The sequence below is a fragment of the Cryptomeria japonica genome, chromosome 2, assembly GCF_030272615.1.
Source record: "Cryptomeria japonica chromosome 2, Sugi_1.0, whole genome shotgun sequence".
NCBI classification, from domain to species: Eukaryota; Viridiplantae; Streptophyta; class Pinopsida; order Cupressales; family Cupressaceae; genus Cryptomeria; species Cryptomeria japonica.
The window spans coordinates 50,852,240-50,924,328 of NC_081406.1; the positions used below are offsets into that span (position 1 = coordinate 50,852,240).

At 36.2% G+C, this 72,089-nt stretch overlaps 1 protein-coding gene and 1 long non-coding RNA gene across 2 annotated transcripts; both read left to right on the top strand.

Moving 5' to 3' along the window:
- Positions 1–18,455: 18,455 nt before the first annotated feature.
- Positions 18,456–48,857, top strand: LOC131046196 (uncharacterized protein At4g14342). Its single transcript, XM_057979872.1, has 4 exons — positions 18,456–18,613; positions 18,696–18,781; positions 19,101–19,224; positions 48,537–48,857. The coding sequence occupies exons 1-4, from the start codon at positions 18,608–18,610 to the stop codon at positions 48,582–48,584; spliced, it is 264 nt and encodes an 87-aa protein (XP_057835855.1). The 5' UTR covers positions 18,456–18,607; the 3' UTR covers positions 48,585–48,857.
- On the top strand, positions 44,398–46,061 carry LOC131046197 (uncharacterized). Its single transcript, XR_009105945.1, has 2 exons — positions 44,398–45,454; positions 45,602–46,061. It is a non-coding gene; the product is annotated as an uncharacterized LOC131046197 (long non-coding RNA).
- Positions 48,858–72,089: the final 23,232 nt, after the last annotated feature.

Here is a 72,089-nt window from a genome sequence, read left to right on the forward strand (position 1 = left end):
CATATTATCCTGTCTTTCCCAGAATGTAATGAAAATTGCCTATGCCTCAAATTATTCCAGAGGATCTCCTTATCAGAATTTGACAAATTCATCTCATCAAGGGGTTTCCACTCCCAACCCAAGGCGGGATCATTGGAAATAAGCTTGATATAATCCTTAACAAACCTACCCCTGATAGCTTTGCAATGTTCAATACCTTCTAGGCTAATACCAGTTTTGTCTAAAGCTGGATAGCCCCCCCAAGAGTCTTCCCAGAACAGAGCCTCAGATCCATCCGCGATATCCCAAGAAAGATAATCCCTGATCACCTTTCTACATTCCATCATAAAATTCCAAACTTTGGATCCTTTGGGTACTATTTCCGTCCTCAAAATGCTATCAGGGTTGGAATTAGTAAGATATTTAGCTTTGAGGATCCTTACCCATTTAAGATTTGGATCCGAGTACATTTTCCAGACTAATTTCGCCCCCAGAGCCAAGTTTTGTGCCCCCAAATCTTTGATGCCAACTCCCCCTAAACTGATAGGTTGGCTAATTTTGTCCCAAGAAATTAATGCGAATTTCTTTTTGTCTGAATCCATATTCCAAAAGAACTTCCTCATCTTTTTTATCATATCGAGCCGAGCTCCTTTAGGTAGTTGCTGGCAGGACATTTGATATATCGGAATAGCCGCCAAAACAGCTTTAAGTAAAGTAATCCTCCCAGCCGAAGAGAGACATTTATTCTTCCAAGAATTCAACCTGAGATCCATCTTGTCAAGGATACCTTTCCATAATGAAATTAAATTGTTTCCCTTATCCAACGGTATCCCTAAATATTTACAGGGCAGTTTCCCTCGATCAAACCCAAAAATATTACATATATCTGTTTCTAAGTTCTGCGAAGTATGGAAGAAAAAGATTTCCGATTTATTCTTGTTTACTTCCTGACCCGAGGCTAAAGCATAAATGTCAAGAATCCTTTTGAAAGCCATGGCTTCCGACCTATTCGCACATCCCATCAGCATTGTGTCATCCGCAAACTGCTGGTGAGTAATAGCCTCCAATCCATTAGTGATTTTAATGCCTTTAATAATCTGGTTCATGCGAGCACATGAAATGATTCTCCCAAGGCCCTCTGCCATAATGATGAATAAGAAAGGGGATAAAGGATCCCCTTGTCTAATCCCTCTAGATATCTGGAAGAAGCCTGCAGGAGAACCATTAATGAGTAATGATATCCTGGGAGATGAGATGCATTCGAATATTAAATTGATCCATTGTTTAGAAAACCCAAAGGATTCTAAACATTTACACAAAAATCTCCAGTCGACTTTGTCATATGCCTTTTTGATGTCTAATTTGATCATCATAGCCACTGAATGATTTAGATGTAATGAGTGCATGACTTCTTACGCCACAATAATACCATCAAATATGGATCTGCCTGGAACAAATCCTGTCTGTTCCTCTGAAATTATGCAAGGGAGAATGCCCTTCAATCTATTCGCTAAATTTTTTGTAAAAAGCTTGTAGATTGTGTTGCATAAGGAAATAGGTCGGAATTCATCAAAGTTTCTTGATTCCTCTTTCTTAGGAATCAAAGTTATGAAAGTATTGTTGATCTCCCTTAAAATACTTCCAGAATTTCTTACGGCTTCCAAAGCATCCACCACCTCCTTACCAATAATGTGCCAGCATTTTTGGAAAAAGCAAGCTGGAAAACCATCGGGACCGGGAGCTTTATCCGGGTTAAGTTGCCCCAATGCTAATTTTACTTCAGATTCTGAAAGTTTGTTGCAAAGTGCTTTGTTTTGATTTTCAGTTACGATCTTAGGAATATTCCTAAGCAAAGCTAAATTGGCGTCTTTAGGAGAAGATTCCGAACTGAATAAAGTTTTGAAATGGTTCACCGCTTCTGTAGCAATGTCCTTTTGATCTTCTAGAAGGATGCCATTATTACTCATGATCTTGTGAATACTATTGGTGATCCTCCTGTTTTTTGTACTGTTGTGGAAGAACTTAGTATTCCTATCCCCATTTTGAAGCCAATTCTCTCTAGATTTCTGTTTCCAAAAAATTTCTTCTTTTGTTAGCGTATCCTCATATTTCCCGAGAAGCTCCTTTTCCTTGAGGAAGCTCTCCTGATCCATTCCAAGTCTAAACACCTTTTCATTAAGGTCTGCAATTTCTTTTTCTAATGAAATTTTGGTTTCAAAAATATTACCGAAGACTTCATTATTCCATTTCAATAACTTGCTTTTAAGATGTTTTAGTTTATTTACAAGGCAAAACATTTTTGAACCCTGAAAATTAACCTCCGACCACCACCTGGCAACGAGATCATAGACACGCTTTTCCTATTTTAGTTTGCATATGACTTATCGAATTAAAAGTTTTCTATAGAGAACATAAACTTTCACCCAGGCAATATAAGGAAATTGAAAAGGTTTCAAGTCAAACGACATATAAACAAATACCATTTCTTTAAAGCAAAACATTTTTTCCCGAACAACCCCTATTCTTATCAATTTCACATTTTAAGCACCAAATTGTACAACGTTATTCATTACCGCCTGGGACACTACGAAAGACAAATTGAAATCATCTTATATAATCTTTCTAACTCTTGTGTTTTTTCTGTATTTTGGTTTTCTTTTTTTCTTTATAACTGTTCTCTTTCTCAGCTCCTTTATCTCCTTAATTTCACACCATGTATTAGTAGTTGTACAACCTGTATCTTATATTGGCTATCCATATTCTATTTGCTGAAATTGGTCACTTTACTAACATCTTGCACCAAATTTGAAGATTTTGGATTTTTTTTAACGAAATACATATGCATATGTGTTTCCTTGTGCATTACAATAGTATGTTATTCGATCTAATCAATTATTCTTTCTAGGAGCTCTTTACACTATAATTTTTTGTTGACTTTTTTGTCTAGCAATAGCTTGTCATATGTTTGCCTAATTTTTAGTTGGAAATATTATTGTGGTGTGCATAATATTTTCCTAGAATTTTTCATTCAGGAATGGCAAATTCTTCCAACCCTGCAAATACTATTGACATATCAAGTAGCAGTAGTGTCCCTAATCTACCAGCTGAGCCGTCTCTATCGATCAACTGGCATGGGTATCCCATGAATAGTGTTCCAGCTTTTACAAGTAATATTTCACTAAGTTGTCTTGACATAATACAACAGGCAAAAACAACTTGTTCAACTATACGTGGTGTGCAAGACCAGGAAGTTTTAATCATGCAAGCAACATTGAGTGAATTTCATGCGACTTGTGAAAAATTGTCTACCTTTTGCACCTTCTTGAGCGCAATGCACACTGATGAATACTACGGTCAAGGCGATGCTCCTAATCTAAAAGTTGAATTCTAGGGCTACTTGAATAATGTGTAATCGAGTTGTTGTAAACCTGTATATATAGTATAGAATACAATAATGATACTATACCAGCCACTAATTATGCATCCTTTTGCACCTTTCTACAACAATTGCACAATGCTCAAAACAAAGTTCAGTTTTTGAAGTGCATCGATAACGTCTAATTTACATATATTTTAAAATTTTGTATTTGATATATACTGCTATGATGGTTTTCTAGCCTTTATGAGCTATGCATACTATAGTTGCAATTTCTAATTTTATATAGATAGAACTATGCAATGGTTTTATGGCCTTTATGTAAAAAAATAAATTACTTTATGGACAAATTCCTCATCTTTTACTTTGGCATTTTTCCTATAATCTATTTCAAAATTCCAATTTGATGGACTATGAGGATGGTAGCAAAACTTGAGGAGTTGTTGCATTTTTTTTCTTCCAAATCTTAGACATTTTGACTAAGACCATTGTTTATGCATATTTTGACATTGGAGATTATCTTCCCCACTGCACAACTATGTGTATTTTTTTTATCTCTTTAATGTCCTGTAAAACAAAACCAGTGAACTTTCTTTATTCCTTCTCCTACCATGTACTTCTTAAGCTACTCACACTCTGTAAAGACTCCTTCTCTCTTTGTATTGTATTACATTAAAACTGAAAACCAACTCTTTGGCTCCCTACGAGACTTTTCCTATTCATATCTCATCTCTTCTTTTCCAATGTTTTCTCCTAAACTTGGGCACCTCTTTTAATCTTCTACCCAACTTCTCATTTTCCTCTATTTACATTGCTATTTTCTCCTTTTTATTCATTGTCTTCAAATGCCCAATTAGAACTATTGTTCTATGAAATGCCCTATCTCTGGCTCATTTCTTCCTTCCCTACCACCGTTGCATTTGTCTTATCTAATCATTTCATGATTTTTTAACAGAAGGTAAATAAAATATTAGTAAATACTAAATAGTATACATATGAAGCTTGTATTGTCAATCTTGCTTTTTGTGGTGTATTTATTTTGTTATATTTCTAAATTTTATGACAATTAGGAAAAGGTTCACTATATATTTTTTATAGTGACTGTATTGCTATTTATTCTTATATATAATGAAATAAAATTAAACACGTTTTCATAAATTAAAATAAATGTTATGTTGAATTTATGGAATCTTATATTTATTTATGCTGAATTTATGGAATCCTATAATTGTTGTATATTTATTTCAAAATAAATTAAGATTAAGATTTACCCTTTTGTATATTTCTTTTTACTTTTTTTTTTAATCGATAATAGTTATATTTTATTAATTAGAACTAAAAGGTACATTTGCATCAAAATTTCCAAAAACAAACCACTTCCCCAAACCACCCACAAAAACCATCCAAACCTCCCATCTAAAACCATAGTTTCCCAAAATAGTCTACCGCTCAAACCCTACCCCACCCCCACATCATCAAGAGCAGAAGTTCAAAATTACATCATGCCAATCAAAAATTTGGCCGAAGTGTTCAAATCGTTTAACAAAAAATAGAAATTTAAGTTTTTCAAATAAAATAATTTCTAAACGAAAAGAGGCACCCAAAAGTACCCTGGTCCAGAGAATTCCTCATCTCTCTTTCTTCACAGTTGCTCCAGCCAAGGCATGTGAATCTTGAGTTGTTCTTTCTGCACCTTCAGCCGCTAGCCCAAGGGAATTTGGTCCTTCTGTCACGTCACCAAACCCACCACCCACACCACCCACTCCACCCTACCTTGCCAATTCCACCAATAGCTTTCTTGTAATTGGCCTCCTGCATCTCATCTCATCCACCATTCTCACCTCCCCACCCTCTTGTCGAATTACATCTTTGATGTCCATTATCTGGACATAGACCATCAACCCTTCCCAACCTTGCCTCACGTCATCCCTAAAATGGACTCGAGCTTCCTCATGGCGGCAAAGGAATTGGATTCGAGAGTGCCTCACTCGCATTTCCTCATTTTCCTCTAGGATGCCCTCAGAGAGATTGAAACCCCAACCCGACACAACCCATTCCAGCAAGGACTCCATATTTAACAGATACTCCTATGGAATGATCTTCTTCAGAACTTTTCTCACATCCGCGCAAGAGTAGCCCAACTCCAGTCCCCAAGCCATGATGAGAGAGTAAATGTTCGCTCTACATCTATATCTGTGGCCAATAACCACCACCTCTTCACCCATGACCAATTGGATTGCGTTAAAAAACAATGGGTCTTTTGCAAGAAACATCTTCTCGAGCTTTTTCAGTGGGACAGGTCCCCGAAAAGCTGGCATTAGCTTGGAGGACTATAGAGTAAAATTTGCTTCCATTCTGGTGCTCGCTGGACAAATTTGGAGAGAAATTCCAATGAAATTTGTCAAACATAGTTACCTTCACCAACTTACATACTATTCTCATTAAATGCGCGAGAATATCAAAATTGGAATTAAAGGTAGCACACTTCACCACCGCCGCCATTGTAGAAAGCATTCCACAATAAATGCGCATTAACACGCGACCTTACTCATATGAAATGTTAGCCTATTGACATGAAATTTGAAACTGCTGGCGTACCAACTTGGCAGGAAACTTTAACTCCATCTCACTATGTCTTCTTTACAATCGCACCACCTCACTTCCCCTAGTGCGAGCTCACACTCTTCATTTAAAAGACCATCAACAATGACATTTCCTCCTCTTTTCACATGAGAGATGCAAAATTTTTGGAAAGATTTAAGCTTTCCACTAATAATGTGTATGTATTTATTGAATTTTCAACACGGTGTATTGCCTTTGATCAAAGCATTGACTACAATTTGGGAGTCACCCTCCAGATGTACCTTCATTACCTTCATATTTACTGCCATATCAGCTGCAAGTAAAGTCGCTCGAGCCTCCGCCTCATTATTGGTTCCATCTTGAATCCTTCTTGCATCTTTAAAGAGGATCTTCCCTTCATCATCACGGGCCACACATCCCGCACTTGAAGTCCCTGGATTACCTTTTGAGGCCCCATCAAAATTTATTTTCACCCACCCCTTCTCTGGTTTTAGCCATTTCACCACCTCCCCATCCAAGGAAGCACACAAAGGATTAACCCTAGGGAACCCATGAACGGGTCTACTTCTTTTTACTTTATTTGTATCTAGGGTTTGGATTTTATTGTTAGATTTTCTTGATCTCTAACTACATTTTTTAATTTTACACTTTATTACCTCTATTTATAATAATAAGTGTGCTTATATTCTCCTCTATATTGTTCTTCTTTCCGGGTTGCTATATGTATTAATGAGGCTTCCATTGATTACATTCAAAATGCGTAGGTTTAACCCTATGTTAGTATGTTTTATATGGTGTATTTATTTTGTTATATTTCTGAATTTTATGACAATTAGGAAAAGGTTCACTATACATTTTTTTATAGTGATTGTATTGCTTTTTATTCTTATATACAATGAAACAAGATTAAACAAATTTTCAAGGGTTGCTATATGTATTAACGAGGCTTCCATTAATTACATTCAAAATGCGTAGGTTTAACCCTATGTTAGTATGCAAGTTATATGGTGTATTTATTTTGTTATATTTCTAAATTTTATGACAATTAGGAAAAGGCTCACTATATATTTTTTTATAGTGATTGTATTGCTTTTTATTCTTATATACAATGAAACAAGTTTAAACAATTTTTCATAAATTAAAATAAATGTTACGTTGAATTTATGGATTGTTGTACGTTCAATTTACTAAGTTTGATTTGGTGACAAATGTATATTACATACAAAATAATTTGCTTTAGTTTCATCTATTCGCCACTATGTTTTCTTCTTGATCTCTACTATCCACATAGTAACTTCTTGATCTGTTTTATTCACATAGTAATTTTTTGCATTTGTCACCAAACCAAACTTAGTAAATTGAACTTACAACAATCCATAAATTCAACATAACATTTATTTTAATTTATGAAAAAAATAATAATCTTGTTTCATTGTATATAAGAATAAAAAGCATATTACATACAAAATAGTTTGCTTTAGTTTCATCTATTCGTCGCTAGTTTTCTTCTTGATCTATACTATCCACATAGTGACTTTTTGATCTGTTTTATTCACATGGTAACTTTTTGATCTGTATTACCCACATAGTAACTTTCATGAGATATATCCTTCTCCAAAAAGGTGCAAAGAAACAAACTACCAGGTATTCTTCATAAACAATTTTTTGTATGCTATCCAAAACTATCAAATTTCCAAAATATATTTCATGGTTACATTTTTTGTCATGCAATTGTATTTCTGCCTTCAATATTTGTTACATATAATGTACATATATATCTATAGTCCTCATAAAATACAATATTATAGCTAACATTTACAACATAATACTTGTGAATGTGATGTATCTTTTATAGGGATGATTAACTCTCAAGTGAAAAAGCATTCTTTGACTGAAAATTCAATAAAATTGATCAATGGTGGGAGCCCAGGATTACAACCACATCTTCAAGTCATCGACATTGTTGAGTTTGGGTATAGCCTCAAATCAACAACTTGATATAAAATGGATCTTTTTGATGGAGTTCATAAACGAAAAGCAAAACTTCCAAACAAATATAATCAATACATAACCTCAAAAGAAGTCATAATGGGATCTATAGTATCGCTCATGGGGTACACTTTCCCTACTATTTGCAACTCAAGGTGATAAAATCTCTTTAGTTAACATATTAGAAAAAAACAAATTGCTTTCCTTCAAAATTTTGCATTCCCAAAACCATCATTTATAATCTATTCCAATTTCTAACACTGTTTCAATATACTTGTATAGGTGGATTGTCATCTCAGAACTGGAAATTACTTGCTTGCAACATGATATTGTTGGTCAACCCACCTATCTTTTCAAAGAAGAAGACCCACAACTACATGCCACAAGCTCAATTACTACATCTCAAGATTTGCTTGAGACATAAAGGGTACCAAAATTACCTCCTCAAAGGGCGTTATTTGGAATATCATCATCCTTACATAAGAAAGACTTGACCTCCACTATTACTCCTATTTGAAGTCTAAATCCATACCAAACAAGGTGGATTATAAAGGGTCGTGTTACAATGAAAAAGACATGCACCAATTCAACACACATAGAAGACAAGGACATGTCTTCTCTTTTGATATTATAGATTGCGAGAATAGTGAGATATGCATCACTTGCTTTGATGAAGTTGCAGATCTTCACTACATGAATATTCAAGTTGGATCTATATATACAATATCGGGTGGGACTATTAAAACAACAAATAGGTTATACAACAAACTTAATAGCCAACTTGAAATTTGTTTACAAAATGATTCAAAGGTTTCTCTCTCAAATGATGACAATATCATTCCAAAACATCAATTCTCTCTCACACCTCTCAGTGAGATTATGCTCATGGCCAATAATTGCCTTGTTGATGTTATAGGAATAGTGATTTGTGTAGGATCCAAGCTCCACAATAAGGAGGAGGGATGGGATGGAAGTTCTTAGGAGAAGCATCAAGATAATGGATATGTCTTCATGTACTATTAATATGACTTTGTGGGGTCCAACCACTCAAAAGGAAGGTACACAACTCCAAGAGATGTACCACATACAACAGGTTGTTGTTCTTGCAATAAAAAATGGGTGCCTCACTGAATATAATAGAAAGGTGATAAGCACTTTGGCTAGTACTCACCTATTTATAGACCCAAACATAGACGAGACCAAGAAATTTAAAACACGGTTTGAACAAAATGGGGATGGTGTTATTTCATCATCTACACAGGTCATAGATATTTCCTTATGAATTACAAGGAAGACAATCATTGAAATTAAAGAAGAAACCATGCATCTGAAACAACCAGTTAAACACACTGTAAAAGCAACGGTGCAATTCATAAAATCAAATTCATTTTGCTATCCATCTTGCCCCCTTGAGTTAGATAGTAAACAATGTAAAAAAAGAGTTGTGCAAAATGACGATGGTACATGGAATTGTTCAAAGTGCAAAGCTACATATGTAAATTGCATTTATAGATACATACTTCAACTACTACTAGCAGATCATAGAGGAGCATTATGGGTTCTTGCTTTTGAAGAACCAACCACACACCTTCTTGGTATTTATGCAAAGGATTTATATATGCTACAGTTCAACCATGAAGCACTCTCATTTGCATATGATTCAAGTGGTGCTGAAGGTCACTTGAAATCAACAATCACCAAAGTTGACCAAATGGATTTTGTCGAGGAAAACACCTCCTTGTTGGACAAAATCAAAGACATGTGCAATAACAATAGTACCTAAATTCAAGTTCATTGCACATGATATGTACAAACATGTTTGAAAGACCTTATATAGTAAATTTTATATTTATGTTTGAATATATGTCCAGTCAAAGTCACATTTCTACATATTGCAAATTAAGTTGCTTTCATCATAATGATGTTTCTACTACCTCTTACGAGGTTATTGCTTTATACTACATGGTGTATATTTATGTTTGAATACATGTCAAGTCAATGTCATATTTCTACATATCACAAATTAAAATACTTTCATCAACATGATGTTTCTACTACCTTTCAACAAGTTATTGCTTTATACTACACGATACATTTACTTAACACTTACTTTACCTAAATTATATTAATCCTTTGCAATTGTTCATGTTGTTTTTTGTCTATGCATTGATAATGAGACTTACTGTTTTCTTTTATAGATGACAAGCTCCACCCCTCAAAATACTCAAACTTGATCCTCATAAATTAAAAATAAAAAATTTCAATCTTGTAAAAGAAGTCAAGACTACTATGCTCGCCATAAAGAAGAAATAAGTATTCGTCATCATATTCAACGCAAAGAAAAAAATACAACCCAAGATGTAATTCTACAAACGAGTGTTAAGACAACAATTATTCATTCAAACCATCCCAAAACACATTCCAATAATGACTTTCTAATAGCTTCAAGAAGATTTCACAATAGAATAGATGCATTGTCAAACTTGAAAAAATGCATAGTATGTAGTGAAAGCTACCCTGGAATACATACCAATTCAACAGACAATGGTCCAATTTGTACTCGATGCTTTTGTGAGAAAGGTAGACATCGATTCTCATCATCTAATAATATGGACCCAGGAGAACAACCAGACGAGTTAAAAAATCTAAGCCAAGTTGAAGAGATGCTCATAGCACGAGTAAATCCAATAGTGCAAGTTACACATGCTCGTGGAGGACAATACAAACATAGTGGACAGACAATTAGCCTCCCACAAGATATCAAAACAATAGCAAAATATCTCCCACATAAAATTACAAACTTGGATGTACTAATAGTTTGAAGATTCCATACAAAAGTAAACCATTATGATTGCTATGTGAGTAGAAGTCGAGTATGGGCTGCATTACAATATAAGATCAAATATGACCCATACTACAAGGATGTTCAAATAGATGCTGACTCTCTAGCATAACTCCCCAAATCAAATATAGACATGTCAATGCTTCATACCATTGATGTTGAACATGAACATATGGTAGCACCAGACATTTAATCCATGACTGTTGAAGACCAACTTGAAAATGAAATAACATACTCATCGTTATTATGGCGAAAGTACCAAACAAACACCATGAACTAGAAATCATCAAAGAAACCTTGCAAATTACAGATGAACATGACACCCTTATTCATTGGCCACAAATTGACTCTTCTCCAATAAATGAATACAATACTGAGGGCCTTCTAGACATGGATTTTCCCACACTCTTCCCAAATGGTATTGTACCGCAATTACAAGCTTGATATAGACAAGTTGAGATGCATGAATATGTGTTGCACTTGACGAGGTTTCATGATAACAGATTTGGAAGGCATCCAAGATTTCAATATTTCACACTAAATCTAACGATGAGACATAGAAGCCAAGGAATTTCCTCTATCTTTGTCAAGAGAAATGCAAAAGATTGCATACCAACCACCATTGATAGTCTTTGCCTCCATATACAACAATTACCCAACACTCAATTGGCCGAAGAATTGATGCATTTTGGATCTTCCTTGAGAGGGACCCGCTCATATTGGAACAAGTGTCGTGGTGAGCTTTCAAATATGATCAACCAAATAGGATCCCCTACTCTCTTCTTTACATTAAGTGTTGCGAATACTAAATGGCCAAATTTCCAACGATTATTTTTGACCGAAATGCCATCCAGACTTCTAACTAACAAAGACCACACAAACAACATTATTTATAATCCACACACCACCTCCCTATATTTGCATCAAAGGTTCACAATCTTTTATGAATAAGTAATATAAAAACGCCTTTGTGCAACAGATTATTGGTATAGATATGAATGGCAACATCGAGGTTCTGCACATGTCCACAGATTCCTTTGGCTCGACAATGCGCTAGACATGGATAAACTTGACTAGAAAAACCATGTTGATGTAGAGAAATAAAAATCATTCTTTGACAAATATGTAAGTGCATGGAATCCTCGTTCTCCAACTATCAGAAACAATGCACAACACCAAACTTTGCAAGAAGATCCTTGCTTGCTAAATACAACTGAGATCTTCTCTAGAAATACACTTGTTGACTATGAAGATTTAATCAATCGTGTCCAAATGCACACACAATATACTAAAGCAACATGCCTATGCAAACAAGGTCAAGTTATAGAGTGTCGCTACAAAGCTCCTTGGACAAAATGTGTTAGCACTTCCTTGTCTTGTGATGAAACTGGAAAGAAAATATATGCCCCTACACGAAATGATGATAGGCTAAATGTACACAGCCCATAAATGATTGCAATATTGAGAGCGAACATGGATTGTCAACCAGCTGTATCAAAAATACTTGTTCTAAAATATATTGCCAAATATGCATCTAAGGCAAAAAAGAAATCAGAGAGTTGTATTGATATGCTAACACAAATATGTAAAAAGCAAGTAGGAGAAGACCAAGCACAAGCAACTTATCACAAATTTATGGTTGAGATCATTGCATATCGTGATATAGGTGTACAAGAGACATGTCATATACTGCAAAAATTACCACTTGTTGTTTGCAATCGTTCATTTATGACATTAAATGTTAGCCAAAAAGTATTCCATCGGATCAAAAGAAAACCATATGAAAAAATATTATAATTGCCCTATCTACATTCCTACATACAATGCCCTATTGAGATGGAAACAATAACATTAATTGAATCCGCTAGGTTATTCTCATTTTCGTCCATTCGCAAAGGGTGCAAGTGGAAAGAAAGGAAACACAAGTCAATTGTCAATGTCTTTCCTCGATTCTATGCTATTTTTTATGAGGATTCTGAATAGTTTGAAACATTTTGTTGGGGTGAGCTACTTCTATACAAACATTTTTCTAACATTTTTATAGATATAGAACTCACCAAACATGAAAATATTGCAAATTGGAAGGAAATGAATATGAATAAATATCATGTATGGCATGTTGATCGCGTAGTTGAATATAGATTTTAACCATGACGACAATGAGGACATTGATAATGATATAAATATAAGAAGTACAATGTAAATGAATGAATGCGAGTTACTATCACAAATGGGGGTTGGTAGTGGTGGAAACATAGATGACCTTGAAATGCTTGGTAGACGTGACTTCGATAATATGAACAAATGGGATGAATGTTCTATACCTCCACATTTACATGACACTGCACAACATTTTATACGCACAAATAAGACCTCCCAACAAGATGGACAATACGTGTTACAATTCAATAATCCACCATATCCACTATCTCCCAAACAAGAACTAGCACTTACAATTATAAGAGAACATTATATAGGAGTTGAGAAAATACAACACCACAGGAGCCTGAAGATCTTCTACAAGCCGAATAACCTGTTACAAGGAGAAGCAATGAAGCAAAATCTGAAGAACATACAAAACATAGAGAATATGCTCAAAAAGAGAGAGCTCAATATTCACAAAAATATGTAATGTGATTCTTACAATGAAAAGAAAGAAATCTACCTTTAATAGGTCAAGAAACCCTAAAAAGGTAAAACCTAGGTTTGCACATAATAATTAATTAAAACAATTAATTATATGCACCTAAAGTTAGCTTAAGTGTAAAAGAGATAAAGGGAACTTAAATAATTAAACAAATAATGTTTAATTAATCAAGTAAATACCCGAATACTCTAACACCCCCCCTTAAGCTAGACTTAGGGAGAAGCTAAAACCTAGAACAACTACTGAAAGCATGAAAGATGGGTCCCGGCAACAAGGCCTGATCAGGTACCCAAATACAATGAAATCTCTATGAACTGGAGAAATAGAGAAAACCACATGGGAACAAAACTCTACTCCAAAAAGAGATGGAAAAGAATATCACTGAAGCATGAAGACCCTACAAACTTTGTCGAAGAATAACTGCTGATCTGAAGAACATCCACTAAACTAGAACATGACCAGGTAGAGAAGACTGTAATCTGCATGAGTGCCCTCAAATGACACTACTCGAATCAGGAGGTAAACAAGGCAAAACAACTGAAATCGAAGATACAGATGGCATGAGAAACCAAAGCCTAAAGAGCTGATCAATCGAACCACGGAAGCATTAGAACCAACAGGATAAACCTCCCCATAATGCGGAAGTGGGAGAGGGACAGGAACACAGAAAAGGACAACCAAAAACAACTGCATGACGAAGAACCAAGAACATCACAGGTGCTGAGACACATTATCATGAGGCGAATGTCATGGAAGGAACACTCACTTGACAAAGGAAGATGGCAAACAAAGGCAAACATCAACCCCCTCATGGCACTTGATCAACAGTGCATGTACAACAAGACACAAGATATGCAAGATTCCAAGTAAACAATGCATGATGGCACTTTATCTCAGTGCGTTTGCATATATACAATGCTACAATGATAAGAATACTGGAAAAATAGAAACGAGAATCAAAACAGAGACACCCTACTCAGAAAAGAGATCCCAGGACCTGAAACAACCACGATATCCACCAGAGTGCTGAAAAGCAAAAAACTGAATAAAATATGCATGGAGTAGAATCTGGAAAAAAAAACCATATTTCTGGAAAGTACACAGAACACGCTTTCCGAAAATATAAAGTTTTCAAAAAATGGAGGTCGGATGCTCATTCTACGTCTCCCGGAGTGCAAAAAAGAGACCTCACTTTGACTATAAAAAAACACAGTCAAACAGAAAAATTGGAATAAATTACCAACACCATGAGGTCGGCCTCGGAACCAGCTTTCCAACGCCTATTCGTTCTCGAAAAAATGACTCCGTTTGCCCATTCTAGGGCCCTGGAAGTGCAAAAAAGAAGTCCGACTTTGACTGGTAAAAAACACAGTCAAACCGCAGATCCAGGAAAAAAATCTACCACCACAATGTCCGGCTCGGAATCACCTTTCCAACGCCTATTCGTTCGCCAAATTCTGACTCCGGATGCACAATCTAGGCCCAAAAAACCAACCCCCTCTCAAAAAGACTAGAGAGGAGGGGTTGGTGGTGCTCCGGACAGAGGTGGGGCTCGGGCTGGGTGGAGGTGGCGCGCGGGCTAGGTGCAGGTGGCACAGAAGCTGAGCAACGCTCGGGCTGGGCGGAGGTGGCGCGGCCCGATGGAAGCGGCGCTGCTCGGGTAGTGGTGGCTTTCTGGTGGGGCGGGAGCGGCGATCGGAGCGCCGGGAGCGGCACCGGAGAGACACGCCGGCGGGAGAGCACGGAGCCGGAGCCGGAGGAAAGTCACCGGAGCCGGAGCCGGGGCAGGGCGGGAGCTGGAGGAAATGCAGCGGCCGGCGGGGATCGGAGACCGGGCCGACGGCGGCCGGAGAAACAGTAGCAGCGGCCAGAGGCCTGAAGCCGGACTGACAGGTCTGACAGGCCTGTCAGTCCGGTACCTTGCGGTACCCCCAAACCCCAAAAAAACTTTCCCAAAATTTTTTTTTTTTCTTAAAAAGAAACAAACTTCCCTTTTTTTTTTTTCACCTTTTTTTTTTGAAAGAATTTTTTTAAAATAAAATTTCGGCCTGCATGCCGTAAAAAGGCAAAAAATAATTTTTTTTTTTTTCAAATGTTTTTCTCGATCTACGTGCCAGGGTCGTACGGCTTGGATCGGAGAAAAAAATAGCTCCCAAAGGCTCAGGAACCAAAACAGGTCAAATTTTATATGACCATAAGGGTTTTCGGGCCTTCTGAGAACGATGGTGAGGTCCGTTTAGGCCCAAAGTGCTCAGAAAAAAAGCTCAAACCCTAGGTACATAAAAAATTCCTGAAACCCCAGATCTGCTTCCAAAGCCAAAAATCTCAAAACAAGAACAGGTAGCTGCAGATCTGAGCTCTGATACCATATAGGAGTTGAGAAAATACAACACCACAGGAGCCTGAAGATCTTCTATAAGCCGAATAACTTGTTACAAGGAGAAGCAATGAAGCAAAATCTGAAGAACATACAAAACACAGAGAATATGCTCAAAAAGAGAGAGCTCAATATTCACAAAAATATGTAATGTGATTCTTACAATGAAAAGACAGAAATCAACCTTTAATAGGTCAAGAAAACCTAAAAAGGTAAAACCTAGGTTTGCACATAATAATTAATTAAAACAATTAATTATATGCACCTAAAGTTAGCTTAAGTGTAAAAGAGATAAAGGGAACTTAAATAATTAAACAAATAATGTTTAATTAATCAAGTAAATACCCGAATACTCTAACACATTATAATGATAGTTCCTTTAAGCAACCATTGCACATGATCATACAAGGAACAACAGGTACATGAAAATCCTACCTAATACATTGCATAAAACATGAACTTTGGAGTTTTGCATCAAACGAAAAAAAACCCACTCCTTGTTGTTGCTCCTACGGGAATTGTCGCATTCAACATACATGCCTCAACTATACATGTTGCCCTTAAGATTCCAATAAGGGAAATGCAACCATTAAAGGGACAATCACTGTTAATATTCCAAGAAGACATGAGACACATAAGTATCTCCCTGTTGACGGGATGAGATTCATAGGACCAAAACTATTATTGCAAATAGATACTAGATTGCGTGAAGCTTTCCCCCACCAACAACAGTTGTGCTTTGGTGGCATATCTATCATTCTTGTTGATGACTTGGCACAACTACCACCAGTTATGGATAAACCTATATATGCACCACATTCAAATGCCAGATTCAAATGGGAACAATTCAATACAATTGTAACATTACAAATAGTATTTCGTTAATAAGGTGAAGGTCAAACTCAAATCGACTTTCAACGAATATTAGAAAAAATGCGTAATGTGGAACCAACTGAACAAGATTGGGAGTTACTAATGAATCGCACAAAAAAATCACTATGTATTGATGAGCAAAAGGAATTTGACCAATCAATGCACCTATACTCTACAAATGAATTAGTGAGGATACACAGCTAGAAAAATGCTTATACTACTAAATCGTCTAGTTGCACTTAGTATTGCGATGAAGACACACATAAAACCAAACATTGATAATGCTGTTGACCAACTTCCCCAAGATGTCCTACTATGTAGAGAACACTGTTAACAACAAACCTATGGATTCAATCAGGGCTTGTTAATGGGTCTCTTGGAGAGGTACTACATATTGTGTACACAAATGGCTCAAAAACCCCAGATCTACCTTTGTATGCAGTTGTTCGATTTGATAATTACCATGGTCCACCTTGGAATCAAGATGACCCAAAAAATATACCTATAACACCAATCTCCCTAGGTAATCATAGACAAATATCACTATCCATGGCATGGGCAATCACCATACATAAATCCCAAAGACTAACACTCTCTAAAGCAACAATTAATATGGGTAAAACATAAAGACAAGGGCCAACTTTTACAGCTATATCCAGAGTTAAATCATTAAAGGGTCTTCGAATAGAACCACCATTCTCCTTCGATCGATATTCAAGAATGAAAAACAATCCATACACAATTATCAGGAAAAAGGAAGAGTCTCGCCTACATCAACTCTCATTATAATGAGTGAAGGTACATACTTTCAAATTTGTCCTTGTATATAGAAAATATATATTTTGTTTTATTTATTATATTGCCTTCCTAACAAATGTTGTACAGAAAAAAAAATACAAAGTTAACAATTTCATGGTGCACAAGTTGCTCTACATGTTGTTGGTTGATACATAGATATTGCTACCAAAACACAGATTCATCAGCTTCCAAGTCTTGAAAATTGGAACCTTTGTAAAAAAACAAATCAATTCAATATGACCAAATATGTAATACGAGTTCATTTTTTTTTAATGTTACCAAAAAGATTGTATGTGTCTAAGAGTTGCATTAACAAAATATATATAACATTTTTACTTGAATATTACACTTTCTTTTTAAATTTAATTTTTTTTTAAATGCTTCAAATATTTATTTTTAAAAATAAGTTACTTTGTCAATATATTTAAAAAAAAAAGACATACTTAACAATATACATCTCTCACATATTTGACATACAAGTAATTTCCTATCGGCGAAATCCTTGCACCTCCTTTGGGTGAAAGTGCTAGTTAAACTATCATTAAACAATATATGATATAGAAAAGACAATCAAGTAGTTGAAGACTTGTTTTCTTTATCACTTTGAGGAATTTTAAATTAGAATTATCGTACCTCAAAATACAAAATCTAATATTCAAAAATAACCTTCTCTACTCCTTGAAGTGTCTCCTTTACGACTATCTAAAATCCTCACTCAAAACAATAAAACTTACTCCTCTACTTATAAAATATGATATAAATCAAATCTCTTTTTCTACTATACATTCCTAAAAACACCATTTTAAATTATTTACATCCCTTTGATCTTTAACACATTAAGTGACACTCTTTATCCTAGAACAAAATATTCTCTAAATTTCCCTATTTGAATATCCATTACAACTCTAAAAATACAAGATACTAATAATAATATTATAATTTTTATAGAGTTAAACTATTTATCATACATTTGTTTATTTCCCCTACATAGACCTACCAATTTGAACATTTAAACATAACAAAAGCAATCTGAAGAAAGGCAGCTTCTATATATACACAACCATCCAATCCGTTTCTCTTGCTCAAAACCTTTTTGTCTGAGTGAAACGGAGGAGATTTAATCTCCCACAGAAACCTGGAAAAATGCAGGTGCGGAAATCTTTCTAACAGGTTTTATCTTATTCGAATATTTGAATTCTCAATTGATACCAGTATTTTAATTAACTTGCAGGCAAGCGACAGATTTAATATCAATTCACAACTCGAGCATCTCCAAGCAAAATATGTGGGCACCGGGCATGCCGATCTTAACAGATTGTGAGTTATTCCTTTCCTTTATCTCTTAATTTTTTTTACTACTTAAATTTTATACTGTTATCATTTTTGTAAACCCCAGCTACTTTCAGGGCAAATTCGTCCTATTCAATTTTAAATATGTTTCTGTAACAGATTATAAGAGTTTGTTTCATACTATTTGTACAGCATTTGGTTATCGTAGGACTATTTCTGTAATCTATCGAACCCTTATTTTTTGGCGGGGCAAATTTTGTTGTTAAATTCTTTTGTAAATATAATTTTTCCATTTCTCATGTTTATGGCCCGTTTGAGAGATTTAGGGTTTTGGTTGTGTTTGTAGTGAGTGGGCGGTGAATATACAGCGGGACAGCTATGCATCATATGTGGGTCACTATCCCATTCTCGCCTATTTCGCCATTGCAGAGAATGAGTCTATTGGAAGGGAGCGATATAACTTTATGCAGGTAAGTTACATTAACAGTTTAGTAGTGTGTAGCAGTTATATTTGTTGGAAGTTTTTGGTCTCTATAAGGATTTCTATGCAGACGATGTATTTTTTTTGGGTTGGGTATTTAGCAACTCTTCGAAGGGTGTATGTCGTCTGTAATCAACTGCCTGGTATTTAAATTTTCTGAGGGGAATTTTCTAAGTGGAAAAAAAGCCATATTTAATAGACAACAGAAAAAATTGGCTTCTTGTCATATATATCTTAATCAATTGCCTAACATTGGGGTCATATATCCCGTAAAGTATGATGCAACTTTGCCAAGCATATTAGCTGGGCAATGCTAGTTTTTAATAAAAACAACATGCTTGTGTTTCACGTAGGATTTGTATTTGTTTTTATCTGTAATTCACTCTGATCAAAATCACAGAAATTTCATTCCTCATTGGTAGTAGCAGATATGGAACTGTCTGAAATTAGGTCTGCGAATGATTCAAGTAGGTCTTGTGGAGAAGCATATATTCCAAGCCCCAAAACAAGAGTCTTTTTTCTTGAATTAGTTGCTTTTTGCTACTGATTTTGCCAAGTAATTGTCCTTCTGAGATTTTTTATGTTTTTGATTAGGTAAAAGGGGTTTCTGAAAGCGCCCTAACCTTTTTACAAAGCAAAAAAGGATGGGACAAACAAAACTCAAAGGCTGTAACAGCAGCAAAGCTGCCAAAACAGATGGCAAAACAACAATCCCAACTCAGGGAAAACAACATCCAAACAACCAAAGAAAGCAAGAAACCAACCTAGATTTTGAAGGGGCCAATAACCCATTAGACCACAGAAACGCATTTATGATCTTTAGAATTGTGAGGCTCAGAGCCAAGCATTGGGGCACTACACCTCATCCTATGGATCACAGCACAAATATCAGAAACACTATCTGCAGGGGAGCAATCCAGAGCAACATCAGGATCAATATTCTAACAGCACACATGGGGGTGCCCGAGGGAGGAGCTGAAATATCCCCAAACAGATATAATAGAAAAACAACACTATCTTCCTCCAATCTTCAAAATGAATGTATTCAAATCTGAGTTTACTTTGACAAAACTTGCTTCAGATTTATATATGACATACAGAGTTTGCATATAAATCATAATAGAGATAGCATATTTTTACCAGGAAGATGATTTGCTTTCAAGGACACAGATTACAAAGTAGGAACTCTCACCTTTAACGATATATTAATATTCAGTGTTGAAACTTACTGATATTAATGGAAGTCTTGCACTGAACAGTAGCAGATATTGTATAGGAAAAATTATGGAATTAAGGCACAACCTGTACAGTACTCATATCCGCTGCAATCGCCTCTTCCATGAACTGCCGTTGAAGTCATGATATCCCAGATTGTATTCTGCTTTCCAATATTTTGACAACTCAAATCCTTGAATGATGTGCCAATGGAAGTAGCAGGTATGTCCATGACTCTTCTGAATATGTGCGCTCGTATGAAAGGGATGCGCCTTTATTTCGACTCCCAACTTATGAAATGGGCCACGGATAAGAGGAGGCTTGTATCACAGCTTTCCCAGAACAAAAGGTGCGAACCAGTTATAACTCACGACTCAGGAAGCAGTCCTCCGCTACGTGCCAGGATGAGAGGTTCACTTATATTGTGCTCGGTTCTTAAGAGAAACCCTCAATTTAAATATTTTTCTTTATTGGAAGGGCTTGAATATTCAAGTGCCGGTTATAGTCCTCGATGATTTCCTCCAAAGAAAATTGCTCCCATAAAATAATCAAAATCTTTGCTAAATAACATTTGCCTCCGACTCACAACATTATTTACCAATATTAAACTATCCGCAGATATTTCTGCATGTCCATATATATCTTCCTCACTCCAAGACTCCTGAATTCACAAATGTTATGTTGATATATCACTTAGAATAAAACAGTCTTTATTACCAAATTAGACACAAATATAAAATACCTCAACTCAGGCAATATCTTTATTACTGGAACTTATCTGCAAATTTGTCTCCACAGGAGACTTTAGTAATTTGGCTCAGCTGTGAACTCCGTCATGAATCCGCCTCTTTTGAAGAACCAGGTTTTCTTCCAGACCTTCTATCAAGCTCCTAAAGGTTTTTCGTCTCCAGAAATCTTAAATTGTTTATCTAATCCAAGCATGCTTTGCTACAACCCCAGGACCTCCTTATAAAGCCCTCCAGGAAACATCTAGAAGATTAGGCCGACTGTAGAGCTTTATTTAAATAAAGTGACCTTATAATAATATGTTATTATATTAAAATTAATTAATATTAAGTCATTGTTGAAATATATATATATATATATATATATTTGATAACTTAATAAGAATCATTTTAATTAATTGTCACCTTAAAAATTGGGGACATTACAGTCCTCCTGGCCCAAACATTGCTTGTCCTCAAGCAATTCTCTGCTGCACCACCAGGATCCCAAACTTGCCAAATGAAAAACACTACATCACTCCACTGCCCCACTCTCATGCAACCAGCAGTGCTAAAGTCTGCAACTCCATCAACCTGAAACATTCCCACTATCAAGCTGATTAATTTATCCCAAATCATCACACTCGCATACCAATGAAATATGGAGGGATATATGTCTCTTATCATGCCACCAATGCCCAATGTTCATCCAAATCTGTATGAGTTCCCAAGGATTTGAACAATGCACATCCTAAGTGCATAATCAGTCATGACAATACACCATATGTCACTGTTAAGAATCAGGACAGCATCTATCCGACTAAGAACCTCACTCCAAGTGAAGCAATAAGTACCTCCATGACAAAGGATGATGGGAGTTCATCAATAAGCCCACCTCCAGTAAGAGAAAGATGATACAATCCTCTTTAACTCCTCCAATCAGCTGCTGCCCCTGAAAGGCAATCTGAATTGTTTGTGGTTTCATCATCCCATGTACTCTGGTGAAACTTATCCACTCCAAGTAAATGCCACTCGACTTGAAGAACATTTATCATGCACACGCCATATCCTGAAAATTGAATAGATTCATATTCCAATGGTGTATCATGAGGTAGAAGTGTAACAATAGCTTCTCTAAGAGTGTCCACATGCTTAAACAAAGCTGAATCATCAACACCCCCATCCATGTACACTTCTTTATAGGCTGGTACAAAAAAATGCAAGCTCTACCATTTGAGCCTCTAGAAGAGATAACTCCTCAAACTCTCCACGAATGACCAAAAGCCCAACTAAATCACTTATGCCTCCCTCTACTTGTGTAGGTATAACATTAGTGGCTGATCCACTAAGAGTGTGCTCAACTATCCCATCTTCCTCTATGATTTGAGCCTTCAATGGGTTTTCTTTTTCATGAAGGGAAGCCTCAGGCCTTTCTACCTTGTCAGACAACTCTTCTACACTGTTTTGAGTATTCTGTAACAAGAGATCTTTAGTTTGTGCATCTGCTCTGGTACTTTCCGATTCAGATATAATACCAGAACTTTTTCATCTAATAAGGTGTAAAACAATGCTTGCATCTGGCTTTCTGCGTTTCATTCAATGAGAATATAATCCAATCCTAATTTTTTAATCTTGTTCTCCATATCCTTTTACACGTCTCCTATTTCATGGTTTTCCTTCTCACTGTTCTCTAACAAGGCTGGAATGTCATAAGTTGATTTTATGGCTTTCTTCTTTAACTGGGTTATCTCCTCATCACAACTTTCCAATTGCAATTGCAAATTCTCTACCTCAACAACTAGACCTTCTGATAGCTTATGTAACTCTTAAAATCTACTGTGCATGCCAGACAGTTCAGGCAATGATTTCCCCTGAGATGATTCCAAACTCTCCAAGGCTGCGTGTTTCTGTTGGCAATAGTTTTCCAATTGTAATGTCCCCTTTTGGCTTAAGATATAATTAAATAATTAAAAGCATGTTTAATTATTTAATAAGCTATTAATGTAATTATTTTATTATTATTCCTATATAAAAGTACATCATAAGGATAATATTATATAATTACTTAAGTGACTTAATAAAGTGGGAAATCAAATAAATTCACCTATAATTCAAAAGTGAAATAAAAGATAAGAAAATGAAAAGGCAAGAGGAAATGGAAGGTCAAGGGACATTCAAAAAGTTATAAAAGAGGATTGAGAGGATTGTTTGAGCATGCTGAGTTTATTCATTTCATTGATTGTAATCCAGCGTGGTTCACGAGATTTTGAAGTGGTCTATTGTATCCTTCTTGAGGAGAAAATCCCTCTTGAAGAAGACTTGCTACGGTAGTGAAAGATCTACTCTGGCTGGTGTTTATGATAACAGATTGATCTGCTGTTGATGTGTGGATTTCCAATCCGACTGTACATCCTGTAATTGTGATTGGGAGGTTCTCCTATGCATCCAATTGTTCTGTGGCTACAATTGGGAAGATAATTCTGTTGTTATTCTATTGAAGGTTGTAATGATTTATCTATTTTGATGACAATATTCATATGTAATTTCAGATTTCTATTCTAGTCTGTTATTATATGATTTACATTATAATCTGTTGCAAAGATATTGGAGGAATGGCAATTAGTTCCATGCGAATTGTTTGTTTAAATTCTTATGGAACATTTGGTTAAATCTGTAGCAAATATCCATAAGGTATATTTCACCAGTTCCTGCACCTTCTTGTAAAGGTTGATAATGCATCATGCAGTGATGCAATCTCTGCTTGCTTTGCCCTCATTGAGGCCTCACATGTGTGGAATTCCTTTACGTGTGATTGCAATGCATGATTATTATTCAACAAAGACGCAACATTGTTTTCTAACTGACAAATCTGTGTTTCATCAACATCTCTTTCTCTTGTAATGTCATTTCCAACAGCTTCAACCCTCATTAATTTACTCTCTAATTCCTGACAGCCTCTTAATTTTTCAGCCTCCATTTTTGCATCCTGACATTTAGACTTCAGATTGCTACCTTCCCTTTGGTTATGTTTAGAATTCTCATTTGCTGCTTTTGCAACATCTTTGATAATGAACAATAAGCTTTCGGCTGTCTTGACACATTCACCCGAAGTAGTTAAGTTGTCATGCCCTGCCAATTGCATAACATGAGGATTTTTGTTACTTCTTACCTAGAATTTAAACTATCTAAGATGATCTGAAGTTTCAAATGTTGAAGTTCTTGCATACATTAACCAATGTGGCAAAGCTGTCATTTAACAAGAGGATCTCATTATCCTTTTCTTTATTAAGAGCTTCAAGATTGGCAACATTTTGCTTTAGTAACTCCAAAGATGTAACCAGAAAAACAAAATCTCCTCTGGTACACTGCAGTAACTGTGACAAGACTGTGGTCCCCTGTTCAACAGCACTGCAGTACAGTCCAAATCTATCTTTGAGAAATTAAGTTGCCCTGTGCAGGAATTCAACCCACATGCCGGATAACTTGCAAGCTCATCAACAATCTGTCCATTGTGTAAGTTATTATTGCGTGATGAATAATCCACGTGCTCTTCTGTGAATGTTTCTACAACTGCTCCATTGTTCAAAAGCTTTCTCTTCGCCACATCTTTTCCACAAAACTCATGTTCTGGAGTTTGGCCAACATCATGCTCAATCAAAAAATATCATCATAACAGTGAGTAGAATCAGTTACTTCATGTTCGTTTTCAACTGCTGATACAAAATCAGACTGTGAGCAATTTGAATTTTCAACTTCCATCCCATACTTATTAAACCACTCTTGAGTGTCCTCAATGCAAGGCTCATGTGATAACAAAGGACTGCTGGTCCAACTCAGAAAATCAGAATCGTGTTCCTGCTTCTTCAAAGTGTCTTTGTTGCCTTTTATTGAACCTTCTTCAATGGTAAGTTGCTTTTTCATAAGTGCTGGTCTATGAGGTGTGTCCAGCTGAAAGTCACATATTCTTCTGGCTGCCTTAGTTGTCTTTAAAGTGTTCCATATCTGTATCGCCTTATCTGTTATGTTTTCTGCCTCCAACCAACTCCATGGTGAAGTGTCCATGACAAACCAAACATTATCAAATTGTAAGACCTTATTAGGCAATCTCCTAGTCTCCATAATAATCTCTCTAAGATAACATACCTCATATGATCTTTTCACATATTTCTCCGATGTAATCATGGATACGAAGCAAGGAAAATTAATCTCACTGCATGACCCAATTTCTGTATTGCTTTCATATGTATGAACACCATCACTATATAAATCACAAATTGTTTCCTTACCAATAAGATGCAGAGTTGGTTCACGCAATGGAACATTAGAATGATTCATACCTCCACATAGCTGATTGCTAAGCTGCAGATCACAAGCGATTGATTCCACTTTCTTTTCTATCCTTTCTTCAATGGTAATTTTTGAGTTTTCTGCAGGCTTTAACTCTTTACTTTTCTCATTCATTTCAGTTTCTCCACAAGCATCAACTCCCTCTTGACTAGGTACAATTTGATCTTCTTTTGACTTTGATTGAGTTCCTGATTCAGGATACAATTCTTCTCTCCTTTTTCTAATGTAGTACCTATAAAAAGATTGGTAGTGTTGACCTCTTCAGGTTCACTTGAGTATTCATAAAAATTTCTGATAACCTCCTCATTCCCATGTATAGTATTTCCTGTCAAACCTAGATATTTCTGAAATGTTAGTCGATTCTTCACCTTTAATATCTGTTATACCATATGGCAATTTTAGAGGCTGCAATTTCATTTTCCCTCTCTTCCATTTCTGTAATCATCCTTAGCATCCCATATGCTTGCAGAATTTTGGCTCTGATACCACTGAAATATCCCCAAACAAATATAATAGGAAAAACGACACTGTCTTCCTCAAATTTTCAAAATGGTGTATTCAAATCTGAGTTTACTTTGACAAAAATTGCTTCATATTTATAAATGACATACAGAGTTTGCATATAAATCATAATAGAGATAGCATATTTTTACCAGGCAAACGATTTGCTTTCAAGGACACAGATTACAAAGTAGGAACTCTGACCTTTAACAATATATTAATATTCAGCCTAAATGCAACTTTTTCATGGCAAATTGAACAGTAGCAGATATTGTATAGGAAAAATGATAGAATTAAGGCACAACCTGTATAGTACTAATATCTCCTGCAATCGCCTCTTCCATGAAAGGGATGCACCTTTATTTTGATTCCCACCTTATGAAATGGGCCATGGATAGGAGGAGGTTTGTGTTACAGATTGCTGAGAACAAAAGGTGCGAACCAATTGTAACTCACGACTCAGGAAGCAATTCTCTGCTACGCACTAGGATGAGAGGTTCACTTATATTATGCTCGGCACTTAAGAGAAACCCTTGATTTAAATAGTTTTCTTTATTGGAACGGCTTGAATATTCAAGTGCCAGCTATAGTCCTCGATAATTTCCTCCAAAGGAAATGGCTCCCATAAAATAATCAAAGTCTTTGCCAAATAACACTTGCCTTCTAGTCACAACATTATTTACCAATATTAAACTATTGGTAAATATTTCAGCATGCTCCCTTGAGGCAAAAATAAATAACGAATCAACTTTATTAAACTTTAGATTCTTATTATATTGGATTGCCCATTTATATATCTTCCTCACGCCAAGGCACATGAATTCACAAATGTTATGCTGAAATATCACTCAGAATAAAATAGTCTTTATTACCAATTCAGACATAGATATAAAATACCTCAACTTAGGTGATATCTTTATTACTGAAACCTGGAACTTATCTGCAAATTTGTTTCCACAGGAGACTTTACACAAATTTTCTCAGCTGTGAACTCCATTGGGAATTCACATCTTTTGAAGAACCAGGTTTTCGTTTAGCCCTTATATCAAGCTCTTGAAGGTTTTTTTGTCTCCATAAATCTTAAATCATATATCAAATCCAAGCATGCTTTGCTACAACCTCTGGACCTCCTTATAAAGCCCTCCAGGAAACATCTAGATGATTAGGCCGATTGGAGAACTTTATTTAAGTAAAGTGACCTTATTATAATATTTTATTATTTTATTGTCATTTAATTAAATTAATAAATATTAAGTCATTGTTTAATTTTTTTTTGATAACTTAATAATAATCAATTTAATTAAATTTCACCTTAAAAATTGGGGACATTATAGGAGCAACCACATCCACCACAGCAGATTTGGTAGAATCATTAGGAGCTATAAACATTAAAGGCTTAGGAGCCTTATGTGATATAAATTGATAATCCTCCACAACAGTAAGATTAGTAGGAATAAGTTCAATTGGTACAGGTCAAGGAGTCACTGTTGAAGGAGAGTCAGGCTGCAAAGCCACTAGAGGTATGGTGAAGTCCTTGGGTTGAACATACCACCACCAAGAGGTCAACTGAGACTTAGGCTAAGAGTGTTCGCAATGCCTATACAAATGGCCAGTGTCAAAACAATGACAACGAAAATGGATGCGCTGATCTAGAAGCTAGCACCAATGACGACCAACATTCAACACAACTTAGTAGGAGGTGCCTTATATAAATCCAAGTCCACAAGAATTCATGTATAGGTCATATGAGTGTATTGCAAAGTTATAGGATCAACCGTTCTAAACCAAATCAAGAGTGTTCCCAATCTAAGAATAGTGGGATTCATGCCAAAATTGGAGAGGAAGGTTTGGGAGTTGAACCTATGTGGGTGAGAAATGCAACAATTTAAATGCCAGATTGAATAGGGGAAACCAACATTTGAGTAAAAGGGGTGTTCCCCCCACATCCACATAGAACCCTCGAAAATAGCATTGTGGTCCTCAATGTCTTCAAAAGTAACAATTAGAAAATCCTTCACTCATGGGAAGATTTCAGTTCTTCCTTTAGTAATAGGACCCTAGGAATTAGATATCCTCAAATTTAGATCAAAGAGGTGCGGCTAGAACCAAATGAACTTGCAATTTGATGCGTGGGAGGTTAAAAGTTCTCACTTTCAAGTACTGAAACCTCAAATAAGATAATCAGAGGGTTTGTAGCACATGACAGGGCCTACGACCCTTGTTGAGGGTTTTCCTAAGCAACAACAACAAACAATTTTCTTTTCTATTCTTTAAAATGACTTTTCTATGATATTTTATAAGCAAATATTTAAAATGGTTTGAATTCTATAATAACTGTAAGCATGTAAGAAATAAACATGAAAATAATACATGATTTTTTTTGTGAAAATGATGATCTAATTTTTTTTTTATATATTAAAATGGCACTAAGGGGGCCATACCCGAAATACATAAGGATTACATAAATGATAGCTAAAAAGCCAAAATGATGCCCTAACAAAAGGCAACTCCCCAGACCTAATGGCCTGACCAGTCATCCTCCTTGCCCATCTCTAGCTCAGCAAGTACAGCAGGCATCAGAGGGATCACCAAAGTTGGAGGCCTGCCAGTCACTGACACACCCACTATCTCCTTTAGCAGCTCAATGCACTCTGTTACCTGCAGCTTTCGGGCCTCCTTATCCTCGCCAATCTGTCACACCAAGAAATGGGATCTAGGGTGTTGACTTGGTGATCAGCACCTCCTTCGGGGTTTGCGACATGGTTTAATCGCCTCCCGTGGATCTGGGTAAGTCTGGCGTTTGTAGCGGGCATTGATAGCTCGAGCTTTTGGCGCAACGGCAAACATACCTACAATTGGTATCAGAGCCTTGGGTCATGGGTTCAAATCCCGGGAGGTCTCCTTGATTCTGTCGGGGCGAAATCCTCAGTCGGTGCTGAGGGGGGGTTGTTGACTTGGTGGTCAGCACCTCCTTCGGGGTTCATGACATGGCTTAACTGCCTCCCGTGGATCTGGGTAAGTCTGGTGTTTGTAGCAGGTGTTGATAGCTCGAGCTGTTGGTGCAACGGCAAACATACCTACATAGGGTCCATTACAATCTAGAATATTGTAAGAGTGACTTGAAACTAAAGTGCATGTGTCCAAACGGAGTAGAAAACTTAACATGGCCAAATTGCTGGTTTCTGTAAGTCAGCAAAAGCATCTTGACAATGGCAAATTTGCTTTGATTGCAGAATAAATGATATCTCTTATCTATCAAAAGTGGCGAAAACATCACTGTGCAAACAGAATGTGGAAGCTAAAGGGTTTCAGGTGTTTCAACTTTTTTTTTTTCTGATGTTGTATCGTCTAGTGTGGCGGGAGGTTATAGGGAAGGTATATGCATTTTGTAGAGATTGTTAGAGAGTTGGTAACTCTTGCTTTAGCCTTCAAATCTTCTGTTTTTGACTGTTGTAAGGATTGGAGCAGGGTTTTTTGTGGTAGGAGGCATTTGTAGGCGGTATAGAAATTTCTGAAACATTCTTGGAGCTCATATTCCCTCTGGTGGCCATTGTATTGACTTTTACTGAAATGGAATTAGTGGCACGAGGAGCTTATGCTTACTCATTTTGATTTTTCTTTCCTTTTGATGGTTTCTCCAGGTGTATCTTGTGTTTTAGTTGTGTGTGTGCTTCCTATACTCTTGTGTCATGGAGTGAATTGCAATGAACATATTTAGGCTGTCATCAACTTGAGGTGTTGATAATGTTTATTAAGAGTTAATGCAGGGCTTGAGCATATCATCCATTGGTGAAAAGCAGTGTGGGATATAGCCACCCTATTCTCCTATATTTCACCAACAATGTATTTCCTCATCAATTTTCTAAAACACCTTCCAAAAACATTGTAACACTAACTCTGATGGATGCTATTTACAGTTGAATATGTTCTTATCATAGAAGAAGTTCTTGCCAAAATCTTGTGAGATATTGTTTCTTGCTGTAGGTGTTGAGAGATTGACAAAAATATAATTTGAAAAAAATTGGTCCAATGACATTGTGACTGAGAAACTCCCAATAAAATCTCAAAAATTCATAAAAATCTGATAGAATCTATATTTTCATTTTTTACACTATATATATGCCTGTGTACTGCAATTTTTTAACTTATTCTGCACTGTGATTTTTTTGCAAGTTTTAACTGAGTTTTTAGGGTTTTAACATGGTTTCAGCAAACATTTAAGGATATTCTTTGCCATGTGAGGGCACATTGATCAGATCAATAACACCACACTCGAAATTGGCAAATATCTTTATCTTTTGGGTAGCCAAGAAATTCCCAAGAAAGATATTATCTTCTTACCATAAAAGTGTGTTACTCGTGTTAATTTTTTAGATCAGACTGATAACAACATGCAGAAATGAAACAATAAACACACATAGCACAACAGTACCCTGGGAAAACTTCCCTCTTGGAGGTGAAAAACCCAGCAACAAAGATCTCAGATTATATTTAGTCTTACAACTTTTGCTTCAACACTTGAAGCATAATATAATCAGCAGATGATAATCCAAGTTAGGGCACACACTAGGGCAGACTTATCTGAGGTATGCTTGCTGTAGATGATTCAATAATCTGATTGTAGACCATTCGCTTGATCTTGCAGCCCTTAGAACAAGTTCGCTTACCTTGTAGATGAAATTGACAGCCCTACGAGGAGTTCGCTGTCCTTGTGGATGAACTCACCAGCCCTAAAGGAAGTTCGCCAGTCCTAGTTGGAAGTTCGCCAGCCCTAGATAATATCTAGGATGAGTTTGCTGCACAAGATAACTGATTCGCTGAAGTAATTCGCTGATCAATAGCAGAGGTGGTTCGCTTATGTGTGAATGAGATTGATTGCTGAATGAATGTATTATTGATGCAAGAATGATCTTGCATATATATGAGATTTTATGTCTCTTCTCTTAGGTTGGCTTTGCATTTAAATTAATAATTGAATCTCATTTTGGCGCCCACACATAGGGTTAGCCCAATTACAATTTACAAGTTACTTGTATAGGGCCGGACCTAATACAAGTTACATGTTATAATTACATTTCCCAAATGATGACGCCCATTTAGGGCCAGACCTAATAACAAGTTATACATTGAACTTTGCAAGATATTGTGGCTAAGGCCGACAGGCCAATTAGCCACCCAAAAGTGCTAGGTCGGCCCTAGAGGGAATCGGACCTAGCTATAACATCAACAACTCGCATATAGTTTATGCATCATCATTGGCCATGTATGTGGAGCATAGTTTTAAAATTCAGACTTGGCAATTACTTTGTTGACTCAAATTTTTTAGAAACTTGGGACTTGGCAATTACTTTGTTGACTGAAAGATTTTGGAAACTTTGGACTTGGCAAAATCTTGGGGTAAAACTTGGCAAATTTATCAAACAGTAAAAAATATATAATATTAAAAAGCATTCTTCAAAAACATGCATATTTAAAACAATGCGAGACACGCAATGGATTTCAAAGAATTGATTGAATATCAGAATGAGCAAGACGCTCATAAATAATACAAGGATATTTACAAGAATAGCAAGTTTCTAATAAGAAACTGCTGAGAAGATCGAAGACGATCTAACCAAAATAGAATATACACTATTGAGCATTAATACTAAAATTAACATTATTTTAATATTCTATTACCCTCCCTTAATGCTCAATCTATTAACTACACCTATAGACCCCCTGAATTTTACAAATTTATCAGGACCAAGGGGCTTGGTGAAGATGTCTGCTGGCTGCTCCGAGGTAGGAACATACAGCAACTGAATGGATCCGTCTTCAACCAGTTGTCGAATATAGTGACAATGAGTTTCCACATGCTTGGTTCTTTCATGGAAGACTGGATTCTTGGCGAGTTTGAGCACTCCCTGATTATCACAGAACAAGGGAGTAGGACCTGCCTGGGAGACATGCATATCCGCAAGCATTCGTCGAAGCCAAACCGCCTCACAAGATGCCTTAACTGCTCCCCGATACTCTGCTTCTGTCGAGGAGAGAGCTACTGCCTGCTACTTCTTACTAGTCCATGTGACAGCACCAGATCCCAAACTAAACACATACCTTGCTGTAGACTTACGGTCATCAACCGAACCTGCCCAGTCAGAATCTGTGTAACCACTGAGTATAGGATCAGAACTCCGAGTGTACAGAAGTCCATAATCAGGAGTGCCACTCACATAACGCAGCACACGCTTCGCTGCTATCCAATGCTCAGCCTTGGGAGCTGTCATGAAGCGTGAAATGTAGCTCACTGCAAAACTGATGTCAGGTCTAGTGGCAGTAAGATAGATGAGGCTGCCCACTAGTTGCCTGAACAGAGATTCATCCACAACTGGTGAGGATGACTGAGCTGAAAGTTTGAGCCCGGGTTCCATAGGAGTAGAGGCAGGTTTGCAATCCTACATTCTGAACCTGCCCACAAGACTTCTAGCATACTTGGACTGAGAGAGAAAGATACTGTGCTCAGTCTGCCAGACTTCAACTCCTAAGCAGTAATGTAGAAGTCCCAAATCTGTCATATCAAAGGTGCGGCACAAATCCTGTTTGATCCCAGTGATCAAATGTGCTGAATTGCCAGTAATGATTAAGTCATCCACATAGACAACTACAAACAGAATATCATTACTAGAATGCTTGATATACAAGTTTGCATCAGATGGACTCCGCTGAAAACCATGATCTGTCAGGTACTTATCAATTTTCATGTACCAAGCTCGAGGAGCTTGTTTCAGACCATAGAGTGCTTTGACTAGTCTACAGACCTTCTGTTCTTGACCAGCAACCTTGAATCCTGGGGGTTGCGTCATGTAGACTTCTTCCTGTAAGTCACCATTCAAAAAAGCACTCTTGACGTCCATCTGATGGACTTTCCAACTGAACTGGGCTGCAAAGGCAAGAACGAGCCGTATGGTACTCATTTTGGCTGTAGGAGCAAAAGTCTCTTCGTAGTCAATGCCTTCTTTCTGTGAGAACCCACGAGCAACAAGACGAGCCTTATACTTGTCTAGGGTTCCATCAGCTTTGTATTTTACTTTGTACACCCATTTGCAGCTAATGGGCTTCTTCCCTGAAGGAAGATCAGAAAGGGCCCAAGTTTGATTCTTCTGAAGACTCTGGAACTCAGCTTCCATAGCCTGTTCCCACTCAGGTATACCTTTAGCCTCTGAGTATGTCTGAGGCTCAAAAACACTGTGTATATTAGCCATGAGAGCAAAATTGATTGTATGCTACTGTTTGCTCTTATTACGGGAGGTTCTACCCTCAATGAGCTCAGTATCCCTGAGATCACCAATGGTCTTGGCCCACCATTTAGGTCGGAGAGTAGAAGTGCGAACATCTGGAGGAGCTGGAAGAGGCTCAGGATCAGGAGCAGGAGCAGGAGGAGGATTGTTTTCCGGAGGGAACTCAGGTAGTGCATCATCGAAAATAGATTCTGCATCATCCCTCCCATCAGGCGAACCTAATGGAATAAGAACACTGTGAGGCTGATCCTCAGAACTCTGCTCAGAAGAAGGGGACTGAAAGAATCCTCTGTCTTCATCAAATACAACATCACGACTGAAGATAAGATGTTCAGTGTCTATATCTATCAGTCTGTAGGCCTTATGGTGATCACTGTATCCTGTCATCATGAGTTTCTGACTTTTGGAATCCAACTTGGAGCGCTTAGCATCTGGAATCCAAACATAGGCAACAGAGCCAAAAACCTTCAGGTGGCTGATCTTCGGCTTCCGACCAGACCAGACCTCTTCTGGAGTCTTCCCCTTAACAGCCTGAGTAGGAGAACGGTTAAGTAGGTAGACAGCAGTAGACACGGCTTCAGCGCAATACTTATTCGGAACACTCTTGTGTTGTAACATAGAGCGAGCCATCTCAACAACCGTACGATTGTGACGCTCGACAACACTGTTTTGCTGAGGAGTGTAGGGTGTAGTCAATTGGCGTTTGATGCCATGGGTATCACAGAAGTTGGAGAATGCAGAAGAACAAAATTCCCCCCCGTTATCTGTCCTAAGAGTAATGATACTATGTCCAGACTCTTTTTCAACAAAGGACTTAAACTTCTGAAAGATACTAAATACATCTGATTTATGTTTAAGAAAGTACACCCACATCTTTCTACTAAAATCATCTACAATAAGCAAAAAGTATTTGCAACCAGTAACAGAAGATGTATTCATAGGACCACAAATATCAGCATGAAGTAATTGAAGTACCTTAGATGCGCGCCAAGACTTTCCATGTGTGAATGAAGTCCGATGTTGTTTGCCAGCTTGACAGGCGCCACATACTCCAAGATGCTGAGTCTGAATATCAGGTAACCCTGAAACAAGTCCCTCTCGAGATAGCTGAGAGAGATACTGAATGTTGAGATGTCCATATCTCTGATGCCACAAAGTGCTGAGAGGAGAAACACGAGCTGCCAGAGCCACTTCAGGAGAATCACCAGTGTCAAGAAGCCTATATGGGCCATGATCCTCTAGACCAACAACAACAATAAGACGAGTCTCCCGATCAATGATGGAGCACTTGTGAGCACTGAACACCACATCTAGTTGAGGAGAATTCCTCATAATCTGGTTGACAGAGCAGATTAAGTTCCATTCCAGGAACATAGTACACATTCAGAAAAAGGAGAGTCCTACCACCAGACTGTATCTGAATAGTGCCTCTGCCAACAACTGTATACTCCTCACCTCCGCCAAATACAACGGAATCACTGAAAGGAGAGAAGTCTGTAAACCAGTCACGCCGATGAGAAAAGTGACGTGATGCACCAGAGTCGATGTACCAAGCAGAAGACCTGGCATGATCTGAAGACCTCTTAGCCATAAAGGCATAAAAGGCAGACTCCTTCTGCTCGGAATGTTCAGCAACATGCGCCTTCTGGTGTGACCCTCCCTGCTTCTTTTGTTTAGAAGCGAGCCTCTGACGGCAATCTTTCTTCATATGGCCGTACTTGTGACAGTAATTGCACTGCACATTCTTCTTCTTAGCTCCATCCTGTGTCTGAGAAGAGCCTTTCTGCTGAGAAGACTGAGAGGACTGAAATTTGCCTTTATCCTTCTGAAAGGATTGAGCTGTGAAGGCATTTTCCGAGGAGGCTGATGTAGTACCACTACCAAACTGTTGTTTCCAGCGATCCTGTTGTAGAAGTTTGGTGCACAATTCTGAAAACTTCAGATCAACATTAGTGGAAGTAATATTGAGGGTCTCAATGAGGTGTTCATACGATTTCGGAAGACTTTTCAGAGTGATTACTACCATGTCTTCTTCCTCCATAGTCCGACCAATAGCTTCGAGCTGATCTCGAATGTCCTTAATCCTCGTGAGGTGTTCCTGTAAGGACATACGTTCGTCCATCATAATGGAGAACAGCTGATTCTTTAGAAAGAATGCTCGGCTCTTGTCGGATGTCTCATGCAATTCCTTCAGATGCTTCCAGATGTCAGAAGCTGTCTTGTCGGAAGGAATCTGTGGTAACTGATCATCAGTCACTGAGAGTTTGAGAAGCATAACTGCCTTCCGATTGCGTTCATCAAACTTATCTTGATTTGCACCAGGTGTACCAGGACTGAGCTCTTTTCCCAAAACAAGCTGGTCAAGACGCCTATATTCAAAAATGGTCAACATACGCTGTTTCCAGATGTTGTAATTGTGGCCATTAAAGCGTTGACTGCCTTCTAACATCAGGTTGGTGAGAGAAGCCATTTGCACGTTTCCCCAAAAAAAATAAATTCCTGGCTGACCCAGAAAAATCTGAAGACAACCCAGAAATCCTTGTGAAAAACCCAGAAAGAATCTGCTGCCGGAATTTGGATCTGCTGGCTCGAAAATCGAGGCACCTAGAAAATTTTGACGACGACCCAGTTGAGATCTCGAAAAACCCACCACGAATCTGTACTCAGAAAAAAATTTCGACTGAATCCGGAGGGTCAAAACCCTAGCCGAAAGTCAAAAAACGCGAGTTTGACCAAGTTGCAGGTTGCAGAAAAAAATGGCGGGTCTGTACCGCGCCGAAAAATGCCGAAAACCCTCGCTAGACAGACTCGAACAGGAAGAATCCCGTTACATGGCATAAACACAGTCCAAAACGGACTTTTGAACACAATTTTTTCGAAAATCTGCAGCAAAACTAAGAGGCCCGAAAAATCCCGGAAAAAGAATTCACAAATTCTTTATTCAGGCTCTGATACCATAAAACAATGCGAGACACGCAATGGATTTCAAAGAATTGATTGAATATCAGAATGAGCAAGACGCTCATAAATAATACAAGGATATTTACAAGAATAGCAAGTTTCTAATAAGAAACTGCTGAGAAGATCGAAGACGATCTAACCAAAATAGAATATACACTATTGAGCATTAATACTAAAATTAACATTATTTTAATATTCTATTAATATTATTATGGAACATATTACCGATTTCCTTTATATAGACCAAAAAAAGAGCTCAATAATTTCAAACTAAATTAAAAATAAAATCTCACAAAAAGTTATGAATCTATGATATAAAAAAAAAATCTTTCAAAGTTCTAAGTTTCAAACATCATTCAGATGTCAATGGAATTCAGCAGAAAAAAACACTTAAAAAGCAGCAACAAAACACAAAATTAAGGGCACAGTTGAATGATTGGTTCATTGTGTTTTGCTGCAAGTGCATATGCATGAATGCATTTATTATTGACCCACGTTTTAAATCCATAAATAAATTTTAAACCCATGATTTTTTCGATTTCATTTCAGGGTTTTATCATACCCATGATTTTGTCAGTGACCAAACTCCAAATCCTAGCGCCAGCTACCATCAACTAAACTCCAATTCCTTAGTGAAATATGACAATTTTTCTGCAAGTATGGCAAGCTTTTCAGTAAAAATCACAGCAATCTTTTTTAATGAATCAGCTGCAAGATATTTCTGCAAGTACTTGTTTGCCTTTTGGACATGTGAGTGCTCACAGAGTTTTCCAACTAAAGTGTGGCGCTTATGGATGTATGTTTTCAAGGTAAAGATATTTTACATTATTAAATACATGGCTATTGCACGTAAATCTCTAAGAATTGGTTTGAATGCAAGGTACAACATCATGGTCTTTATGAGCCGCTTTATGTGTCACCTTAGTATATAAATGACATACATGACTAAACTTGTAGGAAGTAGAAAGAGCATATAGGATTTTGTCTCCAAAATATAACTTCCCATTTACAAATTGAACTTTAAAGCTTTAGTTAAACACCAAGTTGTCATAAAGACCTGTTATGGGTGTGCACCTTTATCACTCTAATCAATTGCTCCCACAAAAAGTTGGCCAGACTTTAATCTAGCATATTTTAGATACCGCCATAGGTAGTGGGGGGCATATAGAAAGTATACTTTACTAGTTCAAAGTTTTTGGGTTTCATTGTCATTGTTCTTGCACAGAGCTAGTCTTTTCAAATTTGGTATGTGTCCACTAGACATGAAGCTCTAGCTATTGTTCACTTTCCATCAATGGCCTATGACATTTATTCATGGAGAAAATTTCCAATATTTCTTGCTAAGCTATTAATTTTTATAACATCTGAGGCAACGAATTCTTAAAAATTTACACGAACCCTTTTTTTCTAGTAATTATGCAAAGGAACACTTGGAGCTTTTGTGGAAGCCTTACAGATATCATTGTAAAATGAATTTACTTCAAATACATCTTCTTGGAGTCTCATTTGTGTTCTTAATCTCACATTACTCCATATGAAGGGGCCTCAGTTGATATCGAAGGCAAATTTCATCTTTTGACCAAATCCTGCTTAAAAATTGTACTTTTAGAGGTTGATATTTGTATTTTGTAGCTTGTAATTGATTTAAGGTTTGAACTTTGAAGTCGAACTATATAGTAATATACTATTTAGTGTGTACTTCAACCAATGAACTCAAAATTAATGACAAAAAACCATAATTCAAAATTCATTATATACATTCTCTTTTACTTTCATTTTCTCACTCTATGCAATTAGGATGGCTTTAAATATAAAAAGCATCAGTTATTTAAAAAAAGAATTCTGCATTTTTTTGATTCATAAGATCCTACCAGGGGTAGCTCCCATTTGTATTGATAGGAAGAAAATCAGAGATACATCAGCTTCATAGGGTAGAATATTACATTCAATGTTTAGTTTGCAATTTGGGCCCGTGGTGTAGCAGGAGATGTAGGTCATCGGATATTAAATTTTAGGTGGGGGGCATTCCGAAATTTCTGCATTTTTAGTTTCATGATATTTCCTGATTTTATCTTGAGAAATTGGAAATGTCTTTATATTTTGATTTGTTATGATATTCCCAAGAAAGGTATTTGCTTCAATTGTTCTTATAGTTTGTAAAACACGAAAGGAACATATAATATTCGAAAAACATGCAAGAGAACACATGCATAGGTTGACTGCAGCAAACAAGTTGCCTTGAGAAACCCTTCAATGGTTGAAAACTCAGCAAGAGTGAGCAAAGTCTCCTTGTTCGATTTTCACAATCCAATTATAGAGGTGTTACAATGCCTCCAGGGCTTTTAGGAGTCTTAACAATTTTTACAAATCACTCCTCACACCTGTAACATGCCTCTGCAAGTAAGAAATCCTTATTGTGTCACTTCTAACCACAAAATGAACACGAAAATTGAAGTGTACCATAAAAGCCATCCCCCTAATCATTGTATGCAATAAACGTTTACCTTTCCTATAACTTCCCACATGCCAAAAGTGGAAGACCAAATGTTAAAAAGGTGACTTAAACTTCAACCTTCACATTCCATGCACTGCCTGCATTGTGACGTTTTGCCATTTTTGCATTTTTGCCAGGTGGCAATTTCAAAATTTCCGTTATTGAGGTGAAATCATTGTGGTAGATGATGAAAATGCTGCATGCACAAATTGGCAATTTTGTTAAAATGAATTTTCTACTTAGTTTTGAAGCTTGCACCCTTATTCCAGGGACTCTCAAGATGCTCTGGATCCTCTCAAACATTTCTTTCATAAGAATATAGTCTACTTAGTTTTGAAGCTTGTGCCCTTGTTCCATGGACTCCTCAAGATGCTCTGGATCATCTCAAACACTTCTTTGATAAGAACATAGTCTCTCTTGCTTGCAATAAATTACCTAGATGAGTTTACAACTCTAAGGCACTTAGATAACTCCTTGATTGAAGTGGAAACACTATGACTCCAATGCTTCATTTTCTTTGATCTGATTTTCAGATCAATAACATCACAAGAATGGAAAAGTGTATAACTCAATCAAGCCTTAGAACATGAACTCATCTTCGTACTCTTAGGCTCCAAGAGACTAGAGTCCTTTGGGCTCAAGAAGCAACTTGGAACATTTGTGCATCTGCTGCCCTTCTTCTTGGTGTGCCTTTTGTGAATGTAGCCCATGCATAGCTTCAACCACAAGTCTCTCATGCTCTTGTTATCCACCCAACACATTGATCAACTTATTGTATCGTGAAGTACTTGCCATGGCAACCTTGGATTTCTGATGCAGGAGCATCACCAATAATGGATCCTATTTTTGGAATTGACAGCTTGTGGGATGTCAGATGGGCATTAGATGGGGCAGGGCATGTTTTTAAAACTTTATTTTTGGCACTGTTGGCTGGTGCAGGGACAGGGACAGCTATTTAATTTGTTTTCAGAGGCGTTTCAACCTATTTTTTGGTAGAAAGGGAGAGTGCTGTAGATATAAAAAGAGGATGTTATGAAATTTTCTGAAATGAATATTAGACTTGAATCATAGTTTTGGTGTCTGAAAAGGAGCCTTTGGAATTGCAAGAAGATATAGTTTTGTATTAGGTCTAGTTGTCAGTTTGTTGGGGAATGTTAGAATTGTTAGTAAATCTTTGTAGTAGGTTTTATCTTTTTGAGTGAGTAAATTTTCAGGTCATTTATCTGATCATATGAAGAGATATGGAGTGATGTATGTCTTATTAGTTCAATAAAATGTCATCAAGATTTTAAGGTGTAAATGTGTTTTTGTTTAAATTCTGTGTTTGGCTGCAAGGATTGGCCGCCTTTCATTGGGTACCTGGTCCTTGCTTGCATCAATTTCTCAACATAGGGGTTCAAACTTATTAAAATATTGTAATGTTTCTTTAATGGTCATCTTAGTTAGTTTAGATTGTTTCTAAGTTCGTCTTCTGTTCATGATTGTTTCATTTAGAAACATTGTCTTTGTAAATCTATTTAAGGATCCTTCGTCTCCTTTGTTTAATACAATCTATTATTTGAACATGGTATCAAAGCGAGTTGATGGGGTTTTTCAGAATTTTGCGAATATATTTTTTAATAAAAAATTCGTAGTCTCATCTGATCTGAATTTTTCCAGAAATTTGTTTATGGATTTTTTATCATTGTAGGTTTTGTGAAATTGTTGGAGCCTTCTTTTGTATTTTTCAAAGGTTTTGGAGAGCAGTTTTGAGGGTTTTTTAACCATTTTCTTTTTGTAAATTGTGTCTGTTGGTTCATGGCTCAGAGGCAAGGGTTTTCGTGGGCATCTGAAATTTTGTGCGCTGTTTTTTTTGGGAGTTTGGTGGCACCTCTGGTTGAGGGTTGCTGGTCAGCGTGTTTGTTGTTGAAGGTCGCAGATTTTGTCTGAGCATGAGGGTTTTCTGTGCATTTTTTCTCCGGACTTCAGTTCGTCGGTTTTCTTTTGGGTTCCTGGCCATTTGGGTGTGTTTGGTGGATTTTTTAAATTCGCATTATTTTTCTCGACATTAAAGGCATTTTGTCTTGCGTTTTTACAGCGAAAATTTGTGGTATCCTTCCTTTGATTGCTTCTTCGACCACCTGTGGACAATCTTCTTCTGCGACTGTGTGTTACTCGCGGTGGTTGTTTTGTGCAAGTTTAAGCTTAGCGAAGTTTTTTTCTTTTTTTTGTGAAAAAAAAGCCTTGCATCGGGAAGGATTTTTTTGCATTTGTTTTGCATGATGGGATTTGCAGAGTTTTCTACACGCAACAACCTGTGTCGCCTCTGATCTCTACATGCGATGTGAAAAAAAAAACTTGCATCGGGAAGGATTTTTTTGCATTTGTTTTGCATGATGGGATTTGCAGAGTTTTCTACACGCAACAACCTGTGTCGCCTCTGATCTCTACGTGCGATGATTCTATTTCATGATCTTGGTTTTTGGTGTGTTTTTGCTACGCGATGGGGATTGACAAATTTTTTTGCTGCCTAGGGTTTCACATTGTGTAGTTAGTGCTATTCCTTTCGTGAGAAGGATTTATCTTGCTATGTGGGTTTTCTAATTTTTATCCCTTAAAAAAATAGTGATGGTTTTTATTGTAATCACTATCGAAATGGAGAAGGATTGGTAATCAACATAAATCAAACCATTTCAAAAGTAATATCAAGGAAGATTAACATAAAGCATAAATGGGAAACATGAATAAACATAAGAACAATTACTTCCCTTATGCTCCCTATGCCATTTTTCTTCCTTGTCCTCCACGTCTCCACGATCTTGTTGCTCCAAGATTGACGAATGAAGAGTGGGAGAGATGGTTGGATTATTATGAACGTGGATTGCTCTCACATTAGCATAACAAAAGATGGATGTATAGATGTTGATATTGACATGGTAAATGGTGGATGATAATGGATATGATTATGCTCTCAAGATGACAACATAAAGATGCAATGGAGTGGATATGCAACCAAAAGGGCAGCATAAGAATATGATGAAAGCGGATAATTTGTGATGAATGGAGGCTCCAATTTATAGACTTTGGGGATTTGAAATGGATAGTCAGGATTGAAACGATGATGAAGGGCTCAGATTGAAAGTGAGGAGATGAGTTGGATTGGACTCATAACCTTGTGACAAGGGGTAGGCTTTGGGAAGGGGGAAAAGTGTGCTCGCACATGTGAGCACTTGTCATGGGGAAGAGGGAAAAGTGTGCTCACACATGTGTGAGCACTTCTTGGGAAGAGCACTTGTCATGGGTAAGAGGTCTAGATGTGTTCACAGGTGTGAGCAAATCTTGGAAAAACCATGAGGTTGACAAGATGAAACACTTTTAGCAAGGTGTAATGGCTATGGGATGAGGGGATATGACATGTGGACTAAAAGGGAAAGGTGTAGGGTGGCTTCATGGGGAAGAGCATTCTCACACATGTGTGAACACCCATGGGTCAAAGGTGGGGTGGAGAGGTGAAATGACTTGTGCATGCAAGTCATTTATGAGGGGAGGTAAGTCACCGCATTCGGCGAATTTCTGCCTTCAAGTTTGAAATTTGCCAAACTTAAAAAACGTGCATAAAATTCGGACAAATTTGGATCATATTCGTACGGCGGCAAAAGGATGATTATGCTCTCAAGATGACAACATAAAGATGCAATGGAGTGGATATGCAACCAAAAGGGCAGCATAAGAATATGATGAAAGTGGATAATTTGTGATGAATGGAGGCTCCAATTTATAGACTTTGGGGATTTGAAATGGACAGTCAGGATTGAAACGACGATGAAGGGCTCAGATTGAAAGTGAGGAGATGAGTTGGATTGGACTCATAACCTTGTGACAAGGGGTAGGCTTTGGGAAGGGGGAAAAGTGTGCTCGCACATGTGAGCACTTCTTGTGAAGAGCACTTGTCATGGGGAAGAGGGAAAAGTGTGCTCACACATGTGTGAGCACTTCTTGGGAAGAGCACTTGTCATGGGGAAGAGGTCTAGATGTGCTCACAGGTGTGAGCAAATCTTGGAAAAACCATGAGGCTGACAAGATGAAACACTTTTAGCAAAGTGTAAGGGCTATGGGATGAGGGGATATGACATGTGGACTAAAAGGGAAAGGTGTAGGGTGGGTCCATGGGGAAGAGCATTCTCACACACGTGTGAACACCCATGGGTCAAAGGTGAGGTGGAGAGGTGAAATGACTTGTGCATGCAAGTCATTTATGAGGGGAGCTAAGTCACCGCATTTGGTGAATTTTTGCCTTAAAGTTTGAAATTTGCTGAACTTAAAAAACGTGCATAAAATTCGGATCATATTCGTACGGTAGCAAAAGGATGATTATGCTCTCAAGATGACAACATAAAGATGCAATGGAGTGGATATGCAACCAAAAGGGCAGCATAAGAATATGATGAAAGTGGATGATTTGTGATGAATGGAGGCTCCAATTTATAGACTTTGGGGATTTGAAATGGACAGTCAGGATTGAAACGATGATGAAGGGATCAGATTGAAAGTGAGGAGATGAGTTGGATTGAACTCGTAACCTTGTGACAAGGGGTAGGCTTTGGGAAGGGGGAAAAGTGTGCTCGCACATGTGAGCACTTCTTGTGAAGAGCACTTGTCATGGGGAAGAGGGAAAAGTGTGCTCACACATGTGTGAGCCCTTCTTGGGAAGAGCACTTGTCATGGGGAAGAGGTCTAGATGTGCTCACAGGTGTGAGCAAATCTTGGAAAAACCATGAGGCTGACAAGATGAAACACTTTTAGCAAAGTGTAAGGGCTATGGGATGAGGGGATATGACATGTGGACTAAAAGGGAAAGGTGTAGGGTGGGTCCATGGGGAAGAGCATTCTCACACACGTGTGAACACCCATGGGTCAAAGGTGAGGTGGAGAGGTGAAATGACTTGTGCATGCAAGTCATTTATGAGGGGAGCTAAGTCACTGCATTTGGCGAATTTCTGCCTTAAAGTTCGAAATTCGCCGAACTTAAAAAACATGCATAAAATTCGGACAAATTCGGATCATATTCGTACGGCGGCAAAAAGATGACGTGTTTGCAGAAAAATATTTTTTTGTCTCGCGCTTTTTAGGGTTTCATCTATTTTTTTTAATAAATACGGCAGCAAACTTCACAGCAACACACATCAGTTGCTCGATTTGCATTCTAAATAGGTCGCGAGTGCAAACTTCACAACAACGAACCAGGTCTTGCGAGTGTCCGCCATTGAAGCTATAGCTCGACCTTGGATTGCATCGCCAAAGTTGTAGCCCAACCTGAAGCCATGGCCCAAGCAGAAGACTTGTTCGCCCGAGTGGAAGCCCTGTTCGCTCGTCACCAAAGCTCGTCACGGAAGTTGCGGAAGCTTTTGCTGCCACTTCAGCTTTTGCGTGTAGTTTTTTTTAAAATGTTTTTTTAGGTTTCATTAAAACAGAATATATTATTATACAATTTAATATGATATTGTTTATTTTTTAGTTGTTAATTTAATACACAAAATAAAAAATAATTTGTTTAATATTATATTAATAGTTTTAATAATATTGTTTAATATTATATTATTTGATTTTTAGTTTTTTATTTTGTTTTTAAAGTTTAGTAACTAAAAATTAAAAGACATCTTCACACTCTTGATGACTTGTAGTTCTCAAGTCTTGACTTTTGATTGCATCTTATTGACAAAAAACATCTCAGCAATCATGATTTCAAATGTTTCTTATGGTATCTGAATGTTGTATCTTAGTTCATTGTATTTGAATGTTGCATCTTAAAGACTTAAACTATTTGATAATTTATTGGAAATATTACTTATATTTTTTTTAAAAAATAAAAATTATATAAGGCGAATTTAATGCCGAATTTTTTTGCCCTTGTCGAACTTCATCCGAATTTCATGGTTGCTGAACTCGAACTCGAATTCAAATGCGGTGACTTAGGAGGGGAGTCACATGTGGACTTTGGTAGGTGTGTAATATTTAAAAATAGGATAAATGTTAATAGGGATTAGGTTTAGGTTAATTAGCTTAACGAAGGGGATTAAAAGGTGGGTTTGTAGGAATCACCATATTAATTTAATTAATTGGGATTAGGAGGGAGATTGGAATATTCTCTAAGGTTGAGTTTAACTTCAGAGGAAATGAGACAAATATAATTAATTAATAAAATAATTATATGGATGGAAGGGGGGAATTAATTAAATATGATTTAATTGATTTGAGCATAGAAAAGGGCTAACATGATCAATAAGATTAATCATGTGACACGGGGTAATTAATTTAATTAATTTTTATGTGTACATTTATTATTTTTGTCCTCAAAATTATTTCCGGGTTTATAATTTTTCCTCAAAAATTATTTGTATGGGTTTTCATAATTTTTCCTCAAAAATTATTTGTGGGCTTTATAATTTTTTCCCTTCAAAAATTATTTTGGGTTCCACAAAAAATCATGGGAGGGTTTTGATCTTTTTTTTTCCTAAAAAATCGTGTTTCATCTGTAATTTGCAGAGTTGTTTGTTTGTGTGGGATTTTGTTATTCTTGGGTTTTAGCATTTTTTTCCACAAAAATGATGATTTGTAACAGTTTTCAGGGTTGGACGATTTTTTCCACAAAAATCGTGCTTTGTTGCAGTCAATATTGGGTTACACTTGGAGTTGCTGGGGCGAACATTTGCAAACGTGGTATCGTGCAATCTGTTTTTGACTTGCTTGAGCGAATAGTGCTCAGTGCTCATCAGCAAAAGTTTTTTTGGTTTTTGACAAAATAGTGTTTGTTGCTCTTTAGAGGGTTTGCTGATTTTTCCTCAAAATCATGGTTTCACGTTTCAGTTTTGTTACCCAACATCATCTTGGCTCAGTAATTCGTGTTTGACGGCTTTGTAATTTACGTGTGAGGGTTACATAAAGTTGGACGGAATTCTGGTACTCTTGGTCATTTCTAGAAGTTTTGCAGAATCAAGGAGGGTCTCAGTAGCAGGCTCATTTTGCAGAGTGTTCTGAAGAGAAGGGGGCGGCTTTCTCTATGCATTCGTGACCAGAAGGGGGCAGCCTTCTATGCATTTGTGACCAAAAGACTTGCAGAGAATGTCTACTGTAGGGTAGTTAGAATGATGACCATTAAGGGAGGGTATTCAAATATTGTAATGTTTCTTTAATGGACATCTTAGTTAGTTTAGATTGTTTCTAAATTTGTCTTCTGTTCACGATTGTTTCATTTAGAAACGTCGTCTTTGTAAATCTATTTAAGGAGACGGATCTCTGTTTAATACAATCGATTATTTGAACAAAACTGAATACATTCTCTTTCAAACAGAGACTATACTGATTCATTCTCCTCAAGTAAACATCATCCCTTTCATATAGATAAGGGCTCCCAAAAATAACATCACAAACATCTAATGATATCTTATCTACCATTACTTTTATCTTTAACGTCTGGATGAAGTCCAAAATACAATTTACATTTCTTGGTCACTTTTGCAACCACCCCAAAGCGTATGGATGCAGCTGGTCTGTACTATCCAAACCAAGGTTGCTAACCAACTTATATGAAATGAGCTTTGCTTGCGAACACAAATCAAATGTTGCATCTTGTATCATGATGCAGAAATGTTTAGTGAATTCCCCTTCATCATGAGAACCATTAACCATCTTACAAAAACCCTTGCAAACCATGGCACAAGAAAATCTCTCATCTGACTGTTAGCTGCATTTAATTTCTATCCATTTGCTCACATAGATGGCATTCTTGCCTTTATCCTTTTTCATCCATGAAGGTGCCAACTTTGGATGCATCTTATAACATCTTTCATCCAAATGTCCATCTTTCTCACAATGCGAGCAATGAGACTTCCTCTACCAAGGTGCTACTTTTGTTTGTAGGAAGAGTTCCATTTCTTATCTAGCTTCAAATAATGTGCTTGGGCATATGCTTCATCATTGTCTTGGGGTAGGCCATTAGAAAATGCCTGTGTCCAAATGACCAACCTATGTATTTCATTTGTACTTCAGAGTTCATAACATCTTTGTCAATCTCAAGTACTGTCTTTCTAAACTCACTACTATATGCTTGTACACTTTTTCCTGGCCTTTGCCTCAAATAATACCATTGCAGCATCCTTTCCTCTTCACTTTAGGTAAAATTGCTTTCTCCCCAGACTCTTAAAATCCTCACTCGGAGATTTGTGGCACTCCAATGAGTGCATAACTTGTGTAGCATGTAAAAGCCTGCTTTGAAAGTTTTCAGTTTTGCAAATGAGATTTGTTGATATAGAGACAATCTTGTGGAGACTGAAAATTATTCTTATTTGAGAAGACCAATGATCCAACTTCACAACACTCATCTTGCAATCATAAGGCTGACTATCAATCTTGGCTATAGGTCTCTCTGCGTTTTTGCTCAATTTTCTAAGTTTGATATCTTCTTGAGGCTTTTTTGGAATTCCCATTTTCCAATCGAGGGTAGTAGTTGCAACTTTGGATGCAACTTATAGCATCTTTCATCCAATTGCCCATCTTTCTCACAATGAGAGCAATGATACTTCCTTTACCGTTGCCCTTGCTATTATCTTTATTCATCTCACCACTGAGGTGCTGCTTTTGTTTGTAGGAAGAGTTCCATTTCTTATATAGCTCCAAATAATATGCTTGAGCACATGCTTCATCAATATCTTGCGGCTTTAGGTGTCCAAATGAGCCGCCTATGTATTTCATTTGTACTTCACAGTTCATAACATCTTTCTCAATCTGAAGTACTCTCTTTCTAAACTCGGTACTATATGCTTGTACACTTTTCCTTGGCCTACCATTGCATCACCCTTTCCTCGTCATGGGAAATAGGTAAAATTGCTTTCTCTGCACTCTTAAAATCCTCACTCGGAGATTTGTGGCACTGTTTGAATGAGATTTGTTGATGTAGAGACTATCTTGTGGAGACTGAAAACCATCTTACTTGAGAAGCACATTTATCCAACTTCACAACACTCATTTGCAATCACAAGGCTGACTATCAATCTTGGCTATAGTTTTGAAAAATTTCTTATTGAAGGTCTCTCCGTGTTTTTGTTCAATTTTTGCAGTTTGATATCTTCTTGATGCTTTTTTGGAATTCCCATTTTCCTATGAAGGTTAGCAGCGTGCTCTCAAGCGCATTTTTATCTTCTTTTCAACACAGGAAATTCTTGCAACATATTCTAACTTACTACACAGCATCTTCTCTGCCCATTCTAAACTGCTCAAAAGGTAACAAATTATTACTTACACTCAATTTGGTGGAGGACATAAATTGAAATTTTCAATAAACAATTGATACTCCACAAACACAGGCAAAGCCGACCTGGTTCCAATACCACTTGATTTTGTAAACTTCAATGCTTATACTGTTTGGGAGTCGTTGACCTATTAATTTCACTCAGACAACCTTGCAAACACAGTACTTCTACCACAAATTTGTTTCTATTTGCTAATGATAAGTTTTGTTTCTATTCTCTGGATTCCCTTCCTCCACCTTTCATAGTTGCATTCACAAGTTGAAGCATCTCAACCAACAAGCAGCAATTTGTTTCTGATTCTTCTAAGTTTTTGACGTTGGAAAATGCCACCAGAATCTGCAAACTTGAAGGGAGGGCCTTTTGGGGAGGATTTGGAAGCGACATTAAACTATAATGGGCATACGTTTTATTCAATTGTTTTTCTGCATGGACATTGTGAATAATGATGCTAAGATTTGTATGGTACCAATTACTAAAATATTTGTTGTTTGCAGAAAATGTTGCTGCCATGTGGTTTACCACCTGAACGAGAAGAAGATTGAGCCTTTGGTTGAAATTAAACTTGCTTAGATTTCACCACCTTATACTATAGTTGTTGTTCTTTATCTGCAGCAATGGATGTGTAACAATGAGGAGAAAATAATGATTTCCTTCCAGGATAATTAAATGTAGGCTGGAGCAATTTTTCGATTTTCTTATAAGAGTTTGTGTACTGTTCAACTACATAAGTGAAGAGTGGGTAAAAGTGAAATATTTACTTTTAATATTTGAAATCGTTTAACACTTCTATATGATATTTGGATACTTTCATACAATTTCTTTTAATTGTTTGTGTTCTTATTTCCTGTTTATAAAATCGTGTTTGTGTTCTTATTTCCTTTTTATAAAATCGTCAGATCATGTCTTGAAAAATAATATATGCTGGATAGAGATGGACGTGAAAAAATTCAAACAAACAATTGTTTTTTGAAATTGACTTTAACTTGGTTGGAAGAGTGATGTCATGTCTTATACCCTTATATAAGACGAAAACTATGTTTTTTTATTAAATTGAATGAGAAGTAAAATTAAACTGGGAAACTCTTATCATGGAACTTCATACACGCTTTATTCAGCACTTCTGATCTTGTGAAGATGTTTTTAGATTAGTTTTTACCTTTCTAACTGTTGAATGAAACGGATTGAATAAGAGGCAATTCTATTGCAACAAACTTGTTGAAAACATGTACCAGCAGAGTAGCTTCTTAGGAACAGAAAGAAAAATATTGGCTAGAAAAACATTAGAAAAAAAATGGATTGTTGTTCATGCGGTGTACAAATGGGTTGAGGAGGATAGAGCACACGATTGCGTACAGGAATAAGAACAATATTGAGAATTCTTATAGGGATTATATTTTGTTGTATAGAGTTTGGCTACGATAATTTTATATATGCAAGCTTTTTGAAGAAATCTATGAAAACATATTTGGAGAGTCCAACTATAATTCTCAGTTTTTGACTGCATAACAGTGTCAAATTGTAGGGCTTGTTAAAACATCAATGTTCGATATAGTAGTGTTATAGTATATGGTATGATGAAGGTAGGGTTGGTTGTTCCGAGTGGATTTTTTAAATACACTCTACCAAGTGTTGCCATCTCTTTCTTATGGGGAAGAGCCCCCAAATAAATGACGATAGGGGCAATGCTTTGTGGGCCAGATTCACAGCTCAAACTCGTAACTTTCAGTCTTGTAGTGTTCCAATGTTTTTTCCTAGTTTTGGGACCAACTCTCCAGAAACTTTCAACTCCCGTGGAACTTGAACTTCACAGCTAGTTCTGACCACCAGCAAATGGTTAACTTTCAGCTTGTATCACTACATCTCACAGCACCTGTGAGATTCACATTCTTGCAACTGACATTAGGATGTTCTGTGCCTTAAAACACATATTTGTACCTCCTGTGAATGATGTTGGTAAACGATCTTGCAAAATATGCTGTGAATCTCACGGCTGACACATTGGGCTCCACAAACATTACATGACAATGTGTCATTAGCCAACCATGCCATCAGTGACACTTTTCCTCCCTCTTCCAGCAACGGCCAAGAATAGAGGTGATTGGTTGTGAATCGGGAAGTTTTTTTTCCTTAAATGTCAATTCTTGTAAAATGATTGTATTTCTAATTTTTGCTTTCTCGAACATCATCAAATAAAGGAGCCCATAACAAGGCATAACTGAGAAAAGACTACTATACTCATCCTACGAGTGCATGTTATGTACGAAACACGTACATTTTTAGAATTTCGTGTTCCAGTTCTTATCTGTTCCAAGTGTCCCAGCATTCTATTTTGCATTTCTGAATAATTGTTAAACTACATGCCCACATACAAACCATCTAAAGTTTCATAGTTAAGAGAATGTTATCCACTGGATTTTTCTTGTGAATTTTGATCAGATTGTGAAGATGGAGAATTAACAACTTGGCAAGAGGAAGAGGATTCAATTTACTTGGATTGGTGAATCCATTGTTTATTGGTTTATTTTGCACGGTCTACCCTTCCTTGGATCTCTGTTAGGAATTTCAGGCAAAACCAGATATCAAATGTAGGAACGCATGATTGGAATACACTTCATTAATAATGGAAAGCGTAGATTTCAAATGACAATAAGTTTGATAAGGTTAAACCAATGAATAGAAATAATAGAAATGAAACATTGATGTGTGAACTTGAAAATTACCCGAGAAAACTTCCGTAAGAAAACCCAACATGAAATTTACTGTCACTCATTTTATTAACTTAAAATTGAAATTACAAAGATGAAAATTAGAGTTTACTATGGTAAAGCATGAGGTGACAAGGTTCAGTCTCCTCCCAGCCCATGTGGTACTGGAGGATGTTGTGCCAGCATCACTGGTCACGTTAAAAAGTTTACCAGGTGCATTGCAGTTTATAAAGGGGCTACTCGATTCCTGGAGTCTCAAAAAAAGAGAATTTAGAGTTACCACCTTAGGTTCACAAAAACAATTCAAACTTTTCTTTACAGAATCTTATTTTCTTTTTTTTCAATGCCAACTCCAAAGTGGTAATATTGACTTGTCAACATCCAAAGTGGTTCAAGTCATTATTCTTCAACTTTGAAGAATCATTACACTATGTAACTCCTTTTTGTCATAGATTTTCTTATTTATTTATTTGTAACCCAAGGAAGAAAACATTGTTTTTCATTGACAATTCTAAACCAGCAAAGATCAGGCACTATTGGGATGAACAAGTTGTTCTAGCAATCATTGAAATTTTGTTTTTGTATGAAGACCTTTTTCCGTGAACATTTACAAAATGAAGGGAATTAGAGAAGAGGTTGGTGTAATGAAAGTTCAACTAAAGGTAGTAAATTGCATAAGAAAAGACCCTAATAACTCAATCCTAACATGAAAAAGAGGGTGAAGAAAAAAATGGATGAAATGCTAGCCACATAAATCATAAAATTGCTTGATGACTATGAATGGATCACCTTATGGTGGTTCATAATAAGAAGACAAGTGAATTTGGGATATGTGTGGACTTTTGGGAACTAAATAAAGCTTGCATTCATGACCCCTTCCCAAGCCCATTCGCTACAAAAATCTTAGAATCTATAACAAGAAGGAAGAACTATTCATTCCCCGATTCTTTGGCTATCATTAGGTTTGAAGAATGATCTGACAATATTCAATAGGATAATGGTGAAGAGATTTAAATATTTTATCCATGATTCTTAGAAGTATATTTGGTTGACTAGACAATATATGGGTTAATTAAAAATCACATCCAATCTCTTTGCACAATGTTGGGAAAATGTAGAAACGTTCAAATTTCCTTAAACATCAAGAAATGCATATTCGTGGTACAATTTGGGACACTCCTAGGTCATTATTTATAAGGAGGGATTCATTGTTGATCTTATGAAAATTATTTTTATCATGACATTATCACACAAGACAATGCCAAAGGTCAAAACATTTCTAGGGTACAACAACTACCACAAGAAGTCATTAAAGGATATGTCACCTTAGCATCCCTTCTAGAAGAACTCTTGAAGAAAATAATGTAGGAGCATCCAGGGTGTAAGAGAAATCTTGCATCACCCAAAAATATTGTTTAATTTTTTAATAAGGGCTATTTTTGGCAAGGTTAATCTTTTTAGTCAGTTGGTAGTTTTCCATGAAATCTTACATAGACCTCTTGAATGGTCAAAGAATCATTCCAATATATTGGGGCATTTAAGAGATATCTCAACCTCTTGGGAAAAATCGTTTGGCTTCAAATAAAATCTTGAGGTCCTTAGAGGTCTCATATGGGCTCAAAAGCTGATCAGAGTTGCATTAGCACACTTTGATTATATTGGTCTCCTCACAAGCTTGCCAACAATATATGATGATTAAAGATCTGATGACTGGTTTGAAATTTATGGCTCCCAGAAGTTCGACTACCAAAAATCCAATAAAATATTTTATTAAGTTGGAAAGTGATCGGTTAGACTTTTGGCACCCAAAAATAGGGGATTGCATTTTCTAGAATATTTCAAAGCCGTTATGCATTCCAAATAAATAACGCGAATGAAGGTTACAAAACACAGTTCCAGTGTATGTAGAAAGCCAATGTGGCTATAGTATGTTATTTTCAGAATGTTGTAGTGTCATTTCATTGGGATAATAGAAAGAAAGAGGTTCTTCATTTTTCAATTTATTTCTTTGTTTTTGTTGTATGTTTGGGTTCGTTAGGGTGTACCCTTCATTAAGTGGTATCAGAGTAGAAGTTCATGAGTGTGCAAATGGATTGACAAACGTGAGGTAGTTTACACTAGGGATCTAGTTGTGGGTTGTGAGAAAAGTGCCTCCACAAAGGAACTGTGGTGGACAAAATGTTGGTGTGACAGAAGAGGGTTTTAGAGCACTCCAAAGACAAGTTTAGGCACTACAAGAGGAGCTACACAGAGGAGTTTATATCAGAGCAAGAGATGAAAGTGAGGATGAATTTGAAGATGATAATGACAATTCAAAGAAGAATAAGAAGTGGCTAGAGATCCTAATGAGGCTAGATTTTTGAGGGCCATTTCCAAGATTGGAAAAGGGCCAAAGATTTAAGCTTCTACATTTTCAGGAAATCTTAATCTAGAAGAGTTGATCGATTGGATCAATGATATGGAAGCGTATTTTGAGTATGAAAAACTAGATTTTGTGAGGGTGAATTTTGCAAACACCAATCCAAAAGGTCATGTCAATATTTGGTGGAAAGAAGTTTAGTGAGAAAGAAATAGAAGAGGGAAGGAGAAAATAACAAGATGGTATCGGATGGTGAAAAAATTGAAGAGCCAATAGATTCCTAGTGCTTGATTTGCTGAGAAGATGCAAGGGTTAAAGCAAGTGGGAGAATCTGTCAAGGAGTATATAGAAGAGTTCTATCAAGTCCTAATTAGAACATGCCATTCTAAGGCCAACAAGGAGAAAGTTTCCCATTACTTAAATGGGTCAAAGTTGAGTAAGAATTTCTTCCATTAAAGATGCATATCGATTTTATTTGAAGGTAGAAGAGAAGTTGAGTCAAAGATTTGAGAGAAAGCAAAATGGAAGAGGTTGTGGTGGAAGGACTAGTGGATGATCTTATTGAGGTCGAAACAAAGGTTAGAAGAAGAATGAAGAATCTAGTAGCAGTGAGAATCAAAAGGGAAATAATTCTTTCAATCCCTGTAATCAAAATAATGGAGATGAAAGAGGAAGAGGAAGAGGAAGAGGACAAGGACAGAGAAGAGGAGGTTTTTGTGGAACATGTTTCCAATGTGGAGAAGGATATAGAGCATATGAGTGTCCTCAATATTAAGGGAGGTCAAACATAAGGCATGAGGGAAACACATAATATTCCCTTGTAGATGAAGATGTTGAGTCTTCACATTCTGAAGATGAAAAGAGATGAGGGGTTCTTGTTAGAAGAGCCTTGCTAGATGATGAGAAAGAACCAACCCAAAGGAAGAATCTGTTTCACACAAGATGTAAGTGTAATGATAAAAGTTTTCAATGTTATTATAGATGGTGGTAGTACTAATAAACCTTGTTTTAGAGGAAATGGTTAGTAAATTGAAGTTAGAGATAAGAAGACATTTGAATCCATACTGGATTGCTTGGTTGCAGAAGGATCACAAGGTTTTGGTCAATGAACAATGTGTGATAAAGTTCATAATTGGAAACTATCATGATGAGGTATTATGTGATATTATGCCTACATATGTAACTTGTTATATTTTGTTAGGGAGACCATGACATTTTGACCAGCATGTAGTACATGATGGGTATGCAAATACCTATTCATTAACAAATGATGCAATTCAACACAACATGAAGCAATTGATGGAGGTAGAGGAAAAGGTATGCGGTAATGCAAAAATATGTTTAGTTGATCGAAGAAAATTTCTAGATGGCATGAAGCATGAGCATATGTTTTTTTTAAAAATTCTTAAAGATAACAAAGAGGAAGTAGAATATATGCTTATGAAAGTTGTAGTTTTGTCGAATGAGTTTTAGGATATTGTATTTGATAATGTACTTAACAATTTACCATTGATGAGAAAGATTAGTCATCAAATGGATTTGATTTCTAGAGCCAATTTTATGAATAAGGCAGCCCATAGAACGACTGTTGCAAAGAGTGGAGAGTTGAACGAAAGTGCAAGGGTTGTTGTAGAAAGGGTTGATTTTAGAAGGGTTGGGACCATGTGCGGTACCTACAATACTACCACTAAAGAAATATGGAGAATGGAGGATGTGTACAGATTCCCGAGATATCAACAAGATTGATATTGATTATAGATTTCCTTTGTTGAGGATGGATGGCATTATGGATTGTTTGAGTGGAATTGGGTACTTCACAAAGATGAATGAAATGCAACCGTCCAAACTAAGGAAGGCTTGTACGAGTGGTTAGCCATGCCCTTTTGGCTAACCAATACTCATAAACGAGGTATTAAAAGAGTTCTTGGGTAAATTTGTTATTCTTTACTTGGATGATATTCTGATTTTCACGAAGACATTGGAGGAGCATATAATGCATATTCATGGGGTCTTTGTGAAGTTAAGAGAAGAAAAGTTGTTGATTAACCCAAAGAAGTTTAGTATTGTGAAAGAGTTAGTGTACATGAGATTTTTTTTGTAATAGATGGTCTTATAATGGACCCAAAGAAAGTAAAGGCTATCCTTGAATGACATACCCCAAGGAGTGCTACAGAGGTGAGATATTTTCATGGTTTGGCTAGTTTTTACATAAATTTTATTAGGAATTTTAGTAGTATTTGTGCACCCCAAACTGAAACAATAAGAAGGTATATAAAAGAGTTTAAGTGGACTACAAGAACAAAAAAGAGTTTTGATATGTTGAAGCATAAAGTCAGATTACAACTTGTTTTGGCACTTTCAAATTTTAATAAGGTATTTTGAGTGGATTGTGATGCTAATGGAAATAGTGTATGAGTAGTATTGAGTCAAGAGGGTGAACCCTTCTCTTATTTGAGTGAAAAGTTTAATGATGCCAAAAGGAAGTTGTAATGGTGTAAAATTAGGTTTTCACCAATTAGGATAATAAAACCACTAATCTTACTTAAGGAACCAATGCATAGAAAGGGGTGAATCCAATAGATCTAGCCACAATCCAAATAGGAAAAGGGCTCAAATTCTAATTAGATTCATTGGTTTTTAGTTTGACCCCTCTTTCTAGTTGAAACTTAGATTTGAATTGTAAAATTAGGGCAAGACTAGCGATAATTGTGGAGAAACAGTAAAAATAGACTGCTACAGATGTCCAATAGAGCCACAAACATGGATCTGGACTAAAGTAGAGTTTCAAAATTTGTTCCCAAAAGTTCGGGCTGATTTTTGGGACCAGGTAGTAGAGATTTGCCCTGGTCTTCAAATTTTTTCTTTGTTGAAAGCTAAACTTGTTCGTCATTGTCAACTTTTTTAGAATCTCTGAGTACAACTCCTCACTCGATTCCCTGCACACAGAAAGAGAGAAGAAAGGGTTGTGGATAGGGGTTTGACTTAGGTCAAACCCTGATTTTAGAATTAACCTTGAATTGAATAATATAAATACTGAAGTAAATGCTAGGAGATATACCATAAATCTGCAATGGTTGACAGAAAGATTGATGATGCAATGCTCTTTTAATGTAATCACAAATGTCGAATGTAATGGCATGACAAACACATGAACATGAAAGACATGAAATACACATGCTTGCATGAAGATTGATGCAACTTTGCTCCATAATGCTTGAAGGATGAAATGCTGCCTTAAATGCTTCAAAATGTTGAATGATAAATGCTAGGTATGGAGTCTTAGAATCTTAGATCTAAAATGAATTGATATGATGTCTTTATATAGGGTTTCCTAGCTAAATTATCGATTAGGCCGACTTCCAACGGTCAATTATAGCCACAACGACCAAAATCCACTGGGGAGGGGAAGTGCCTGCCCATATTCAAATTGGGTTCTATTTAAGGGGCATCGAGGCATTTTGGGGTGCCTTGGTCCAGGACCAAGTTGCCCCATGCCCTGGTCCTTCAAAAATAGGACTAGCAAATGAGAAATAGGAGAAGACAACTTTAGGATGAGGTCCACTTAGCAGTGTCAATAGGTGACATCAAGGGTGGAGTAAAGAGAACCAAAATGAACCTAGGGGGAATGGAGATAGGACACGCTAAAGTGGGAGCACAAACATGAGGTGTGAATTGTACCGATCACAATTTACGACGCTACAAAAGTATTATGTTTATGATGAAGAGTTTTATGATATAGTTCAAACATTGAAGAAATGGAGACATTTTCTTTTGCTACAAGAGTTATCTGAGTATACTTCACCATTGTAGATCTCCTCATAAGCTTTCCAACATTATATGACGATAAAAGATTTGATGATCGATTTAAAATTTGTGGCTCTCAGAATTTCGACTACCAAAAATCCAATAAAATGTTTTATTAAGCGAGAAAGTGGTTGGTTAGACTTTTGGCAATAAAAATTGAGGGATTTCACTTCTAAAACATTGTAAGGTAGTTATATATTCTAGATGAAGAAGGTGAATAGGGGTTAAAGAACACAATTCTATTAGTGTAGATTGTGGCTTTGGCTTGCAAATTATTGTGATGAGAAAGTGCATGTGGCTATAACATTATTTTTTGAATGTTGTAGTGTCATTTCATTGATATAATAGAAAACAAGTGTTTCTTTCTTGCATTTTTCTATTTATTTCTCTATTTTGGTTGTATGTTTGGGTTTGTAAGGGGTGTACCCTTCATTAGAAAAAGACTAATAAAGCAATCACTTGGACTGAACAATGTCAACAATCTTTTGATACTTTAGAATAAAACATAGTAGAAGCACTAATGCTAATATTTCCAAACTAGATAGTCCTCTTCCACGTCCACACAAATGCCTCCAATATAGCCATAGAAGTAGTTCTTGCACATCCTCGTGGTAAGAATGATCAACCCATTGTGTTTTCTAGTTAGAAGCTCTCCCAAGAAAAATGAAATTATACAACCACATAAAGGGATGCTCTAGCCATGGTGAATGCAATGCATAATTTCTGTGCCTTTTACCTTTTACCTTATATATACTGTGTACACAAACCATGAACCTCTCAAATTTTTATTAAGAAAACTAATAATTAAAATGAGAATATGTAGATGATTACTAGATTTCCAAGATTTTAATTTCAATATCATGGTGAAAACTAACAATAATAACCAAGTTCTAGACTACCTATCTCACATTGATATAAGAGAACAACCAAATGAGGTCGAGGAGGATATACTTGGCACACATTTATTTAGAATAATTGTGATACTAGAAGAGTTTCATGACATGGCCACAATACTCTCTATTGGTGAATACCCTATTGATATGCCGACATATGCCAAACAACTCTTACTATGGAAATCACTTCCATTTACAATGATAGGAGTACTCTAGAAAAAAAGAAAAAATGAAATCATTCTAAGAGTAGTCTATGAACATGAACAAGATATTTTTAGAAGAGCACATGAAGGGATAGTTGAAGGACATAACTACAAAGAAACCACTATTAGAAGGGTTCTACTAGCTAGTGTTTGCTGGCCTACAATATACAAAGATGCTAAATAGTACACTAAAAATTGCGACATCGGTCAATGGATAGGATGAACCATCACCAAGGATGAAATGTCCTCCACCTAGCTTTAGCACAATTTCCCTTTGAGAAATGTGCAATTGATTTCATCGGGCCCTTAGACCCTTTTCCAAAGATCTCTAAGTCTTGATGCATCATCAATGGTATCAATTACTTAACAAAATGGGCAAAAGCCAAACCTACCAAAGATTGTACCTTATACTCTACTAACACATTCCTCTATCGTAACATCATTACTAGATTTGGTTGCCCATTAAGCATATTAAGTGACCAAGGTAAGCATTTTGTGAATAAAATAATGTAAAAAATATTAAAGAATTTCATGATAACTTACAATCTGAGCACACCATATCATTTGCAAGATAATGGGGCTAGTTAGGTACTAAACACAATAATTTGGAATACACTAATATGTGTGATGTCAATAGAAGAAAATGAGACATTAAGATACCTATTATACTCTAGGCTTATCACACTACCTACAAATGTTCCGAGAAGTTTACTCCCTTTGATCGAGTCTAAAGGCTAGAGGATAGCTTATCGATCAACTTCATCATCCACAATATTTGCACAATTGTCGCCTTGAGGGTAACAAACAACAAATCCATTAAGAAAAGGCTCAAAGAACTAGATAAATTAGACAAAACAAGACAACTTGTGAAAGACAACCAATTAATAGAAAGAAGATGACAAAACACTTGCCATGACCACAATATCAAATCCAAACAATTATATGTTAATGACATGGTGCTCTTATATGATAATAAGTTTTAAAAAAGGAAAACTAAAGGTTTGGTGGCTTTACCCATATCAAGTCAATCAAAATTTAGTTTATAATGCTATGTTAATGGAGCTTGACTAAAATACTATCATACCAATCTAAAGTAGAGTTGGCTTGAGAACAAACAAACATTTTGAAAAGGAGGATTTTGTTGGCAGGATCACTATAGGATATAAATAGTTACCATAGATCATACCATACTTCATTGCAAGGAGCTTGTGAAACCGAAAATTGAAGGGCCATTATGTAGACTAAGAGTAATATGAAAGGGCCACATCCCATTAAATAGATATTTGTATATGTAAAGATGCAATCTAACAAAGAGGTATGGGATAGGAAATAAGAGATAATGGAATCTATGCAATTTAATATGATATAACAATAATATAAGGAGATACAAGAATATAGAAAAGGTGGTATATGAAATGTGTTTTAACTTATGAGTCTTCTATGTTTCAATATTTTGTTAACTAGTTAAGGCATAGTCTAGATTAACTCCTTGACCCCTTTGTATAATTGAATTTGTGGTAGAAATACAACATACATATAAATTACTTGGCACTCAAAACTTCAAATAATGTTCCACCTTTTTCTTGCTAATAAGGGGTTATGGGTATGAGACCCAAATATATGGATTGGGATGTGAGAGTATTTGACTATGGTGTATTATGAGATGGAAAAGAAAAATAGAGTTGGGAATAAGGTGTGAGAAATGGTGCCAGAGGAAATTTGAAGGGTATGAAAAATTTATTATGATAGGGAGTATTCTATTTTCCCCCTATTGGTAGAGTCACCACTTCCCATGTGAAGGATCCCATATGATATTCCTTTGTTATGTGTTTGTTTTATTAGATTTTTATGTTTCCAAACCATGTAATTTGTGTTGTGGGGGTGAATATTTTGTTGAATAGATTGGTGATTAAACTTTCTTTGTGTATTTGGTTGTAATGTTGTATAAATCTAAGCTTTCTATGTATCCTAAAGCTTGGGGGTGGGTTGTGTTCAACCCTATGGTCGGGAGGTGAGCTTCCATTGGCACTTGTAGAAAAAAAATAAAATTGGTTAATGTGTAGGTTTGAAAGTTGTTGGAATTATTATTGTCTCGTGGAAGTCAAATGCCTATGTAAATCATTATTTTTAAATTGAATATGTAGACATAGGTAAAATTGTCCTAGCCTAATTAAATAAATATTTTATCCTAAGCCTTCTATTAATTAAATAGATTTTTATTTATTTAAATTATACTTTTCCTAAATTAAATAAATATTTTATTTATTTAATTGATCCCACTTCTTCTATTAATTAAACATATATTTATTTATTTAATTAATTCATTAACTTTTTTCCTCCACGACACTTGTCATTCATCTCTTAATTTTCCTTTAACCACCTCTCTAATATTTTCCTATTTTCTAAACCTACCCTTTAATCCTAGCCAACCATTTATTCTTCCACCTTATAATCCCAACCCTCCATTTCTAGGGTATTATTTATAAAAGAGGATCCTTTCATCCTTATCAATCCCGAATGCGATCATAACCTTAACAAGCGAATCAATGCTTATGTGACCTTTCATAGCGATCGATCAAGCGCCTACACAACCTTAATCCGTTCTTTGTTGAAGTCTTGTGCACAATACAAAATCTGAGAGCAACCATATCAAGAAAGACTAATGGAGATAGGAAACAATGGAGATCAAACCCTACTAAGCATGTGAATGGTATAATCTTTCATGTTTTGTTGTTTTATTGTTTTGCATGTTTTAGGTTCTTCATTGGTGTATGGTCGATTTTAGTTGTAAAACTAGAGTTTTATGTGGTTGGATCTTTATTTGGTTTTACAATAGTTTAACATCCAAATTTCACTGTATACATAATATCGCTATAAATTTATGTGAAAGTTTTGGAAAAACTTTTAAATATATGATTCATTAGTCTTTTTTGTCTGATTTAAATGTGATTGAATTATTTGAATCATCAATGTAGAAAACAAACTTTTGAATATATTATCATTTTATTTATATTATGAATAACAAAGTTTAATCATGCATTTTTCAGAAAATAATGATTTCCATGGTGTTTTATAATAAGGAGGGTTATTAGTTTATTAATTTGTAGCATCTGTCAGTTTAAAACACATTATAAAGGAGAGGTTACCTATAGGAACATATAATAAGTTGAACATGAAGAAATTTGGACCTTGAAAGATTTTGAATAAGCATGAATCAAGGAATGCCTACGAAGTTGAGTTGCCATGTGGGATCAATGTTTTACCCATTTTTAATATTTTTGATTTATTAGAGTATCACAAAGGAAACACAAAAGATGGACAAGTAAAAGGGGATTGACATATCCAACACCTATTTTAGAGAGGAAATAAATTAAAGAGATATTAGATAGTCACAAAAGAAGGATCACAAGGAATAGAAAGTATGAAGAATACATTGTCAAAGGGAAATAAATACAAGTTAAAAATTCATCGTGATTATACAAGTAGACATTGATCATATTAGTCTTCCTCCAATATTGGACATGTGACAAGGTCACTTCTAAAACTACCTTTGGTTTTAAACTGGCAAATTCTACAAATTAATAAATTAACATTTTAAATTTTCCTTCTTATTCTAATTATTCATTCTACCAAGATGCTTTCTTACTTGCTCATGTAGATCCCTCATGTGTTATGCAAAATATTTTGCTTCCGCACTTCCATTTTCCTCCTTATCCATCTTCCTCAATTTTGAAACATTTCTAGGACTACTTCCATGTATAATCTTGATGACTTTTGTTACATTCCACTTGTGCCCTAGTTGTTATTATGTTGTGATTACGCCATGATATGTGTGCCCTAGTGTATCTATGCTATACTTGCAAGATGGCAAATGTGCCCTAGTTTTTCATGTTTAAATTGATTGAATGTGCCCTAGTTTTTCATGCATTTTGAATGATGTTAACTATGCTTAGAATGATGATTTGATGAATCATAATTGGTAAATTGATGACTTGATAGTTAACCTTATGACACGATGTTTTACTTTTATCAATTTATGAAATGTCAGAATAGGACAAGATTTTGATCTAACTCGTTGAATTGGCCAAGTGTGTGCAGGAGATCGTCGTTCTCTGTGAAGGGAGGGAAAGTATCATCAGGTTAGGAGGTAAAGGGAAGAAATAACTAATGCCTTCTGAAACCCTAACCCTGAGTTAGATAGTCTCATGATTGACCTTGTCAAACTTCGTCAGTCGTCGCGTTAGGTAACCCTAGTTGGTCCAAGCAGAGATTTTAGGGTTCACAACCCTAGGTTATTGATTGCGTTTTCGAGGTAATTCATTATTATTATTATTGAATTTCTAATAAATTAAATTCACAATGGGCTCATGTTTTAATTTGCATATATATATATATATATATATGTATACCTTATGCAATTATATGCTATAATCACATAAATCTATCCACTTAATTAAATGAATATTTACTATTTATTTGATTATTTAACCATTAGTAATCAGTTAATTAAATTGATATTTAATTAATTAATTCTCAAACTCTTCTCCTATTAATTAAATAAATTATTCAATTTATTTAAATTAATTCATTGAGCCACACTCAAAATCAATTAAATGAATAAAGCACATTTATTTAATTTTGCCCCCTTTCCTCTTTTAAATAAATAATAAAACATTTATTTAAATCCCTAAACTACCCCCCCATTTGTATTCTCCTACAAATGCAAGTTGCACCTATTTTGTTGAAATAAAGCAATTTTATGTTAATTAAAATCCTCTTTTTCCTCACCCACCAAACCCACTTGCATCCTAAATCCCCTTCTAGATTTTTCTAACCTATTCTAGATTATTTTAAACCATTCCTAATTAGCCTAATCCATCTCCTAAATATTGTCACATTCCTAAGCAACTTGAAGTCACTTCTCAAAGCCTCCAAAGTCTTTGAAAAACATTAAATGCTTTATGTCTCCAACAAGCTAACCCCTAAAGTCTTCCAAACCATTAATGGTCAACTCAACTCACCCACATGGTTAGAGGCTTTTCCTCTAACTCAACCTCCATTTAACTCATGGGTCTCTTCAAGCATTCATTGCTTTGACCATGGTTATCCCCACTAATTCTTGCACAAGAGTTTATCCATTGGATAAAGGCATTATTCATTGGATAATGGTTTTATTCATTCAACTCAAGCCTAACCTTACCTCTCAAGCTAACCTTCATGTCATCTCAAGCATTTAATGCTTCTTCCCTCTCCTCTCAAGCCATCTCATGTTGACATTTGTCATCCTAGGATTGGGTTGAAAGCTCTCACATGGATCATAAATTTTTCAATCTTGACCCTTGTTGAGATTACTCAATCTCAACCATCCATTTCTCTATATTTCTTATAAATAGAGCCCATTCCTTCATAAACCAAGTCCAGAAATCTTGTATGCATCTAACCTATACTAAATTTGAGAGAGCATTTTAGGAGTAAATCATATTCTACATTGTTATTTTGGTTAAAATCAATATAGCTTAATTAGGCTTTCTCATATTTAGCTTGCATTTGCATAATCTTTTGATCATTTTCATAAATCTTGAATCTCCATAAGACTTCCATAGTAGTGCAAAAAGCCGAGGGCTACACTCATGTGGAACTTGGAGAGGACAGGAACAAGGGAGGAGCAACTATGAGCATGTTTGAGAGCATTTGGGAGTGTTTTGTTTCCTTTCTCCATTTTTGTATGCTTTCCATTTTATGTTTGATATCTCTCTTGATATGTTTGCTTAGGATTGTAGTTTCCTTCATATTTCATTTGTGATTGAAACTAACACTAATGTTTGATTCTTGAGTCTCGTGTTTGTGTTTCCTAACATCCTTTTTGCAGAGCATCATTTGGTGAACCCGACGTGAATTGAACACGCAACCTTCTGATTCCAAACTTTGAATTTTTTTGAAATTTTGTTGAAATTGTCACACAGGTTGCGCTTTAGCGCTCATGAACACGTTTTAGCGATTTTGACAATGAAGGAAGTAGCACTTTTGTTAGAGTTTTGGCGCTTCTGTCAGAGAAGCAACGGCTTTGTCTGTGATCTAGCGCTATTATTATTTAAATAGCACCTTTGTCACTCTTTTAGCGCTTTTGCGCTCTCTGTTTGACAAAAAATTCAATTTACCAGACAGTTTTAAGTAGCGCTTTTATTTATATAGCAGCGTTTTTGGGGTTATATTAGCGCGTTTGTCAATCTTTTATCGCATCTGCATTAAATTGGCACTTCTGTGTTTACACAGAGTAATGCTATTGTAATAGAGACTTGAAAAAAACCACTTGTAATCGAAATATCGAAATTTTTAGGCTTGTGGAAGCCCACAAAAACTTTCTTTTTTCACTAACTGTTTTTTTTGTGTAGGTTTTTGCTAACCCTTTGTGTTGCAGGATTCAAGGAGTTTAAAACTTAGGGACTTTTGATTTCTTTTGCTTTCTAACTTTGTTTTAAAGTTGGATAGAAAGAATTGACTTTCCCTTTTTGAACTAAAATAAACTTCACTTTTCATTTTGGGGTTATAAAATCAACACAAAATTTTCATTTGGTGCTTAAAACAAACAAACAAAATTTGTTTTCTTGCAAGTTAGGACAAATTTTCATTTGGTGCTTAAAACAATCAAACAAAATTTGTTTTCTTGCAAGTTAGGACAAATTTTTCATTTTGGGCTTAAAATAAACAAAACAACTTTCATTTTCTTGCAAAGGCTAAAATTCACAATCAACACTTCATTTTTTTGCAAGTTAAAAAGAACAAACAACTTGTCCCTTTTTGTTACAAACTTGATTTTACTTCAGGAAAAAACGTGCTTCAATTTGGTTGACCAAGATTTTCACTTTCCTAGTTAGACAACATATTGCCTTGAAGTTAAAAAGAACACCATGTTTGTTGGAGCAACATCTCCAAATAGTATTTAAATTACATTGCAATAAACCAGTTAAAAAGAACAAGTGTTTTCAGTGTTTGGTACACTTGTGCAAAAAAATCTGTAGAGTGGTCCTACTTTTAACACACACTATCTTCTCCCTTGGCTCTCGTGGTCCTAGGTGCAAGAGAAAAGTGTTAGTAATGCTCGGAATTTTATATTTTTAAGAGAGACCTGCCAAGAGACACATCACTCTTGGGAACGACCTCGCGCAGTAAATCCTTCGAGCCGCTATAGAAATCAGGCGGGAGCGAAAGCTGTAGCCTTGGGTATAGCTGTTCCTACAGTGTAACTTGCCGAAAGGACATATGGGCCCCACCACAAGTTACAAGGCTCTTAAGTGAGTCACTGCAGAATGGACTTATGTCCAAAAACATTGAACATTACTAGACACCTTTTATTATAGAAGCCCACCCGTTCTATTGATTGAGGATATTTGTGAAAAGTTCAGTGCAAGAGCATAGATGGTTTTGCTCCCAAGATACTCACCATACATATTTCCTTGAGTAGAAACATGGCTTTTTGAAAGGCTACTTGTAGCTTGATAAAAGTGGTGACTCCCCCATCATAGGGATTATCTATCTATTATGCTTGTGCAAGACTTAGTATATCACATCCTTATCTGCCACGACGAGATTCATAAGGTATGTAGTACCAAAGTTGAAGAAATATCAAGATGTGGGCTGAAAATATCGCAACTGGCCATTGACCTTAGGGATAAAGTATGTTTGAATTGTCTTTGTCTTGTGTCAGACTAGTAACAATTTGAGCCGACGTTAGGCTTTTGGAAAAAACATACAAAAACATTTGAAAAAGGGTCAATAAAGTTCATGATTGGGTTGATCTAGACCCACACCTATTGTGCCTTTTGAGGCAAGATTATTGTGCTTGTGTGCTTGCTCTATTTTCTTGTCAAAGAAATTCAAAACAAATTTAAAACCAAGTATTCATCCAATACAATTTTACATCAACCTTGACCAACAAAAACAAACATCAAAAAGTGAAACAAAATATCAATTTGTATGACCATCACTCACATTTTGAGAAAAAGGAGTCTTCATCAAAAGACTACATTGAAAAAGAGACCATTGAGTTCAAAAGCTCTTATCAAAAGAAGGAAGTTTTTCTATATCAATAGACAATTTTTTCTCTCACACAGAGCCTTCTTGCGTCATATGCATTTATATCTTCAATAAAAATCCAATGAATTCGACAAAAAACCTTTGAAAAATAGAGCGTTTACTCAGTATAGAGCCTTGAATTATCACAAAAACAAAGGGGGCAAGATCAACCCTGCTTTCTTTCCACGAGTCTGTATCACCTACAACGTAGCTCGAGGGGAACCACCAACCCCTGAGAGAGAGGAAGAAGTAGAAACCCTCTTTGTGACATAAAGTTTTTATTGAGGTCCATATTCTATCCACTTTCATCTTCACAACATCACAAAACCATTCAACTCTCAAAACACCAAAAGGTCTTGTCCTAAGTTCTTTTAAATATTGCTTAAATCAAACCAACAAATCACTTTTAGGGTGTCTCTACATCTAGGATCAATCATCCTAAGAGGCATCTCTACGTGGGTTAAAACTTCTTTATGAGTGCATCCTCTCATTTCTAGGTAGCTTGGTTTGTAACACATCTCAAACCTTGCTATACCTTATCACATCAAAATTGTTGAAAACACAAGAGCAATTCACAAAGAACTTTGGTAACATCCAACCTTTAGTGTTAGAGATCCATCATCTAAACATTTCACAAAATACTTATCTCTCATTAAAACATTTCATCACCATCCCTCATATATCACCAAAACCTCAAAACTTTCAAACAAAATGGCTCACACCAGATCGAAAACTAGACAACTAGAGATTGAAGAGGAGGAATATAACCTCAACAATTTCCATGAGGCCATTGGAGGAGGCACAAATGATGAAGATCATAGCACTCCAATTCCCGAAGCTACAGAAAGAGCACAACACAATCCTAGGTTCACTAGACTTTTTGACGAAATCCTTAGAAACAACGCAGATGCTCATTTTCTGAGACTTGCTCAAGAGGGTGCTAAACTACCCTATGATTTTGATACCACACAGATACGGCAGCCATCTGAACAACATAGCCGTAACAATGGTGGAAGAGGTAGGAATTATTTTCTCTATGACCTTAATCATCAAGGGAATCCCCCGCCTCCTCCTCCTACAGAAATAGACATGTTGAGACAACATGTAGAAAATCTCGCTCAACAACTCAATAGTTGTGTGAAGAGTACTCGGTTTTCACTTAACGATATTTGTCCCTATCCTTTTGATAGGAACATGCATATGCCACCTTTTCCGCGAGGGTTTGAAACACCCAAGTTTAAAAAGTATAGGGGCAAAGGATGTTGGTATTATGGATGTGTTGCATTGGTTTTGTCATTGATGTCAGCACTTGTCAACACTTGTGGACACATATCAACACTGAAGATCTTTGGTTATGTTCACCGACATGTTCAGTGACGTGCACAATCACCGGTATCTGGTTCACCGGCAGGTTATATTATTAACCGACACTGAGGATGATCTGTTATCATCTGGAGATTACTTGGTTATGTCAAAGACATTGTTTGGGCACTTGGTTTTGGTTATTGGTCTAATCGAGTTTGCATATTTGTTGTTACCGACAAATAGGTCTAGGCTATGGGCCGACAAGTCTTATCTATTCCAGATCAGCACGACAGGTTATGGAGATGTCTTATTGATTGGTTATTATTGTAAATGCATTAAGCCGACATGATGCATCGCATATTGATTCATTTGTAATTGATTTAATTGTAATATTCTTAGTGAGCCGACCTACACATTTGGTCTTAGGTTTTGGTATATATGTAAGATCTCATTTGTGAGATTATGAAGAAGGTGTGAAAAGGAATGTAATAAGGTATTTGCAAATATAAGCAGAGCTATACACACAGACATCATTTGAAGATTCAAGGAAGGTATGAAGAAGACAATTAGAGCTTAACTGATACTGAATCCAACATATGAAGATGCTATTTTGAGCAGTACATTATCATTGGATTTAATCATCCAATTGTAGTCAGTGAGACTCCCATTTTGTGATTGAGCAGTGAGCTCTAGGCAGTTGGCCTTTCTGCATGTGGAGATTCCATTGTACACACATACTATCTGCAGTAGTATCATCTGATTGTGGGTAAGGTTTCCCACTGTGGTTTTTTCCCTTACAGGGTTTCCACGTACAAATATCTGTGTTATGTGTTGTGGATGTTATATGTCTTTCTGTTTCGTACATTAAACTTCATCGGTACTATTATTAACTGTTAAACTGTCAACCGACATTAAGTTTGGTTAAGTTATATATGGGTTGAAATTAATAGACAATTGATTCACCCCCCCTCTCAGTTGCCTCTGGGTCCTAACAATTGGTATCAATATGCGATGCATCATGCCGACTTAATGCATTTATAATAGTAAATAATTAATAAGACATCTCCATAAGGTGCCGTGCTGATCTGTAATAGATAACACTTGCCGGTCCATAACCTATACCTATTTGCCGGTAACAACAAATATGCAAACTCGATTAGACCAATAACCAAAACCAAGTGCCCAAACAATGTCTTTGACATAACCAAGTAATCTCCAGATGATAACAGATCATCCTTAGTGCCGGTGAACAATATAACCTACCGGTGAACCAGATACCGATGACTATGCATAAGTCACTGAACATGTCGGTGAACATAACCAAAGATCTTAAGTACTGATAAGTGTTCACAAGTGTTGACAAGTGTTGTGGAAAGGAAGAACATAACTATTCTGGATGCAGCTAGAAGCATGATATCATAAGCAAACCTACCTCATGTGTATTGGAGAGAAGCAGTCAATACAGCTGTTTACACATTAAACAGAGTTCACATCAAAGGTGAAATCGGTAAGACCCCTCATGAACTATGGTTTGGTAATACTCCTACTCTTAAATATTTCAGAATATTTGGAAGCAAATGCTATATTAGGAGAGATGATTATATTGGCAAATTTGATCCTAGAAGTGATGAAGGAATATTTCTTGGTTATTCATCTAAGAGCAAGGCATATATATGTTTTAACAAGAGATTGCAGAAAATCATTGAGAGTGCAAATGTGAAGATTGATGAACAATTTAGAGGTAATTCAAGGTCCATGGACTTTGAACCGGCAGTTGAGATAATCACAAATGAACCTACAATGAGTATATCGGTACAAAATGTTGATCCAGTCACACTGGCATCATCTGAGAATTCCACAGTGACTGAAGAACAACAACAAGTGAATACACCCAGGTATGCAAGATTGAATCACTCTAAAAGTTAGATAATTGCGAGTAAGTATCAAGGAGTTATGACAAGAGGAAGAATGACAAATGAAGAGGTATGTTTAATTTCTCAAATTGAACCAACAACTATTAATGAGGCATGTGAAGATAAACATTGGATTAAGGCTATGGAAGATGAATTGGAACAAATTGAAAAGAATAACACATGGACATTGGTTCCCCGCCCTAAAAACAAAAATTTAATTGGAACTAAATGGGTATTCATAAATAAAATTAATGAAGATGGTAAGGTAATCAGAAACAAAATAAGATTAGTGTGTAAGGGATATTCACAGAAAGAAGGAATTGATTACAATGAAACCTTTGCACCGATAGCTAGGATTGAGGCAGTCAGATTATTCTTAGCTTTTGTAGCACACAAGAACTATAAAGTATATCAAATGGATGTTAAATGTGCATTTCTGAATGGTGATCTTGAAGAGGAAGTTTACATTGAACAACTTGATGAATTTTATGGTTAGAAGGTTAAGGAAAGCTTTATATGGATTGAAGCAAGCTCCCAGAGCTTGGTATGTTAGATTGGACAAATATCTTTTGAAGCTTGGTTACACTAAAGGTAATGCTGACAACAACTTATATTATAAAGTGACTAATGATGACATCTTGGTTATTGAAGTTTTTGTTGATGATATCATTTTTGGAGGAGAAGAAGGATTGTGTAAAGACTTTTCTAATAAGATGCAGGAAGAATTTGAAATGTCTATGATTGGAGAGATAAAATCCTTTTTAGGATTGCAGATTTCACAAGCTGATAAAAGTATATTCATAAATCAATCAAAGTACTTGAAAGAACTACAAAAGAAATTTGGTATGGAAAACTCTAAACCGGTAAGTAATCCTATGACTACAACTGATAAACTATCATTGAAGGATGAATCAACACCTGCTAATCCGACAAGATATAAATCTATGACTGGAGGTTTACTGTTTTTGACACAAACAAGACCTGATATTATGAATGCAGTATGTATTGTTTCAAGATTTCAGAGTAATCCTAAGGAAAATCATGAATCAACAGTAAAAAAGATTTTCCGGTACCTACAAGGCACAACAAATCTTGGTTTATGGTATCCTAAAGATGAAAATTTTGATTTATGTGCATACACAGATGCAAATTGGGCAGGAGATGTAGATGACAAAAAAAGCACCACCGATGGAGCATTTTTTCTTGGTAGCAGACTAATTTTATGGTTGAGCAAGAAACAAAGTTGTACATCACTATCAACAACAAAATCAGAATATGTTGCAACACCAATTAAGTGTACACAGGTATTATGGATTAAGCAAATGTTGAAGGACATAAAGGTAAAATGCAAAGAACCTATAATCATTTACTGTGATAATATGGCAGCAATTGATATATCGAAGAATCCGATATTTCACTCTAAAACTAAACATGTTTCTATCAAATTCAATTTTTTAAAAGAGAATGTTGAAGCAAAAGAAGTGAAATTGGTTTATGTGAATACTAAAGAGTAGATTGCAGATATCTTTACTAAGCCTTTGCCTGAGGAGACTTTTGAATACCTCAGAGAGAAGCATGGAGTTATACCCTTACCGGTAGAAACTTAGACAGTTGGAGCATGGCATCAGACCGACATAATTAACAAAGAAATCTTTTTCCAGCTTTGATGAAGGAGAGCTACTTCTCAGAGGGAGTAGATTGGATAAATTTGGTTATAACAATTGGTATTTGTAATAAGTTCTATGAATTGATTGTATTTGGTTTTGTATTTCTTTGGCATTTGATGTCAAAGGGAGAGAGATATCTATGGAAAAACACATGATCTTTTGGGGAGAGATTATTCCTAGGGGAGAAATATTATGTATTTTAATTTCTGGTAATTAATCTCTTTGGGAGATTGTTGGTTTTTGGCATTTCTGCTTTGGCACTTAGATGGTTTTTCCATCTTGTGTTGCCATCAATGCCAAAGGGGGAGATTGTTGGTATTATGGATGTGTTACATTGGTTTTGTCATTGATGTCAACATTTGTCAACACTTGTGAACACTTATCAACACTGAAGATCTTCGGTTATGTTCACCGACATGTTCAACAACTTATGCACAGTCATCGGTATCTGGTTCATCGACATGTTATATTATTCACCAACAGTGAGGATGATCTGTTATCATCTGGTGATTACTTGGTTATGTCGAAGACATTGTTTGGGTAGTTGGTTTTGGTTATTGGTCTAATCGAGTTTGCATATTTGCTGTTACCGGCAAATAAGTCTAGGTTATGGACTGGCAAGCGTTATCTATTCCAGATCAACATGACACGTTATGGAGATGTCTTATTGATTGGTTATTATTGTAAATGAATTAATCTGACATGATACATCGTATATTGATTCATTTTTAATTGATTTAATTGTAATATTCTTAGTGAACCGACCTACACATTTGGTCTTAGGTTTTGGTATATATGTAAGATCTCTTTTGTGAGATTATGAAGAAGGTGTGAAAAGGAATGTAATAAGGTATATGTGAATATAAGAAGAGCTATACATGCAAACATCATTTGAAGATTCAAGGAAGGTATGAAGAAGACAATCAGAGCTTAACCGATACTGAATCTAGCATATGAAGATGCTATTTTGAGCAGTACATTATCATTGAATTTAATCATCCAATTATAGTCAATGAGACTCCCATTTTGTGATTGAGCAGTGAGCTCTAGGAAGTTGGCCTTTTTGCATGTGCAGACCCCATTTGTACACACATACTATCTGCAGTAGTATCATCTGATTGTGGG

Bases quoted from the DNA above. Each gene is read 5' to 3' on its own strand.
- LOC131046196 (XM_057979872.1), top strand. The intron at 18,782-19,100 runs GTGAGTTATTCC...TTGTGTTTGTAG, and splicing joins CATGCCGATCTTAACAGATT to TGAGTGGGCGGTGAATATAC. The intron at 19,225-48,536 runs GTAAGTTACATT...TGTTGTTTGCAG, and splicing joins AGCGATATAACTTTATGCAG to AAAATGTTGCTGCCATGTGG.